Source organism: Carya illinoinensis, chromosome 1 (assembly GCF_018687715.1).
Source record: "Carya illinoinensis cultivar Pawnee chromosome 1, C.illinoinensisPawnee_v1, whole genome shotgun sequence".
Classification (NCBI taxonomy): Eukaryota; Viridiplantae; Streptophyta; class Magnoliopsida; order Fagales; family Juglandaceae; genus Carya; species Carya illinoinensis.
In genome coordinates, this window is record NC_056752.1 from 25,286,698 (window position 1) to 25,358,786 (window position 72,089).

General features: G+C 38.7%; 3 protein-coding genes across 4 annotated transcripts; 2 read left to right on the top strand and 1 right to left on the bottom strand.

The window, feature by feature from the left end:
• The first annotated feature begins 13,815 nt into the window (after positions 1-13,815).
• On the top strand, positions 13,816-19,854 carry LOC122313882 (probable transcription factor PosF21). The gene is made up of 4 exons (XM_043129176.1): positions 13,816-15,272; positions 16,385-16,517; positions 16,904-16,988; positions 19,161-19,854. Exons 1-4 carry the CDS (start codon positions 14,557-14,559, stop codon positions 19,517-19,519), a joined length of 1,293 nt encoding a protein of 430 aa, XP_042985110.1. The 5' UTR covers positions 13,816-14,556; the 3' UTR covers positions 19,520-19,854.
• Positions 19,855-32,182: 12,328 nt separating this feature from the next.
• LOC122277159 lies at positions 32,183-32,569 on the bottom strand. Its single transcript, XM_043087091.1, has one exon. The coding sequence runs from the start codon at positions 32,567-32,569 to the stop codon at positions 32,183-32,185; it is 387 nt and encodes a 128-aa protein (XP_042943025.1).
• Positions 32,570-54,985: 22,416 nt separating this feature from the next.
• LOC122313888 (protein ENHANCED DISEASE RESISTANCE 2-like) lies at positions 54,986-64,825 on the top strand. 2 transcript variants are annotated; one of them, XM_043129196.1, is made up of 3 exons: positions 54,986-55,438; positions 56,373-57,460; positions 64,405-64,825. In XM_043129196.1, coding segments are annotated over exons 2-3 (945 nt in total). In that variant the 5' UTR covers positions 54,986-55,438; positions 56,373-56,516; the 3' UTR covers positions 64,406-64,825. The 2 variants fall into 2 exon arrangements, with proteins under 2 accessions (XP_042985130.1, XP_042985122.1); XM_043129188.1 differs by having other exon boundaries at positions 54,986-55,367.
• The last annotated feature ends 7,264 nt before the right edge of the window (positions 64,826-72,089 follow it).

Genomic DNA, 72,089 nt, shown 5'->3' on the forward strand with positions numbered 1-72,089 from the left:
AATAAAGAGTGACACACGAGTGGAGTGCCATTATTTAAGTGTAAACACGTAAGGGAGTATGTGAGGTTTTTACCACTAACATTGTTTTTTGTGCAGCGCATACGTCTCATAAAAGTGACGCATTACCAAAGGGGATGGTAAAGAACTCATTCATTGTGTTGCAATCCATGCAACAAAAATTTGTTCAGTTGAATTTGGCATTGGGGAAATGAGGGATAGGATGGATTAACAAGGTGCAGTGATTAGAAATTTACAAGATGGGAGAGATAAGAGGAGACGTGAGCCTAGGATTGAGAATGGATATGAGTATAAAGAGTATGGTGAGTCTCTTATTGCCAGGCGTGCTCTCAATACACAAATTAAAATAGATGATATGGAGAAGCAGAGAGAATATTTTTTATACTAGATGTCTCATCAACAACAAGGTATGTAGTATTATCATTGATGGGGGGAGTTGTGCTAATGTGGCTAGCACTACTTTAGTTGAGAAATTGAATTTACCTACCTTGAAATACCCTAGACCATACAAGTTGCAGTGGTTGAATGATTGTGAGGAGGTTAGGGTAAATAAGCAAGTGCTAGTATCTTTTTCAATTGGAAAGTTCAAAGATGAGGTGCTTTGTGATGTAGTGCCTATGCATGATGGCCATATTTTGTTGGGGAGAACATGGCAGTATGATAGGAGGGTGATCCATGATGGGGTCAAGAACATATACAACTTTGTAAAGGATGGCAAAACATGCTCCTTTAACCACAAAATAGGTTCATAAGGACCAACTGAAGCTAAGAAGTAGGGTTGGTAAAAAAAAAAAGAGTGAAAGTGAGGCTGATCAAAAAAGAAAGAGTGAAAGTGAGGTTTATCAAAAAAGAAAGAGAGAAAGTGAGATTGATCAAAAAAGAGAGTAAAAGTGAGGTTGAGCAAAAAAGAAAGAGTGAGAGTGAGATTGAGATTGAGAAAGAAAGATAATGAGACAGAAAAGGGGAGAGAGAGAGAGAGAGAGAGAGAGAGAGAGAGAGAGAGAATATGAGGTGAGGTTGAAACCTCAAGAAAAAGAGAGAATGAGTTGAAAAATAATTGTGAGGCCGAGAGTTCAAAAAAAGATGTTGAAAAAGAGAGTGAAAGAAAAAAAGAAAGTAAAAAGAAAAAAGAGAGTGGAAAGAACAAATAGAATGAAGAAAAAAGAGAGAGTGAAGAAAATGAGAGGAAAACAAAAAGAAAAGTAAATTTTTATGTTAAGGCAAGCTTTTATACTAACGAATTTAATGACTCGTTGCCTAGTATTGTTATTTCTTTGTTGCAAGGATATAAGGTCATGATTCCTAGCGGAGTGTTTAGTGGATTGCCACCTAGTTAGAGAGATAGAGCATTGCATTGACTTTGTGCCAAGAGTGACAATCCCTACCCGACCTTTGCTTGAAGAACATGAGTCATTGACACAGTTGAATGGACAAGGTAAGTTGTTGACTAGAATGCATGCTATGTGGGAGGACTGTATTGAGACTTTTCATCATGTAATCAAATACACACATGGTAAGGAAAATTTTGTGGTTGATGCTTTAGCAAGAAGGTATGTCCTTGTCATTATTTTAGATACAAAGTTATTGAGATTTGAATATGATAAGAAATTACATGCTAATGATGATGACTTTGATAGTATATGTATGGAGTATGTGAAAAAGCATCATTTAGTAAGTTCTATAGACTAGATTGGTACTTGTTTAGAGAGAATAGATTTTTTATGCCTAATAGTTCGATGCGTGAGTTGCTTGTGCGTGGAGCACATGGAAATGCTTTGATGGTACATTTTGGTGTAAAGAGGACCTGAAAAGTGTTGCATGACCATTGGTGAGAGTATTGTTTCCCATTCATTGAGTTTGCATATAGCTGGAGTGATCACTTTGGTGTAAAGAAGAGTTTAGGCGTATTGCATGAACACTTTTGGGAGTATGGTTTGTCATTCATTGAGGTCGCATATAATTGGAGTAGTAATTTTGGAGTAAGGAAGATTTTAGATGTGTTTCATGAACGTTTCTGGGAGTATCATTTTCCATTTATTGAATTGTTGCATGAACGTTTGCGAGAGTATCATTTGTCATTTATAGAGTTTGCATATAATAGGACCATGCATACTTCTACTTCATATTCTCCTTTTCAAGTTGTTTATGGTTTTAATCCACTTACTCATTTAACTTTGATGCTTTTTCTTGTTGATGATAGGAGTAGCTTGGATGAACTTTTCCAAATTCTTGATAAAATTAACGATAATTCATATCAAGTGGATCTTCCAAGTAAGTATCATGTTTCTGCTATTTTCAAAGCTACTAACCTTTTCCCCTTTGATGCAGGTGGAGATTCGAGGTCGAATCCTTTTTAGGAGAGGGGGAATGATGGGCACCAAGGTGGACCAAGTCATAAAGATCATTTGCAAGTTCCAGATGGGGCAATTACAAGATCAAGAGCTAGGAAGATCAAGAAAGTTATGCAAGGATGGGTGAAATCTACTTAGGACGAGTCTAGCAAGAGCCCAATATTCAAAATGGGCTTGAGAGAATGAGATCCAGTTCTCATCCACGTGATACAAGCAATAAAAGAGTGCAACATAAATTATGGCCTATTATTATGTTTATGTGATTGAAGGCATTGGACTTGTTATCTCATTAAAATGGCTTATTTGATTAGTTATACGAATAGTCTAGAATAATTGGGCTTGAGGATGCTTGGCCCACATATGTTTTACTTTGTTGAATTAGAGTTTCAAAAGGCAAAGTTACTGTAACGGTACTGTAGCCGTGGAACTATTCATTCAGGGATATTTTTGAAAGATAGGGGTTTGTTTTAGCCAAGGGTTTTAATTAGGTTTTAGTTTAAATACTCTTGGTTGCCTCATTTTAAGGGTTAATGAAATTGTATGAAAATTGATGAATTTTATTCATTGTGAGTTGATTTTATCTCCTCTTGTTCTTCATTGAACGTTTAAACTTATCAAAGATAAATCATAACCTTTGTGGCGTTCCTCCTTTGTAATCTAGGTTCTTGAGATAGGTTCTTCAATTGGTCTAGATTTTAATATAATCTAGGTTCTTGAAATGAGTTCCTCAACGGGTCTAGATTCTTCCATCCATTGACTTGATTTTGGCTTTCTTGGGTAAGTTTTCAAATTAATTGTGGGTTCAAGGGATTCCAATCCCCCGGGTTCATATCACTTGTCCTTGCCATCCATCCCTTTCCAAAATCCCATGTGCTCTTTCATTTCCAATGCCTCTTCCCTAGGTGACTCTTCCTTTCCCAAGAACCATTTTGTGGTCCTAAGGTGACAAGTGGCATGTGGGGGTGTGCTCTTGGGTGTAGTAGCCGAAAAAGTGAGGGTAGATTTGTCATTTGGTGTGGTTGTCTCTTCACATTCCTTCTAGAGGGTCTTCGCATGGTTGACATGTGTCAATTTCTGAAGAAAAAAGCTTTATGGGTGTGCAAATGGGCTTGGTCAAATGCCCCTTGGTCTTTCCTAGGAGATCTTATCATTGGGTCTTCTAATAGGCTTCTAGCATGAATGACAAGTGGCATGGCCACTAGGGTAGGCGTGCAAACCTTTCCTTTGGCTTTCCAAACACTCTTCTCTATCCCTTAGCCCACTATCAAGGCTAGATATATAGTGCCTTTCATGTGTGACACATGGCACTAGTGGCAAGGATTTGGTGTAGCGCCCATTCAGTCCTTCAGTCCGTTCATTCGTAAAAGTTATTTAAAAGCATGGGCTTAAACATCATCTTTTATGGCATCATTTAAAACATCAGTTCATGGCATCATTTAAATCATCATCTTTCGTAGGGGCATTTTAAAATACTTTATTTTCATCCTTTAAAGCATCACTTAAAACATGAGGCATCAACCTCGTATTTCATTTTGTGAAAATACATCTAATACTTACTACATATAACATCTATTCACATGCATACACTTACATACTTGAGGTGTGTAAAAAGTGGCTGCCAAGAAGGGCCGTTACATACTTATACTTGAAAACTTATCCTTAGCGTTCTTTCGTAAAATGTGTTTCGTGTTGTTTTGTAAAGCATTGTAAAGGAAAAGCATTTATTTTTCTTTTTCATTTATTTAGAAAACTCTAGAAGAGTATCAATGTAATACTTACCTGGACTACATGCCATACTCATTTTATGCAGTCCATTCATGTGCATGTCAGATGGTAACCTACATGCATACACATAACCTCACATCATTCTCTATCCAATGCATAAGCAACTATACTAGAAATAGAACTACACTTCACTTGGGACACTCTCCATCCATCCCTGTGTTCGTACGTGCCATTTATTATGCTAAAACATTCGAGATCCACTTACGGTCACTACCTCTTCCAAACTCAATGTTCTACGTCGAGTGCTTATCCACTAGAGTGAACCTCAATGATTCACCTTAGGGTTAAGATACTAAGACCTTTGTCTTACTCTCCTGTTAACCACATTTCGATGCATGACTTAGACTAACTAAGTCACGCATATCAATCCTAGACAACATACCCATTACTACCTTTATATATTGTAGCCCATACTCAATCCTCATTCTCATCCATACATGCCACATGACTTTAAGCCTACTTTGAGGCTTAAACATCATGTAGGCATGCTTAGGACAGATTAATCATTATATATAGTAAATCCATTTGGTACATGTGTGTAACGCCCATCCTTGTGGTGGGTCCTTTAGAAAATGATTTTAATAAAAATAGACGGGAATTACGATTCCTTTTAAAATTTTCTTTTCCTTTCGTGCTAGGATATAAAAGACTCAATGTTTATAAATAAAACTTGTTTTCTTAATTAAAAAGGTTACAGCGGAAAACATTAATTTTCATAATTAAAGTCTCTCGTACAAAATATCATGCCTAGGCTTTCGTGCTCTTCCCCTTAGGCTATGCTCGTCCTGAAGCGTCGTGCTCATCATGTCCCTAGAAGGGCACACATAAAAACTAAAATGAGTCGATGATGCGTAAGCATTACTTCATATAGTTAAAATATAATAACATAAGTTTTCAATCATGCAATCATCACTCCATACATATCGTATACTTATCATTCATAGACATGCAGTTCATTTTAAAAACGTTGCAAGGTGGGGTTTTTCTTTAAAAACAATTTCTTCTCGTAAAACAGTTCCCCATGCCTCATAAAATGATTTCTTAAAGAATCTTTTCATGTATACATCTTTTCTTACATACATTCATGCATATGTCTTTTAATACTTACATGCATTCTTTCTTAGCATGCACACATTCATTCTTTCTTATCGCTTTCATTGGCCGTTGCACACTGTTGCATCCCGTGTGATAAAATTAGCGGTCTTTTGGACCTGATTCCGCCTGTGGCCACGGGTTGGGAATCCATTCCGTCAGGGTGCAGCATTGGGTGCACTACCAGTACTACTTACCTGGCATTGCAATCTGCCCAGTCCAGTCCTTTGGTACCTTTTCCTTTCCATTCATGTGGCTGTTACGTATTTTCATACATCATGTATTCAGTCCTTTCATTCCTTTTCAGTCCTTTCATTCATTTTCAGTCTGTTTAGTCCTTTACATTTCTTTCATTACATTCTTAAAGTTCTTTACAGTTCTTTAAGTTTTTTAGTTCATTTCATTCATAAAAGTCATTTAAAAAAAAAATTGTTTTCTTTCTTTTCATAAAAGTCATTTTAAAAGCAGTTTTCTTTCATTTGCATCATTTAAAAAGTCAGTTTGTGTATCTTTTAAAGCTTCGGTTCGTTTCCTTTCGTGAACATACATACAATACGTACCACATATAGCATTCATCCACATGCATACACATACATACTTTAGGTGCATGAAAAGGGGCTGCCAAGGAGGGCCGTTACTTACTTATACTTGAAAACTTATGCTTAACTTTCTTTTTCGTAAAGTGTGTTTCGTAGAGAAAACCTTTCGTTTTCATTTTAAAGAAAAAGCGTTTTGTTTTCATCTTCATTTGTTTAAGAAAACTCTAGAAGATTATGAACGCAATACTTAGCTGGACTTCATGCCATACTCATTCCATACAGTCCACTCGTGTGCTTGTCAGATGGCAACCTACATGCATACACATAATCTTACGTCATTTTCTATCTAATGCATAAGCAACTATACTAGAAATAGAACTATGTCTCACTTGGAACACTCTTCATCCATCCCTGGGTTCTTATGTGCCATTTACTATGCTAAAACCTTTGGGATCCTATTCCTTAAAGTGAACTTCCGTAATTCACCTTAGGGTTAAGACACTAAGACCTCCATCTTATTATTCTATTTCCACATTCCGACGCATGATTCCGACCGACAGAGTCACGCGTTCCAACCTTAGACGATATATTCGTCACTACCTTCATGCACCTAGCCCAGCCCATACTCAATCCTCATTCCCATCCATACAAGCCACATGACTTTAAATCAACTCTGAGGCTTAAACATCGTGTAACCATGCTGAGGACAGATTATCCATTACATATGGTAAACCTGTCCGGCACATATGTTTGACTAGAGGCACATGTATCTTATCCCTTTTATCACCTAAGACCAACTTATAATTCCAATGAATGTCCGCTTGTATAAACAAGCTCCATACTTCGATACTAACTTGCTCAGACCCGGTCGATAGGACTTTTCCTACTTCCCGGCCTTGTACAAGTTCATCCCAACACTTAACAAGAGGACTGCATCCACAAATACATCTCTGTCACATCACGTAGCTCAAGACAAATCCCGAGTTACAACACGACACCCATCATGCTTCCGCTGCACTACTTTTATGCTTTTCCACCACTTCACATACTCGCAGCCATAAGTCAACCACAAGGTGACACCCATCACCTCGGACTACAGGCCATATCACAGTCATTTTGAGACACTGTTACACAGTTCCCGACACTATACAATACATCCTATGCTTCTCAACTATGCAACCATCCTTTTATATGCCACACGCCTTATGGTGCATCACTACACAATACAGAGCACACGCCACATGTACTCTCTTTACTCTACGCCACACATCACCATGGCGCACGTCACACGGTGTGTCGCTGCACTACATGGAGTACACTCCATGTGTACTCCCTTCACACACCACGCCACATTACAACTATGGCATACACCTCACGCCCATACTCACAGCACAGTCCACAGCACTACACAATTATGCCCAACACTTCGTTACACAGCCACACATCACTTCATAACTATACAGCAAACTCCACAATTACTAACAGCACAGTCCACAACTTAATAACTAACATTTATCATAAATAATGAGGTATAGAGGGTTATACCATTGACTGGATAACTTGTGTGTCGCTCGTTGTGTGTCACGATCAAAGCGTCGTAGGAGTCGTACACTGCAGTTAAACCGCATACAGTGGCGATTAGCCACGTATAGTGGTTATCCACCACGTAAAGTGACGGTTTGAGCTCGGGAATAGCTAGGCATGGTCTTGGAAACTCTCAAGGTGGCCTCATGGTGGTCTGAGGTGGCGGAGCACGGCGGCATTACGCTGTGAACAGTGCATCCGAGAGAGAGTGAGGGTGTTTGAGGTGGAGGAAGGCTATGGCATTTCGTGGGAAGCTAGGGGGAGGAAGAGGGAGGCTGGTGGAAGTGCTTGGTGGCAAAGGAGGTGGAGCACGGCGGCGCTAGGGCTGTCGGTGGTAGATCTAAGCTAAGAGAGACCAATTTCGGGTAAAGAGAGAGAGAAAGGCTCGTTGGGGAGGTGGAGGGGTGCTAGTAGTTCCTTGGTGGCTAGGGAGCACGGTGGTGGTGCTTGGTGGCCCAGCTGACCGCACAAGGTGGTGCTAAGAGTTGCACTCAGTGAAGCTGTGCAAGAGGAGTTCGTGCGTGAGGTAACTAGTGGAGAGAGAGAGAGAGAGAGAGAGAGAGAGAGAGAGAGAGAGAGAGAGAGAGAGAGAGAGAGAGAGAGAGAGAGCTAGTGGAAGAGGAGGCTATGGAAGGGAAGCTCATGAGGTGGTGAAGCTGTTGGTGGTGGTCAGTGGCCACTTTGGTCGCGGTAGGAGCTAATAATTGGGTTTTTATACCCATTTAGTTAAAGGGAGGAGGAGAGAGAATGGGTTGCCGGTGGGACTCACCACCGGTAGAGATGGACTGGCCAGCGAGAGGGGGAGCTGCTGGTGGTGGAGTTGAGGTTGGGTGGCTGGTGGGGACGCCAACTGGGAGGAGAAACCGCACGGGTAGAGGAGGGAGAAGCAACCCATGAGTCCAATGGGGAGAGAGGAGAGAGAAAGGAAAGAGATAAAAGTGAGGAAAAAAAGAGATGGGCTTGGGTATCTAATCCAGGCCCTTTGTTTCGGGATCCTCAAAATGATCTATCAGTGAGTTTAAATACTGATTTGAGGATGTGTAAGTGTTTTATTTTTACTGAGAGGAATTAAGATTTTAGTTTATAAAATAATATTCCTTCATCATTAATTAAAATGATGAAGTCTCGTTAATTACTCAAAGAGGATAAAACCATTTAAATTTATTTAGAGTTTTCAACGTAAAGTTAAATCTCATAATATTTTAAATGACTAAAATATTTTAATTTAAATAATTTTCTACAATTCTAATATTTTTAGAGCTCATCAAAATATTATAATTGTGTTATTTAAAAAAATAAGTTTAGTCCAATAACACTGAAAATATCACATATAAATATTTTCAGAATATTTAAAATACTCGTAAGATTTAAAATATTTATCTTACTTTGGAATCCGCTTAATATCTTTTAAAACATACCATTGAAGCTCAGCACGTGGATCGAGGCTCATAATTAAAGAAAAAAGAATGAGCGGGTTATCACAACGTGTCTCACCAGATGCACATATACCTTACCCCTTTATCCCCTAAGATCAACTTATAATCCAATGAATGCCTGCTTGTATAAACAAACTCCATACTCTGATACCAACTTCTACTCAAACCCGATCGGCAAGATCTTCCTACTTCCCAGCCCCTTTACAAGTTCATCCCAACACTTGACATGACAGGGTTCCATTCACCACTACATCTCCGTCACGTCACGTAGCTCGAGACAAATCTTGAGTTATGTCACGACACCCCTTATGCTTCCGCTGCGCTACTCTTACACTATCCATCACTTCACACATACTCTAAGCCATAAGTCGACTACAAGGCGACACCTGTCACCTTAGACTATAGACCACATCATAGCTATTTCGGGACTTCGTTACACAGTTCTCGACACTATACAACATGCTCTATGCTCCTCTACTATACAACCATCTTTTTCTTTGTGACATGCCATATGGTGCATCGCTACACCACATGGAGTACACACCATGTGTACTCCCTTCGCTACATCACATATTACCACAACGCACATCACATGGTGCGTCGCTACATGACATAGAGCACATGCCACATGTACTCCCTTCACAACACTACGTCGCATCACAACTTCGGCACACACCTCACACCCATACTTCACAGCACAGTCCACAACACTACACAATTATGCCCAACACTTCACACCGAACTCCACAATACTAACAACACAGTCCACAACCTATCAACTAACATTTATCATAAATAATAATGGAGAGAGGGTTATACCATCAACGAGATAGCCCGTGCGTTGCTCGCTACCCGTTACGGTCAAAGGCATCCAAAGAATCGTACGTGGTGGTTAAATCACTTACGGTGACAATTAGCCAGGTACCGTGGTTGTCCACTGTGCATGGCGACTGTTTGGGTGTGTGGGTTGGTGGACTTGGAAGGGGTGACCATGGGAAAGCTCATGGTGGCCTCGTGGTGGCAGTGTAATGTGAAGCACGACGAATCTAAGTCATTTACAGTGCATCTAAGAGAGTGAGAGTGTGTGTGAGGCAAGTGGAAGGCTAGAGACTATGGCCAAGCATGGAGGAGCTGTGGTGATGAGGTGGTGGCGGCACGGTGGCTAGAGGGTGGTAGATCTGGCCATGAGTGGTGCAAGCTGTGTTGGAGAGTGAGAATACGTGAGGTTGAGGGAGGCTATGGAATTTCGTGGGGAGCTAGGGAGAGGAAAAGGGAGGCTGGTGGTGGTGCTTGGTGGGGCCAGAACTGGTGTACGGCAGCGCTAGGGCTGTCGGTTGTGAGAACCAATGCATGAAACCAATTTATGGGTTTTGTATGTATGTGCCACGGGGAGGGAGAGAGGAGGTAGGTTCGGTGGGGCTTGGTCACCGATGAAGGGAGAAGGCCATTGGTGGGGTTCGGTGGCCTGGACGGTGGTGCACGGGGAAAGAACCTGTGTGATATACCCATTTTTGGGTTGAGCTTCCATGGTGAAGAGAGAGGTTTGTGGAGGAGGAAACCAGCGTGGAGGTGGTCGCCCAGTGTGAAGGGAAGTCGCCGGTGTGAGATGGCAGCTAGTGGTGGCCAGTGATGGCTTAGGTGAGCTGAAGGAGAGAATCGGGTGAGGGAGAGGGGCATTCTGTCGAGTTGGAGAGAGGGAGAGGAGAGAGAGAGGAAAGGAAAAAGTAAAGAGAAAAAGCTAGGGGCTTGGGTATTTAATCCAGGCCCTTCATCTTGGGATCTTCAAAACGATCTAACGGTGAGTTTAAATACTGATTTGAAAATGCGTAAGTATTTATTTAATTTAAAACACTTAGAGGAATTAAGATAGAATATTATTTTATAAACTAAAGTTCATAAAATAATATTCTTTCATCATTAATTAAAATGATGAAGTCTTGTTAATTACGTGAAGAGAATAAAACCATTTAAATTAATTAGAGTTTTCAACATAATTTGAATCTCGTAATATTTTTAAATGACTAAAATCATTTAATTTAAATAATTTTTCACAATTATAATATTTTTGGAGCTCTTCAAAAATATTATAATTGTGTTATTCAAAAACAAAACTTAGTTCGATAACACTAAAAATATTACATATAAATATTTTCAGGACATTTAAAATATTCGTAAGTTTTAAAATACTGGGCTTACTTTAAAGTCCGCCTGGTATCTTTTGAAATACACCATCAAGGTTCGGCATGTAGAACGAGACTCATAACTATAAAAGAAAGAAGGAACGGGTTGTTACATTTGGATCATGGGCCAATAGCATCTAGGGTTTCTGATCTTGGGCTTCCTATTGTGGCCAAAATTCACATGGCTTAATTGGCCTTATTTTAGGCTTGGGTTGCTATTCTACAAAACCAAGGCTGACCAACTAAATATTCTCATAGCCCTAAAATATCACTAAGGCAATGAAAATAAACAAGGATGCAATTCCAGTGAAGTCTTAGGTTATCACAGTTTACTAATATTTGTAATTTGTGTTTTATGATATTTGAATACATTTGTGTTCGGTGCTATTTCTATGTGACTAATTGTATCTCTGTGTGAATTAATCATATCATTTGGTGTGTCGCCACGAGTTTCATATAGGTAGAGAGAGTACCCCTTAATGATTGAAATGGAGCGGTATCGTGTTGGTTTCACCTAATAGACGGGATGAAGAATCTACTGGGTGTATCAAGTGTAGGTATTTCGAGTTGGTTGGTCGGTGTTCCATGGTACAACATGTATATCTCTATGTGAGAGTCAACCTATATTGAGGATAGGCTAGTCGACTTGCACCATGTTGGTCGGGTGGAAGTGATTATCTGATTTCAAACAATGGAGCAGCTCTCCCCCTGTTGGCCCCCATAAGGTGACGAATGTTTATGCGATGAATATTTATGTGATAATCGTGAACAGCTATATCATTGGTGTGACGAGTTTTATATGCTTGAGAAAATGGTAATTCCTCACCTCGGCGACATATATATAAATATATCTATATAATAAGTTTTGCGGGTAATTCCTCATATGGTGATTCTTCATCATGTTTATATAGATGTGTTTTATTGAGAGGGTAATTCCTTGCCAAGCACTAACATATGTGTTCACTCATTTCATGCATGAAATTGTTCATTGCATATTTACGAGTATTGTTTTTTATTAGTGGTATTGTCAGAGCAGTCTAACCTGTCGGTAGTTTCGGTGTTGAAACCATAGATTTTGATGCAGAGGTAGATTCAAGAGTGACTCCCAATGAGGAAGAGTCAACCTAGCCCAAGATAGGCGTGTATGCTTGTTTTTGTTATAGAATATGTCCACTTATGGGAGATGTATTCATAATCATTAGTTAGGTGACCATATGTGTTCAATTGGCCTTATTTTGGGTGTACGAATCATATAGCTGGATGTGTATATAATTATTTAAAGAATGTAATGACTTGTGGATATTGTGAGAATATATTTATGGTTTGTAGACTTCTGATACTATATTGTTTAGCATTCAAACTAAACCTTTACTTTTTCGCTACGATTCAATATCTATATTGATACACATGCACTTCCATGTAAACATTGCATGCCTAACTTGACTTGAACCTTAGGGGTTGCTGACTGGCTGGTATCTTTGACACCACAATTCATCGCCAAGTCCTTTACTGAAGAACGAGGCATCACAATTAGTTAGGTTTTTAAAAGGAGAGGGCGTTGCCGTTGGTTTTGATTTGGGATGTGGGCTTCCCAGATTTCATTTGGTATTTTTTTAGAATAATACTAGATATAATAATAGGTTGTGTAAGTGCCACACACTCCTTTTAAAAAAGAGTGAGATTCATTATTAAAAAATTAATTTTTTTATGTGAGTCCTGCGGTGGAATAGAAATTCTCTTATATATATAATTTATCCAATCAAATACTATTATACATATGCACCTAAATGGGCAAGACTGAGTACTCGAAAGTGTAGTTTTACTCAAAATACAAAAATTTGAGCATTTAATCAATTGCCTTTTGAAACATAGGGAGTTTTCTAAAATAAATTACAAAACTAAAGGATCATATGGGTATTCACACATCGGAAATTGAACGGGGTGGTGATGTCCGAAAAACCTGATTAATTGATTTAAACGGTTACTCGATTTTCTAATTTGGAATGTTATTTGAAAAATTACTTTGAGGTGGTAGTATAAATGGTCTTATGCGCTTACCATTTCTTTTTCATTTCTTGCCATTTGTGTTGTAATTATTAAGAGAGCTTTTATGGACACATTTATTTCTATGATATGATACCTTACTTTAAGTCTCAAGTCATAACTACTATTAAATCTTGGTTTGACTCAAGGCTACTTGGTTCTAAAGTAACCTTTATTCTTTTAGTTTGATTAGTTTTTACTTTAATTGTTCATAAATGTATATAAAAATAGTAACCTACACCCATATTCTGTACTTCTAGTATCATTTATTAGTATGTACTACTTTAGAGTTGTACTACATTTCATTCTAGAAGGAGTATTCATTTAAGGTGTATTAGATGGATACTATATATTTTAAATAATTTTAATAGAGATCATTCGTGTATGGCGCATAAATTGAAACAAGAAATTAAGTGTAACATCTAAATCAGTTATTTTAAAATTTGTATAATTCGACACGATCGATACAATCGCAATCGATCGTATCTAATGTTCAAGTATAAAATTATTATACCATTAGCATGATTGAAGATGAAAAGCTCAAAAAGAAAATTATCACCATCTCATTTAGTTTTAATTACTTGCAAATTTCATAATTATTGTCTATTTTTATCGCAATTTTCCCTCAAAAAATGATATTATCCAAATAAAATAATTACAACTATCGAAAAATAGATTCCAGGCAGACAAAGAATGTAAGGACACTGGTTGCCGAGGATACGGTCCCCTCGTCGTGTGTATGTATACGCACACCCAAATATACCCTATATATACACACACAACCCCCTCTTTTTTACATGCCATCTTCGAAGCTTCGCTTTCGGGTCTCTTCACACACACTCCTTTCTTTCCATCTCCATGTGATTTTGTTTGTTCAGATTCTCTTCCTGCACAACCGCGTGCGATTCTCCTCTGCTTTGCTTTCCAGCTGCCAACTCCAAGATCTGTTTGTGCAATCCTTTAGAATTTATGTCAACTATTAAGATTCCAGAGAAAATCCCCTGATTAAAATCCCCTGATTTTCCTGGTGATTTTGTGCGTTGTCGTTGAATGCTGATGGATTTATACATATGAATGTATGTATGTGTCTCTTAATTATATGTTCTATGAGCCTCTCTATATTTAATTGCTTGTTCTGTTCGAATACATCCCCTGGTCAGATCTACGGTTTCCTAAGGTTTCTGTGATCTCTGCTACCTTAATTTTCGGGTTTGTGTTGGGGGGTTCTAGGGTTTTATCCAGTCAGTTAATGCCACCCTTCTTGAAAGATAGGAGAGAAATCTGTAATTTTTTGGGTTTTCTGTGCTCATCATAGCTTTCACTTATTGTCTTCGAATATATTGGGTAATCCATTTGTTGAGTCTTGAAGGACAATTGGCTTTTTTAGCGACTGGAAAATCTGCATTTGGCTAATATTCTTCTAGAGTTTTGCTTTGTTCGGTAAGGTTCTAAAGTTTCTGGGGCTTTGGTATTGTTGAGCTCTTGTGTGAGAGAATAATAGGGTTTGAGCCTTTGAGGTTTTTACTAGATGGATAAGGAGAAAACCCCTGGCCATGGTGGAGGTTTACCACCTCCATCAGGCCGTTACTCTGGGTTTTCGCCCACCGGAAGTAGTTTCAATGTAAAACCTGAGCCATCTTCGGCGTCACCATCCTACCCGCCATTGGCCCCAGGTTCTAGTTCAGACGCGGCTCATTTTGGGCATGGCATGAGTGCTGAGTCCAGTCGCTTTAGCCATGATATTAGCCGAATGGCTGATACCCCACGGAGGAGTTTGGGTCATAGACGTGCCCATTCGGAAATTCTCACCCTTCCTGACGATATTAGCTTCGATAGTGACCTTGGGGTTGTGGGTGGCGCGGATGGGCCTTCCTTTTCTGATGAGACTGAGGAGGACTTGTTGTCTATGTATCTTGATATGGACAAGTTCAATTCATCATCTGCTACCTCATCATTCCAAGTGGGGGAGCCATCTTCTGCTGCGGCAGCACCAAGTCCAGCACTGGCAGCCATGCCAACACCAGCATCAGGAGCTGCGACTTCGTCTGAGAATTTTGCCATTGGTTCTAATGAAAGGCCCAGAGTTAGGCACCAACACAGCCAGTCCATGGATGGGTCAACTACGATCAAACCGGAGATGCTTGTGTCAGGTTCTGAAGATATATCTGCTGCCGATTCGAAGAAAGCCATGTCAGCTGCTAAGCTTGCGGAGCTCGCTTTAATTGATCCCAAGCGTGCAAAGAGGTATTAATTCTTGAAGAATGGTATGCGTTTATTTAATCTTCAAAAGATTAATGTTGAACAATGGTTTGTTTTCATATATCAACTCTAAAGTTGGTTAATAAGATTTCTTTTTTAAAACATCAATTAGCTGGTCCAAGGAGCCATTCTGTCCTGCACAAATGCTTGTTCATGTCTGGTTGTATGTCGATAACATTCTGACTTCATCTTTTTTCTTCCTCTCTAAAATATACCAAAATGATATGTTTATAAAAATGCAGGATTACCCATTATGATATTTATGAGGCCCTTGAAATTTGCTTCTTTACATACAGAATAAAAGGTCCCTGTTCTTCAGTTCTGAAATTTATATATGCGTATTTTCCTGCTCGGTAGTTCTCTATTATTTATTTTAGCTTGCACACCCAGTGAAAAACTCCAATGAAGCAGAAATATAAGGCTTTACGTAAATTACACTTCTTGCACGGTGTACCACTGGACCATGCATGATTACTGTACGCTGCTCTGTAGCTGGTTATTTCCTTTCAGACGATGGGGAGAGCAGAACTTCTGACCTGTAAAATATTTTGGAAGTTTCACTATAATTTTCACAGCTTCATTCACTGCCATCTTTTCCTGCTTTGTTTTTGGTGGTGCTGCTGTTGAGTTTTGTGGGGTTGTGTTGCTATTGCTTTCTTATAGGTTCCTTGGAATGAGATGAAGATGATCCCTATGATTCTGTTGCCACCTGTTTTGCTTCATTTCAGACTGGAATTAGATTTTGTAATGCCACCTTTTTTTTTTTTTTTCCTTTTATTTCAAGGGCATATACTACTTTGAGTGATCCCGTCTTCCTCTTATAATGGGGGTGTCCTCAGTTTTAATGTGACTGCCCATTCTATGGAGAAGTAATGTTTAAATTTTGTTGGTACCATGGATTCCAGTCTTGTTATTTCTATGGATGTGTTGGTCAGGAGGCTCTTGCAATAGGTGCGATTGATGCTTCTCCAAAGTGTACTTTCCTATTAGATGATTTATTGCTTGCTCTCTCTCTCATTATTGTTCTCTTTTCAGTTTTTCCCTTGTAATAGCTTTGTGTTTGACTTGAATATCATGCTATTTGTTCCATGTGATAGGATCTGGGCAAACAGGCAGTCAGCCGCTAGATCAAAGGAAAGAAAGATGCGATACATTTCTGAGCTGGAAAGGAAAGTGCAGACACTGCAAACAGAAGCAACTTCATTGTCTGCTCAGCTGACCCTCTTGCAGGTTAACTGCATCAGCTCTGGACATACTCTTATTTTTTACTGCACGTGTCCAGTTTCAGTGACTATATCTGCTATATGTGGTTGTGTTGGCATATTTTTCCCTGTTTTTATTTTTTTCTTTCACAATTTTGATATCTAGCATTAGGAAAATTCTACATACTATGCCATCATCCCACCTTTATCCCACTATGATAAGGTGGTGTTGTCCTTCAACCTTTGAATATCTATTTTTGAAGAAAATGAAAGATGATCCAAGGGTGATGAAAAGTACTACATTTACAAAGTGAGATAGTAGTGTAGCATATAACATTTCTCCTAGCATTATTCAAAACATAGCCTTGTATGGTAGTTTCAATGGCATTTCTTTTGTGGGTTTGTTTTGTGTAGAGAGATACAAATGGCCTGACTGCTGAGAATGGTGAACTAAAGCTGCGCTTGCAAACAATGGAACAACAGGTTCACTTGCAAGATGGTAAGCACGTATCTTGTAAACTCTTTCCAAGATTAGTACCCTAATTCTGAAGTTTCTTTCTTTCTATCTTCCTACAAGTGGGGTGTGTGCATGCTTGCATTCATGTATGTGAAGATTTTGTTTTCGTCTTCTAATCTTGATACAGACAGACATATTCAATGCCACATGACATTTTTTTTTTTAATGTTTCTGTAGAGATTGGCACAAGATTTTAGGAAAATAAAACAGCCAAGATGATGAATCTTGGTTGAGTAGGATATGCATGATGCATTAAGTATATGCTTACATTTGTGCATCCATGTCATGTTAGAGGAGATACATGTTTTAATGCCAAGCTCATTTTTTTTTTTCCTCTGTCAAGAAGTGAACTTGTGTGTAATTTACCTTTTCATTTTTGTCGGTGACAAATTGCATTGTCTTTCTAATTTTGTTATCACACAATTATACCTTTTAGTATAAGATCTTATATGTTTTAAGGTTCCACTACTAATGAAAGAAAAAGGTACCACTTGCTTGTGTCCTGTTTTATAGGTTCCCATGTTTGTTCTATTCTGGGACTTGACATTTTATGAGTCGCTTGAACATACCTCTAAGTAGACATGTTCCAGCCATGGTCTTTCCTTACTTTTTTTGTTTGGATGAGCATATCTAGGATGTGTGGTAACAAAAGAGAATAGAATTAGTACAGTCTGATGCCTGCCCATGGTGCATATATACATTGGTTTATGAGGGTTTTATTTCAGTTGATGAAATACATTATGCCTTGAAGGATTGGTTTTGTATTTTGTTTCACGCAATCTGGTATTTTGTTTGAATTGGAAAGAATGAAGAAAAAAGAAGAATTAACTGAAGTTGATCCTTAATTGCTTACACTTACTAGGTATATATATCATTCATATTGGATCTGTTTACTAAAAAATTTTATCGGTGTCAAAGTTCGTGTGTGATTTATGCCAATCAAAAGAAAACCATCTACATCTTTTGACTTTCTTCATTGTTTTTTTGATCGGTTTTTTGACTTTATCGTTAATTGAACATCTTGACAATTTTTCTGTATTTGATGGAAGTTAACTTACAATATTGAGCACTCTGCATAATGGTCCTTCCTTTTAATGACTGGGATGGTACTGGAGATGAAATTTCCTTTTAAAATTGGATTTGACCAGCTGGACTGTGCATTCGTTTTTTCTTTCTTTCCTAAAGTTGGGGTTTTTCTAAGAAGTTAATATGCTTTGGTTTCAAACTTTAATATCATTATGCTGTAAATAATATTAGGTAGATTTCCCTGACCCGTTAATTATCCTAATGAAGACAGTTGATTTTCATATCTTTGTTTGCATTTTAAAAATGTGGCATTAGTGATACTGGACTATTGGAGATGTTGCTTATTAAAGGATATGACTCGGTAGTTTTTGTAGATTTTGTTTCTTTTTTCTTTTCTCTCAATTTGTACTTTCTGTGATATGCTTGGTTTTCTTATTCACCATGTTGGTTTCTCTCTGTCTCCCCTCTATACAGTTTTCTGCTCCAGAGGTGATGTTATTTGTGCAGTTGTTTGCAGTATATGAAAATATGATTAGTTTAGGGTTAGCAAGATGCATCATTTAATGCTTTCTAGGATGGGGAAACAATGAAAATGTCCTATAATGTTAGAGAGAATAAATTTAAAACCCCAGTTGCGCAAAATATTGTCTGTTAATGCATAAGTTACATACCTAGATCGTTGCAGATACTAAATTGAGTTGTTTTACTCATTCCACTAAATCAATCTTATTTGTTCACCCCAAGTATTCCTGAGCCACTTTTTGCAAAATTATATTATTTCCCCACCCATTTTCACTTACCCACTAAAATTTGACTCAGTACAAATGTACGCTCTTAAAATTACCCATGTGAACCCTTTTAGTAATTAATTGATACATTGGTGCGTTTTGGTTGTGATTGCATTGTAGCTCTTTATATATATATATATATATTGTTAGTACCTCACTAACGACCTTTATATATATATATATATATTGTTAGTACCTCACTAACGACCTCTCCACACCCCAATGCCAAAAGAAGAAAGAACAGCAGTACAGACACATAGACACATGAAATTCACTCTACTCTTTTTCCGTGTGGTCTTTTCCATGGTAATTATTATATCTTCTTTGTGTTCTGTAATAGCACTCAATGATGCACTCAAAGAGGAGATTCAGCATTTGAAAGTATTGACTGGCCAAGCTATTCCAAATGGTGGTCCTATGATGAATTTTGCTTCTTTTGGAGCTGGCCAACAATTCTATCCCAACAATCATGCAATGCACACACTTTTAACCACACAGCAGTTTCAACAGCTCCAGATTCACTCGCAGAAGCAGCAGCAGCAGTTTCAGCAGCATCAACTGCATCAGCTGCAGCAGCAACAACTGCAGCAGCAGCAGCAGGAACAGCAGCAGCAACAAACTGGGGACTTGAAAATCAGAGGATCATTGTCTTCTCCCAGTCAAAAGGAAAATGCTACGGATGTTGACTCTGCTGTTTGAGAGATAGGCAAGTAGGGCAGGTATTTGAAGGGTCATCGTTCAAAGTGGTAGTTCAGATGCATCACACAGGACATTCCATCGACAGTATCTCCTCCGTCCTTTTTGAATCTGTTCAGGAATATCTTTATCACATTTTACATGTAGGCAGTTCTCTATATGATTTTAGGACGACATGCATTGCATGTGTAGGTAGGTCTTTATATGTTTTAGTTTAAGATTGAATTGTGGATTATCTATCTGGTTGGGTTTTAGTTATCTGACACCTAGTTGTTGCTATTATGGGTTGCTGCTGATTTAGTTCAGTTGAAATTTAAGGTTTTCGAGGTTTTCTTTGAGCTCTCTCTCTCTCTCTCTCTCTCTCTCTCTCTCTCTCTCACACACACACACACACACACACACACACAAACATTCGCCAGCGTCTCAGGGTTCAACATAGTTTCTGTTGGACCTTCGAATGCGTTCGTTCATGTTTGCTAGGGTAACGGTGCTTTCTCCATGTTGGCAAGTTTAGGCTAGGCTGCTACTACTTCCTACAGAACTGGGCCGTCTTTCGGTATCTAATCTGTAGATTTTCCAAGGGATTTGTGGTGTAGCTAATTATGCCTTGTAATGGTTCACCTGTATTGATAATCATTTTTCCATAAGCCTCCTGAAAAGGCAGAATTATCGGGTCAATTCCAATATAAAACAAAAAAATGGGTGGGCATGGGAAAACGCTTCTATGCTTCGAATACCAAACTTCCTGCCTAGACGTCCTGAATCGATTGTATGCCATTCCTTAAAAATTTGCTGATTTAGGTGAGATTTGAATAATGAGTTAAGTTGTGATGAAAGTTGAAAATTAAATAAGATATTATTGAATATTATTTTTTAATATTATTATTATTTTAAGATTTGAAAAAGTTAAATTATTTATTATAATTTGTGAAAAATTTTAAAAAATTGTAATGATTAAATAAGATGAGTTGGAAATATGCTTCCACCCTGCCAGATGGATGTATACATGTCCAAAATCACAATTCGACTCTTGAATGCAAAAATGAAAAATAAAAATCCCTCCAAAATCACTCGCCCTTTGGGTTCTCTAGCTTTTGCCTGCAAGCCATTTCCCTCTTTCTATATTTTTAAAGCAATGCATGGGAGACGAGATAAAGTGGCGGAAAGTTTGCCATTCTTTGCATTGACTTTCTTTACTGTTAAAAAAGTCTCCAATACAGAGTGAGGGAGACTAGAGGTTGGTTCTCTCCGATCTATAATTGCATCCTATTATAAGTTGAAGGAGGCCTAGATGGGCCACAAGAGAGAGCCAGCAAAGGGCGTCAAAGGGAAGAATAGCATACATATAAGTCGATGGGAAGAGATAAATTGCATGAGTCCCGTTTTATATTCGAATTCATGACCTCCCAGCCAAGCCACCAAATCACTCAAGTTGATGTTGTCTAGTTAGCAACAAAAATCAAGAAAGTAAACAATGACTACAAAGAGAATCCAAGGACACATTATTGATCCATGAAGTGATCTCAAAGATGCCTTTCACCTCGAATTTTTAACTGGCAGTGAGTCCTTCTCTGTATTGCTGCAATTTGCAAAGCTCCAAATGGTGCAATAATCTATATTCTTGGACCTGAGGGAAATCCCACACTGACCCACCTATCGGGGAAAGCTGTTATGATCCCAATTAACACAACCCTGAAAGCAAGCTCTGAGTTTCCATTGTGTTAGGGGCTCTTGTGCAGATGAGTGAGGAAGATGATGAAGGGAGCTGCTCTGTCTGAAGGTTAGGACTTATTGAATTAAGATCCGATGATCACGTAGAAGATTCTGTAGCAACTAAAAATCAGGCTGAACCTCAACAAGCAGAGAAGACATAGCAATAATCCTGGACCTTTATTTCCGGTTCTGTTATATGCCGTGATTTATGTTTCCAGATTTTGTTTTTGAATTTTGTATATCACTTTAGTAGGCGTCAGTTACTGATAGATGTATTATAAATTCATATACTCTGTACACAATTAAATAATGAAAAACATAAACTTTTTCAGTCAATCGATTTGTTAAATCCTACATGGTATCAGCCAGAACGACTAACGTCCTTTCCAAAAATTCTTCCTCTCTGCTCAGACCTCTCATTTCTTCTTTCTAAACTTCTTGCCTGTTTCCCCTCGCAACCACCATGGCCGCCTCCCCCAATTCTTCCTCTACTTTTGATAACACTCCAAACACTCTCCCTCTCTTCAATCCTTCCTCCAGCATCAATATCACTAAACTTACCCGCACCAATTTCCCAACTTGGAAAGCAACCATGCTTCCCTATCTTAAGGGTCAGAAAGTGTTTGGCTATGGTGATGGCACTATTAAAATGCCTGCACAGAAAATTTCTCTTAGTGATGGCTCCATGCAACCCAACCCAACATTTGATATCTGGGAAACTCAAGATAATCTTCTTCTCAGCTACATTAATGCCTCTCTTACTGATGATGTACTCGTGCAGGTAGCACAATGCACTACTTCTCACGAAGTCTGGACATCACTCCACAATGCTTTTGCTACACAGTCCAAAGCCAAGGCCATCCAAGTCCGTTCGCAGCTTGCTACTGCTCGGAAAACCACTCAATCTATCACAGACTATTTCATGTATGTGAAGAAGCTATCTGATGACCTTGCTATGGCAGGTCAAGCCCTTAAATGTGATGAGATCATCACATATCTACTCGCTGGTCTAGGACCCGAGTATGATTCTCTTGTCACTATAGTCTCTATTAAAGACAATATCACTCTAGAAGAGGTGTACTCTATGCTGCTCACTTGTGAGGCACGTGTGCAGCATCACCAACAAGCTCTCTTGTCTGCCACACTATCAGCTAATGTTGCTACCAAGCAAAAATCTTTTTCTGGATTCCGTGGCCACAACAACAATTCCACCTCTCGAAGCAGGGGACGTGGCCAATCATCCTCACGTGGTAGAGGTAATTTTCAAACTGTTTCCCGTCCAAATAACAACTACACTAATATTTCGTGTCAGCTATGTGATAAACCTGGCCATACTGCGGCTCGGTGCTTCAAGAGATTTGATACTCAGTTTCTTCCACAACCTCCTCGACCAAATCCTCAAGCCAACTTTGCCTCCAACCAACCCACTCAGCACTCAGTGGAGAAAGAATGGCATGCCGACACTGGAGCTACGCACCATTTGACTAACAACTTCAACAATCTTAATGTTCGTGGTGAAGAGTATGCTGGAAATGATCAGATTCAGGTTGGAGATGGCACAGGTTTGCACATAACTCACCTAGGCAAGGCATCCTTATCCACACACTCTCACTCGTTTGTTCTTGATCAAATATTAGTTGTTCCTCAAATTACTAAAAATCTTATTTCCATTAAGAAATTCACTGAAGACAATCCTGTCTATTTTGAGTTTCATGCTTCCTTTTTTTTGATCAAGGATTACTTGGGAAACACCCTGCATAAGGGTATCGTCAAAGATGGTCTCTACTGTTTTTCACAGCCTCTTCAGCATTTATATCCCAAAACTCTTGTTGTTGTCCGTGTCTCAGTCTCCGATTGGCACTATCGTCTTGGGCATGCATCTTACAACACTGTCAATCATGTTATCCGTGCAAATCAACTTTCATTATTTCCAATAAAAGGCACCGAATATGTCCTGAATGTGAGATGGCTAAAAGCCATAATTTACCGTTTTCAATTTCTGTACCTCATGTTACGAAGCCCCTGGAACTCATTTATTCAGATGTATGGGGGCCTAGTTCTGTGATTTCGAGCTACGGCTCTCGTTATTATGTTTGTTTCTTGGATGCTTTTACAAAATTTATTTGGTTATTTCCTCTTAAGCAAAAATCTGATGTTGAAAATATTTTCTTACACTTTCAGACGTATGTTGAACGCCACTTTAACACCAAAATTAAGGCTATTCAAATTGATTGGGGAGGTGAGTATCGTAGACTAAATACATATTTTTCTAAATGTGGTATTCAACATCGTCTGGCTTGCCCATACACGCATGAGCAAATGGGATCCGTTGAAAGACGACATCGCCAAATTGTTGAAATGGGTCTAGCTTTATTGGCCTATGCTAATCTTCCAAAACCATATTGGGAGGATGCGTTTTTAACTTCTGTATATATAATTAATCGTCTTCCCAGTAAAATTTTGAATCATTGCTCTCCCTTTGAAAAAGCTTACAATCAAAAACCAAATTATAACTTTATGCGTGTTTTCGGCTGTGCTTGTTGGCCAAACTTACGTCCTTATAACAAACATAAATTTGATTACAGATCGAAAACATGTATTTTTATTGGCTACAGTCTCTCACATCAGGGGTATAAGTGTCTCGATTTGTCTACTGGCAAGATCTTTGTGTCCCGTCATGTCATATTTGATGAAGCCTTTTTTCCTTACAAATCTCCCACCTCTACATCCATAGTTACCGAGTTAGACACTATCACATTACCTTCCCATTTACGTCCAAGTGTCTCGACTTCTCTCACTCTACATGCAGGTGATATTACTAGTGCCAATCATGTCTCTCCACATGCATTTGATCTTATGCCAGCTGTTGTTCCTACAACTGTTGTTTCGAATGCGATGCCACCTCCAGCAATGCATGTGGTTCGACCTTCAGTTGCTGATGCACCTACTCCATCCACTATATCAAGAAAGATGACTCCCAGATCTCAGACAAACTCTCTCAAACCGAAGCAACCATATGTTGGTTTCATCAAATACCCACTGCCTCAAGCGCTTATTGCGCAATCCTGCCACGCAATGGTTGAACCAACCTCCTTTACTGAAGCTTCAAAGGACCAAAAGTGGAGGGAAGCAATGAATATGGAATTTAATGCTCTCTTACAAAATAATACTTGGGATCTTGTACCAGCTAAATCCAATGTCAATCTAGTTGGCAATAAATGGGTTTACCGTGTCAAAACTCACGCTGATGGAACTGTGGAGCGTTACAAAGCACGACTGGTCGCTAAAGGTTATCATCAATAGCATGGTGTTGATTTTCTGGAAACCTTTAGCCCCGTCGTCAAACAAGGAACAATACGGTTGGTATTGTCTATTGCTCTCTCAAACAATTGGTATATTCGGCAACTGGACATCCAGAATGCCTTTCTTCATGGACTGCTGGATGACGAGGTCTATATGTGTCAACCTCAAGGGTACGTTCATCCAGATTTTCCCACACACATATGTCGCTTAAAGAAAAGTCTATATGGCCTTCGTCAGGCTCCCCGCTCTTGGTTCTCTCTGTTGACAGATCAATTGATTCAATATGGTTTTGTTGGCTCAAAATCAGATCCTTCTCTTTACATTCTACGGACTGAAAATTTCTAGCTACTCATACTTATCTATGTTGACGATGTAATAGTCACAGGTTCTCACTTTGCGGAAATCACTAAATTAATTTCTTATCTTGGACATGCCTTTCCTGTCAAAGATTTGGGTCCCTTATCCTACTTTCTCGGCGTTGAAACTCTACGTGATAGTGGTGCTCTTATTTTGACTCAACGAAAATATGTCATTGACTTGTTACGAAGACTCAAGTTAGATAAGGTAAAACCTTGCAGCACGCCAATGTCTACAAGCTGCAAACTGTCTAAATTTGATGGTGTTGATTTCGATGACCCCTATTTATATCGAAGTACTGTCGGTGCCTTACACTATCTTGGTTTTACACGACCTGACATTGCATTTGCAGTTCATAAAGTGAGCAAGTTCATGCATCAGCCCAAAGATGTTCATTGGCAGGCAGTAAAACGAATACTTCGTTATCTCAAACACACCGTAAACTATGGTTTACATATTACCAATCAGTCAGCTCATATTTTACAAGGCTTTAGTGACTCCGACTGGGCCGGTGACAATGATGATAGACAAAGTGTAGGGGCATATTGTATTTTTCATGGTTCCAATTTAATTAGCTGGAGCTGCAAACAACAGCAAACGGTTGCACGCAGCAGCACTGAATCGGAATATAAGTCAATGGCCAACACTGCTGCCGAATTACAGTGGCTTCAATCACTCTTGAAAGAACTCCAAATGCCTCTCCAACGTTGTCCAACTCTTTGGTGCGATAATATTGGAGCAACTTATCTTTCCTCTAATCCAATGTTTCATGCTCGTATGAAACATATTGAAATTGACTTTCATTTCGTACGAGATCAAGTTGTGCAGCAGAAACTTCAAGTTTCTTTCTTGTCTATGCGAGATCAGCTTGCGGATTTGTTGACTAAACCTCTGGCTACCGCACGGTTTAATCATCTAAGAGCCAACCTTCATGTGCAGGAGCTGCCCATTCGATTGAGGGGGTGTATTGAATTAAGATCCGATGATCACGTAGAAGATTCTGCAGCAACTAAAAATCAGGCTGAACCTCAACAAGCAGAGAAGACATAGCAATAATCCTGGACCTTTATTTTCGGTTCTGTTATATGCCGTGATTTATGTTTTCAGATTCTGTTTTTGAATTTTGTATATCACTTTAGTAGGCGTCAGTTACTGATAGATGTATTATAAATTCATATACTCTGTACACAATTAAATAATGAAAAACAGAAACTTTTTCAGTCAATCGATTTGTTAAATCCTACAAGACTAAAGTATAACTGGAAATGCAGCGTTTGGAGATCTCGAGTGCACCGTTTCGAAGACCAATAAAGGGAGCTAAACTATTAGTCGTCTACAACTTGCCATTTAGATCAATAGTTTTGTCATTATGTTGCAATCTGTTATTTCCATTCTGTTTTACTTTCCCCGTGTCGCATTTTCATTAGTCCTATTAATCATGGGCTACGTCCATATGTAAGCCAGAAATGGCACGATGAGGGAAATCTGGAAAATTATTGATGAGATAGTTTGTATTTTCTTTGGGAAGAATTAGGGACCTCGAATACCCTAAGGCGTAGCCATTATCATCTTCTTCTTCTTGTTCATTCAGTACATTTCTATTACAATCATTTGCAGGAATTAAGAAGGTCATTACAAAAGCTGAAACTGAACTGCATCCATCCGGCATCTTTCTTCAGAACTCTGAAGTCTATGACATTTTACCCTCGGTTGTATTCTCTCCCCACAGCCGTCCCAATGCATTATCATTTCTCTTCTGAAAACCAAATTAATTGATAATAACGAAATTGAATTCTTGATTTAATATTATCTCTAACGGCTCAATATTGGCCACTCTGAAGAAAGAAGTCCTCTCTGTATTGCCGAAAGGCCTAAACAAAACATGGAACATCCAAAATCTTCAGTTACATTCTTCTCACTATAACAGCCTTTGGGTCCGTGGCTCTTATCACTCTTCATGTCAATTCACACACACAAGCTTATTAAAGCATGATTGACCCCTTTTTTTCGATTTTCTAAATTTTCTAACTCAAATCTAATTGTAACAAAAACACAAACAGATAATTAATTATTGACAATAACAACACCGAAGATCACTCTTCTTCAGTAAAAACCATAAAGGAAACAACGGTCAGCAAAATCACAATCTTCAAAGGTCAACAAAATGAAAGCAAGATTGTAACCAAGCTGCTACAAGACCTATACGTTGTAAGGAGACCAGTGTAGATCGGTTTCGCTAGCATGGAGATAAGTGTAGTCAATTTCGTGGAGGACAAAACAACTTGAGAAATATGTAACCGAGATGTTTAATATGCTCTCAAGAAGACAGTAAAAGCTTTTATGTGTGAAGAGCTGAGCTGAACAATTCTTTGCTTACCATGGCACAACTTTGCTCTAAGATTCTACAGCAAAAGGGAAAATCTCTTGGGACGTGTTCACGGAAGGCTTACATGTCCACTATGGCTGTTGGGTGTTCTCATTAAACTGCAATAGGAGAGGAAAGTTTCCGGGAAAACAGTCTGAAACTTTCCTTGCCAAAGTATTACCCGAGAGGATCGGAGAATTACTTCTAGTCACCTATATTTGGGTCTCCCAATACAAATAAAATCTCCAAAGATTACAAAAGAATCATACATTCATCTTTATCAACTTCATATCATAAAGACATCAAAGCATAAAGAAACAATTAACATAAATCCTTGTCTCCACAATCTTTCATTAACCTTAACATAATAGACTAATAATTTAACAAGTCCAAAAAAATTCAAATAACAATAAAGACTCCAAATACTCAATTCAAATCCTTTTAATGACATTGCCCATTGGTAACCTTAGGTGACCACCTATATTCCATAGCTAGCAAAGCTCCAATTTCTATTCCTGACCCCCAGCTAGGTCATCAATATCATCTGAAAAGTATTATGAAAATGAGGGGTGAGTTATCAACAACTCAGTAAGCAGAATACATATATTAGCATGCAAACATGAGTATTTACAAAGTACAGCATGCAGAAATAAATATTTTCTGGAGCTATCAAGCAAAACAAAACATGTTTTCAAACGTAACAGGGCAATGATTTTAAGACATACAAAATCCAAGGTACTTTGGTATAACATAACCTGAGCATCATCATCACATCAAAATAGAGCATCTCACAAAGTAGAGACCATATTTAACTCCTATGGTAGGGTTGTGCTAACCCTGGTGGCTGAACCTGGCAAAGACAGAGGTGAAATCTTTCCTTTACTATTCTCGGAACCCTAAGTATGCACATAGGAAAAACCATATAATAACCACTTTGTTTCTAAAGTGGGTGCACTAAACAACAGAGAAGTTGGTACCAACCCAAACAGAGCAGAGATTAGAGTCAGATACAAAACCAGTACACTATGCCAAAAGGTTTTTCAGATGCCATATCAAAAGGGAACAAAGTACCAAAACATATCCAAATTATTCTCACATACTGAAAACAAAAGTTAGAGCATCTTTCTAAACAATGCACAAATTTTCAAATTTTCAATATCACTCTTTTTCACATTTTAGAGATAGCGTGACAAAATAAAGCTCATGTCTACACCATGCATGTCAGAAAACATTTTCCCTCTTTCATATAAGTTTCATGAGTAATGCAAATAATTGATCGAGGTTGTTTTTCCAAAGTTCTCATTCCATAAGAAAACATGCAAAATTTTTAGAAAGTCAACCTTAGTCTAAACATTTCGTGTAAAGTATAGGAACCTTGCTTACCTGACTCCTGCAGCGTATATTATCTATGGCTTGAAATTGACCACTATTAGTCTCATCACCTATTCATAAAATAAAAATGCACTTAGTATTAATGACCAATAACACAACTTCGATCTTAAAACCCATAATTCCAAACCATATTTCAGCAAATTAACACAACTTAAGCAACCACATAATAACCCAGACAGCCCACACTTCAAATAAACCAATTTCAATACTGACCTATACATCCACCAACCAGTGTCAAACTTAATTAATCAAAATATCAATACCAACACAGTAGCCCATATCTCAAAAGAACCACCAACTCAACCAAATAAGCAATACACACATCAAACTTTTCTCCGTTCACAACTTAATTACGCCCAAAGAATAACGCGGTAGTTGTAGTACAGCTTTGGGGTGTCGATTTCACAGGGAGACAAATTAAAAGAATAGCAAGAGGAACAAAAAAACTAAAGAAAAATATTAAATAAGTAATGGAGAACAAAGATTAATTTTAAATGTAAATTAAAATGAAGCAAAGTGATTAACAGAAAAAGTACTCAAATTTTACGAACAGTAGAGCGTCGGGAATCCCTTGCACAAATCCGGTATTTTAATTATTCTTAATTCATTGGATAACTCAATTAGGAACTCAATTTACGAAATTCCCAACGGAAGGTATAGATTTATAAACCAAAATTAAATCAAATGTAACCCTTTGAAAAAACATTCACCACTTTTAAGATACGTAAATTACTACCCCTATTGAGAAAATCCAATGACGACAATATACTCAGGGAGCGATATTGTAGCAAACAACTAAATCAATATAGATAAATAATTGATCCAAACATAATCAAAGAACTAATCCATTCAATAGAAAAAGCATGAATGAATCCATAAACAGAATAAATTCTAGGATTATTCGAAGAAAAAAACATCAACGATGAATTGAGAATGATAAAACAAAAGAGTTTTAGCAATTGAAGATCAAATACATGAATTAAAAATAAATTAGACATACCATCTAATGTGCAAGTTCATCCCTAACTCTACTTGAGAATTTAGTTACCCATAAATATAATGGACAACAAACATCTCTAGAGAAAACTGAAGCGAACGGTGGCCATGGAAGTGATTTTCTCCTCTCTTCAGATCTGCCTCTTGTGCCTCCCCCCCCCCCCCCCCCCCCCCCAATTTCATGCTTATGATATGCTTATATAGGGTAGGATAGAAACCCTAATGTCCTCTTAATTTCCGCATAAAAAAATCGCCTAAATTTTAGGACTTATCTTGGCAGCCATGTACGGCCTTCAGGAGTTCGAATTTGGAAATCCTTATTAGAGACAAAGTTATAGCCCTTTAAGATATTTTTCTAATGCATCAAGAATCACATCAATCCGATATGTGAGTAAAAAGATACAGTCAAAATACTAAAGTATGTCCAAACTGTCTCCTAGCGAATTTCGGACTTGGACTTCTTGTGGTTTCATTTTGTGATTTTTTTTATTTATTTTTCTTTTCTTCCAAATTGCTCTCAAACCCCATGAATGTTCTCCTTTGAATTTGAATGGGCTTGACTTGCTCTTTTATAAACTCTGAAATTAAACATAAAAAAAACTGCTTAGGAGTATCCCAACGTAAATAGAAATTCAATTAAAGAATACACATTAATTCCTATGATTTCTATTCACATTTTAGCATTTTAGTCCAATAATAGGGTATTTAGAGTGCACTTTCGCACACTCATCACACCCCCCAACTTGCTCATTGTTAGTCCCTAGCAATTTTCATGTCAAAATGACGAAAGAGATCAAAGAAAATCACACATAAAGGCCATCAAGTCACACTTTCCAAATTCACATATCAAAACAATCTAAGGAATCCAATAACCCATCAAGATCAATCCACCTATAGCAATCCACAGAGTGTGTGTGTGTTCTCCAAGCCATAATCATCTTACTACTAACCTTGACACATGCAACATCAAGAACGTCTCAAGCAAAAGGTTCAACTCTATAAGTCACGGGTATAATAGTGTTTCGTATAAGGGCTCTCTCTATGGAGTTGACAATGGGTGTATACACACTCTCATGGAAAATTAGGCAATTATATACAAGCAACAAACAAACATTGATCTTATGATAGGAACACTAACAAATGAGACTTCCACTAGTCTTTCCAACAGCTTACTTAGGATCAGAACGATCAACACAAAAGGTTGTAATGTGGCTTGGTTTCGGGGCTATATGAAAAAAAAGGATGAAAGGGATTCAAAAACTTCCAAGTACATACAAAGAGAATTTTATTAAATATCTCAATAGACCACACTTCTCACTTGATGTACTCTCCAACTTTTCATATCATCAAATAATAATGATTTTCCTTCTTCTTCCTCTTTTTTTTTTTCAACAATTTGATGGACAAACACATGCCACTTTTGCATTCTTTCCATCTCTACCAAATTTTTTTTTTTTTTTGAGCTCACTCAATTGAACACTTTGCAACTTGTACTCTTCTCTTTTTTCTGTCGTCTTCTTCTCTTTTTTTTTTTTTAATTTGAAAATGATAAAATTAAAGAAAGAAAATACAAATTCCACACCTAGTATACACTTGGAAGTAAAATGGGTAAGAAAATCTGTGTATAGGTTATACTCCAATGTGGAGAGGCATGGATGATATAGGCATATGAAAAGAAAAAGCTACATGTGATTATTGGCTCAAAGTTGGCTACTAGGGGTCTATGATGGAAATGGATAGCTTGAAAGGTTCAAACGTTAATCCTAAGTTGACCTTCGTCATATCCCAAGTATATCCACCATTGTACCACAAACTATGTAATGATATTCTCAAAAGAAGTGCCCAATTCAACAGATCAATGAACGCTTATCACAATTTACTGCATTTGTATCCTTTCAATTCTCTCCAAACTCACATGAATACTTAAGCAAAAGAGTTCTCTAACTACATGTGTCAAACCACCATCTTACCACAAAACTTGGATAAGTGCATTAAGGGTTCTGTGAATGTTTCAGCAAAAATGATTATGGTGGGCTTGGTGAATTCATGAAGATGGCTATGAATGAGAATGAGTACACATGTGAAAATGATGCATGTGTGATGCAAATTAAAAAAAAATTGACACATGAAAATATGCCACAGAGTTCGAACAAGCATTTTAAATACTGAATTTGCACCACCACCCCCCAACTTAAACCAAACTTTGAAAATCTCCAAAATTGCAGCAAGAAAACAAAGGGAAAAAGAATGGCACAAGAAGGGAAAGCAAACTAATCTACAAGGGATAGAAAGTGTAGAGAGGCATGAAGCCAAAATGAACCAACGTGTGAAAAAAAAAAGGATGCATGGAGAGAAAAACAGGGGAGCTGTAAACCAAAGAGAGGGAAAATCGGGGGAGGAAGAAAACTGAAGAGGGGAAGAGTAAACTTACCATATGGCGCCATTTTAAGGTCTCTAGGGCTGTGCTATAATCTTGACTGGGCCTTGGGACTAGGCTTTACATCCTCCCCCCCTTATAAAAATTATGTCCTCGGAATTTACTAGAAGTTATCAAAGCTCCCATAAAAAAATCGTGGGTGTTTATCTCGCATCTCTTCCTCAAGTTCCCAAGAAGCTTTATTTGTATTCCACAGCACCTTTACCAAAGGAATGGTTTGAGCCCGTAACACATGTGCTTTCTTTTCTAAGATCTGCACTGGTTCTTCAGCATAAGTCATATCTTCCTGAATCTGTAGTGGCTCATAATCACTAATGTGGGTGGGGTTAGAGACGTACTTCCTCAACATGGAAACATGGAATACATTATGCACCCCTGCAAGTGAAGGTGGGAGTGCTACCCTATAAGCCACCGGTCCAACCCGATCAAGAATCTCAAAGGGCCCGATATATCTAGGGCTCAACTTGACCTTCCTCATAACTCCTTTCATTGGTGCTATTCTCAAAAATACTTTATTTCCGACCTCAAACTCTAACTCGCATCAACGATTATCAGCATAACTCTTTTGTCGGCTTTGAGCTTGTTTCATTCTAATATATCTATCTTCTCTATGGTCTTCTGGATGATTTCTACCCCCAAAATCTTTCTTTCACCCACTTCATCCCAAAATAACAGAGATTGGCACCTTTTGCCATACAATGCCTCGTAAGGTGCCATTCCAATATTGGTCTGGAAGCTATTATTATAAGCAAACTCGACTAATGGTAAATGTAGCCACCAAGTTACCTTGAAATCCATCACACATGCCCTCAACATGTCTTCTAAGATCTGAATAGTCCTTTCTGATTGCCCATCTATCTGAGGGTGAAAAGCAGTACTGAATCTTAACTTAGTACCCATTGCCTCTTGTAGGCTTCGCCAGAACTTGGAAGTGAAATGAGGGTTTCTATCCGATACAATGGATATTGGTACCCCATGCAACCTCATTATCTCCTTCACATACAGCTCAGCTAGTTTCTCCAGCTTATAAGAAACTTTAATGGGCACAAAGTGAGCAGTCTTTCTTAAGCGGTCTACGTTCACCCATCTAGCATATTGTCTACTCAATGTCCTTGGTAGGCCTATCACAAAGTCCATGGAGATATGCTCCCACTTTTACTCTGGAATCTGAAGTGGCTATACCAATCCTACTAGTCTGTGATGCTCCACCTTCACCTGTTGGCAAATTAGGCACTGTTCCACAAATTTGAAAATTTCTCTTTTCATACTATTCCACCAAAAAGACTCTCTCAAGTCCCGATATATCTTGGTACTCCTCGGGTGAACTGTGTATAAAGAACGGTGAGCTTTCTTGAGAATTACCCTTTTTAGTTTGTCATTAGCTGGCATGCACAATCTACCTCTAAACCTCAATACTCCATCCTTGGAAATGCTAAAGTCAGATTTGTCCTCATTCCCAACTTCTTTTACTAGTTTCACCAACCTCGAATCTACTTTCTGAGCAGCTTTGATTATGTCGACCAGGTCTGGTTGAACTGTCAAACTGGCCATGTAAGTACTTGTATCACTAGTGATGACCTCAATACCGTCTCTTTTAACAACAAGTGTTGAGTGGTTAGGGCTGCAACTGCTGGTCCCATTGTCTTCCTACTTAAGACGTCAGCTACAACATTGGCTTTACCTGGGTGATAATTGATGGTGCAATCATAAATCCTTGATCAACTCAAGCCATCTCCTCTACCTCATAGTTAATTCCTTCTGGGTGAAGACATATTTTAAACTCTTGTGATCCGTATAAATTTTGCACTTTTCCCCATACAGATAGTGCCTCCAAATCTTAAGTGCAAAAAGGACTACAGCGAGTTCTAGATCATGAGTGGGATAATTTTGCTCATATACTTTCAGTTGGCATGACTTTCCCGTGTTGCATCAATACACACCACAATCTAAGCCTTGATGCATTGTTGTAAACTACAAATCCTCCCCTAGCAGTAGGGATTGTTAACACCGGAGCTGTCACTAATCTTTGTTTCAACTCTTGGAAACTGTCCTCACACTTTGTTGTCCATTCAAACTTATTATTCTTTCTAGTGAGTGTAGTGAGAGGAACTACTATCCTGGAGAAACCATCAATGAGAATATCACCTAGAAACAACAAAAAATAGAGCGACCCTATTATGTTATAATGAGAATTGATGTTAGAAAATATATAATGTAAAAGTCACCTTTTTTAAAAAGTAAAATTTTATTTATAGGCATGACCAAGCATGTAAGGTGTTGAAATAGAAAACACCCTATATACATAGGGCCTAAATAAGAGAAAACACTTAATTAGAAAGAAGAAATAGATACAAGGAAATCATCAACATTACTCCTATTAAAATATAAAGCTACTGCCAGAAAAGAAGGGTCTTGAAATAGAATCTTCTCATGTTTCTTGTCTTCAAAGTTCCTGTTGTTGCTGTAAAAATTGCAAAACAGGCCGAAAGGGGAGAAAGAGTCATTCCCGGCCCACTAAGGAGATTCGGGCCTCAAATGGCGTGGTCTAGTGCCCTCAAGGATGGTCTGGTGTAGCAGGTATGGTATCAGCACGTACATTCATGGCAGTCAAAGGGAAATAAGAACAGATAAAATAAAGAAGTAGCCACACATATTTACATGGTTTAGCATAATGCCTATGTCCATAGGTGTTTGAAGAGGAGGAATTCATTATAATATTCTTATTTACAGTCTCTCATTTCTCACTATACAATGATGGTTTCGGATACATTTACTGAAGAAGAACACCTGCGCTAGAGCCATCTGTCTAGAGGTTGAAGGGAGTAAGGTGAGAGCCACCTTACTCCCTGACTCCCTACATCTAGCCCTCTATCTCCTGCCCCTTCCCCTGACACCATGTTCCCCCCTGACCTCTCTTTCCCCTTTGTCCCCCAGTGGCTTGATGGGCTGGCCAAGCCCAAATATTTTACCCCCTTATAGTTCCCCACGATTTTTAAGGGCAATTTGTCCCGAAAAGAAGACCTTGAGAATCTTCAAAAGTAGAAAATACAATCAGATTAGTATGCCTAAGTACATTGGGAAATAAGTTTCAAGGGCCCGTCCCCATTCATTTGTTCCTTTGGTGTGAGCAATAGAAGATTTTTGAGCGAGAGACAGACCCAACAGCGTAATAGCGCGAGCTCGGTCCCATCTTGGTGCGACCAGTGGGAAAAAGGCTTGATTGCATAGAGCACAAGCGCGAGGTCCAACTTGGTGCAGTGAGTGGGAGACAGGCTCGACTGCATAAAGCAACATGGCACGGCGAGCGTGAGATAGGCTTGACCACATAGAGAGCGAGTGCAAGACTCATATGGACTAGGCGTGCGGGAGGCAGTTGAGTCTCAAAGACTTGGCCTTACCCAGCAACAAGTCTAGGGACTAGACTTCATGGAGTGTCTAGGGACTCGACTTTGTTGGACGGGAGGTCGGTGAGTCTCAGAGACTTGGCCTTACCCCGCAATGAGTCTAGGGACCCGACTTCGCGGCGAGTCTAGGGACTTGACTTTGTTGGACAAGGGATTAGTGAGTCTCGGAGACTTGGCCTTACCCTGTAGTGAGTCTAAGGACCTGACTTTGTGGCAAGTCTAGAGACTCTACTTTCTTGGGGTCAACGAGTCTCGGAGACTTGGCCTTACCCCGCAGCGAATCTAGAGACCCAACTTCATGGCGAGTCTAGGGACTCGGGTATGCTGGATGTAGGTCAATGAGTCTCGAAGACTTGGCCTTATCTCACAACAAGTCTAGGGACCCAACTTTATGGCAAGTCTAGGGACTCGGCTTTGTTGGAGAGAGGTCAGCGAGTCTCAAACACTTGGCCTTACCCAGTAGTGAGTCTAGTGACCTGACTTCGTGGCGAGTCTAGGGACTCGGATTTGCTGCACAGGGGGTCAGCGAGTCTTGGAGACTTGGCCTTACCCTGCAGCAAGTTTAGGGACTCAGCTTTGCTAGATGAGAGGTCAATGAGTCTCGGAGACTTGGCCTTATCCCACAGCAAGTCTAGGGACCCGACTTCATGGTGTGTCTAGGGACTCGGCTTTGTTGGAGGGAGGTCAGCGATTCTCGAAGACTTGGCCTTACCCCGCAACGAGTCTAGGGACCTGACTTCATGGCGAGTCTAGGGACTCAGCTTTGCTGGATGGGAGGTTACAAGTCTTGGAGACTTGGCCTTATCCAGTAGTGAGTCTAGGGACCTGAATTCACGGCGAATCTAGGGACTCGACTTTGCTGGATAGGGAGTCAAAGAGTCTCAGAGACTTGGCTTTACCCTGCAACGAGTCTAGGGACTCAGTTTTGCTGGATGGGTTGGAGAGGGGTCAGCGAGTCTCAAACACTTGGCCTTACCCCGTAGTGAGTCTAGTGACCTGACTTCGTGGCGAGTCTAGGGACTCGGATTTGCTGGACAGGGGGTCAGCGAGTCTTGGAGACTTGGCCTTACCCTACAGCAAGTTTAGGGACTCAACTTTGCTGGATGAGAGGTCAATGAGTCTCGGAGACTTGGCCTTATCCCACAGCAAGTCTAGGGACCCGACTTTATGGTGAGTCTAGAGACTCGGCTTTGTTGAAGGGGGGTCAGCAATTCTCGAAGACTTGGCCTTACCCCGCAGTGAGTCTAGGGACCTGACTTCATGGCGAGTCTAGGGACTCAGCTTTGCTGGATGGGAGGTCTACGAGTCTTGGAGACTTGGCCTTATCCAGTAGTGTGTCTAGGGACCTGAATTCACAGGGAATCTAGGGACTCGACTTTGCTGGATAGGGAGTCAAAGAGTCTCAGAGACTTGGCTTTACCCTGCAGTGAGTCTAGGGACTCGGTTTTGCTAGATGGGAGGTCAACGAGTCTCAGAGACTTGGCCTTATCCACAGCAAGTCTAAGGACCCGACTTTATGGTGAGTCTAGGGACTCAGCTTTGTTGGAGGGGGGTCAGTGAGTCTCAAAGACTTGGCCTTACCCCACAAGGACCAGACTTCTTGGTGAGTCTAGAGACTCAACTTTGTTGGATGCGGGGTCGGCAAGTCTCGGAGACTTGGCCTAACCCCGCAGCGAGTCTATGGACCCGTCTTCGTGGTGAGTTTAGGGACTCAGCTTTGTTGGATGGGGGGTCGGCAAGTCTCAGAGACTTGACCTTACACCGTAGCGAGTCTAGGGACCCAAATTCATGGTGAGTTTAGAGACTCAGTTTTGCCTGACTTGTTCGGCCTGGGTGCAGCGAAGGTTGGAGGCGTGCTAGTTGTGACCTGTGTGCCACCAGGTTTCGGTGGTGATGAAGATTTGACGTGTCCGTATATGCTCTTGTACCTGGCGATTTGTTCTGATGGAGTCTCATTGGGACACCTGAGCTATGCCCGAATGGGCCCATATTGCCGGCGTTTGCCGTTTTGAGCCACAAAAAGTAACTCTGTTAGTAGAAATGAAATTCACATAAGTTTCGAGGGAGATAAATTGGGAGTTGTTGCCGATTGGGGGCAATCTGTGCTTGCCCGTTGGGAGAGTCTGGGGGAGCTCGAGTCTTGCTTGAGTACCATAAGCGATTGGTCAGATCTGAGCAGCCCCTTCTTCTTTTTCTTTTATATTTTATTTGGAAAGAGGCCATGTCTGCTCATTAGTCTGAGCCAAGTTGTGCAACTGAGTCCCTGCCAGTGTTTTCGAGAGGTGCGACACTGTTAATGCCAGACTGTTAACACGTGGTCCAAGTCAAGTTTTATATTCGATGCTTGGTTTGAGCAACACCAGAAACTGTCAAGTCCCTTATAGTTGGTGAGCTTGGTTACTGAGTGTTCCAGTTGTGTAAGGCTGGTCTGAGCCAAGTTGATGAACGGGGGGAGTCCATGCGACTGGGAGGAGTCCAAGCAAGTGGGCTCTTCGAGTCCTTCATAGTTGGTGAGTTGCTGGGCCTTTGTAGTTGGTGAGCCCGATTGCTGAGTGTCCGAGTTGTGTGGTATCAAGGCGCTACCGAGTCCATGGTGGCCGGGCAGTGCATGGCGACTAGACGAGGAGTTGAGTGTGCATAGTTGTGTCCAAGGTGAAGCTCGATTGTCGAGTCGTGAGGGTCCGATCTGCACCCATGCATGCTGAGTCCTAAGTGGTGAGTAGTCTGTCCAAGTCCATGCATGCTTGCTAGCCAACTCCCATGCTGCAAGTGGTCTATCCAAAGTAATGCCTCCCGAGCAGTGACCTTCCCGAGCCAAGGAGAAGTATGAGTCCGAGCTGATGGTCCGAGTAATGTTTCCCGAGCTGAGTGAGTCATGGTTCTCCGAGAAGAGGTTCTTGTCTTGAGGACTTTCCAAAATAGGTTCCAAGCAAAGCAAACCTTCTGGGTTGGAGCGAACCGCAAACTTTCCCAAGCGGAGAATTCCTCCCCTAGTGGGCGAGGGCTTTTTCCAAGCACAACATACATTCTCGAGCCAGTCAAGTCCTGGGCATCCCGGGCAGAGGTTCATGAGCCGAGCAAGTCAGCGAAGGCCTGTCCCGAGCTAAACTTCCCTAGTAGGGGAGTCCCGAGCAGTAGCTCTCCTGAGCGAAGTTTCCCGAGTCGATGGGACTTTCTTGAGCTAAGCAGACATTCCCAAGCCCCAAGCTACGTTCCCGAGCAGCTGACTCCCATGTAAAGATTAGGGTGTCCGAGGTGGAGCTCGATGCCCAGTCGTGAGGGCCTAGTCCAAGCCCATGCTTCCCAAGTGGAGCAACTCTCGAGCTAAGTAAGTCCCGAGCCCCAAGTCGTGCTCTAGAGTTGTGTCACCTTGATCCTCCTGAGCCGTGCTTCCCTTACGGAGCAATCCCTAGGCTGAAGAGGTGCCAAGCAATGGAGACCTCACTGGTGGTGGAGTTCTTCCCGAGTTAGTGGCCTCCTAGAAAAGGACTTCCGTGCCGGTGGCATAAGAGCTGGAGACTGAACTCTCTGTTGTGTGCGTGGCCGCCTGCACTTGGGTGCATGGTCGTTGGTCATCGTGGCGCCAGCCATAGGTGTCGGGGACACCACCGGTGCAACTAGAGATTGGCAGTGGTTCACATGGTAACCGTCGGTGGGGCAACATGCACTTGGGTGCAGGATCTTTGACCACTATGGCGCTAGCCATAGGTGTCAAGGACACCATCGGTGCAGCCAAACGACACCAGCGGACCATGGAGGTCTTCGTCGGTGCCCTCCCAGTCCACACCACGACTGGGCCATGTTATGGCTTTGAGTACAACAGGATGCAGCCCAGGCTGAACAACACTAGGGGGGAAAGTGTGGTCGATGACCAGTCCAGAATAATCAGATGAGCGCTGCACCTGAGTTAATGGGCACCAAGGTGGACCAAGTCTTAAAGATTCTTTACAAGTTCTAAATGGGTCAATTACAAGGTCGAGAGCTAAGAAGATCAAGGAAGCAATGCAATGATTGGTACAATCCATGTGGGACGAAGCTAGCAAGAGTCCAACATTCAAAATGGGCTTGAAAGAAGGAGAAACAGTTTTGATCCATGTGATACAAGCTTTGGAAGAGGGCAACATGATTTAGGGTTTCTTAATTGGGCATATTATTATGTTTATGTGATTGAAGGCTTTGGACTTATTTAAGAGCTTATTTTATTAGTTATAGTAATTAGTTTAGAATAATTAGGCTTGAAGATGTTCAGCCCACATGTGACGACCCCAAATTCCGTTTGGGATCGAACGGACATTTGAAGCGTCGAGACATGCAACACAAGGCTACCTGCCCCCGTTCCTGACATATAAGATGCAATATTCCTAACATGCATCTAACATTATGCAATATTCGTAGCGGATAATTTTTTTCTTTAGCAATACTATGCACCAAATTAAAATATCCCAAATACTTAAAACATACTTCATATATAAAGATCCATTGAATAACTAAGATCTTAATACTAGTCCAAAATAGTTATGATCCAAAAGTACTGGAGATGCAACTCCATCATACAAGTAGTAATTTAACTACTATATTAACATTTAACGACGCACCGTCGTTCAGTCGACTGTGTCTAATTGGTCAGCTCCTGATCCTACTTCAGGTCCTGTAACAAGATCTACCATTCGGGGGAAATGGTAGTTGGGACTACCACAGTGAGATTTGATTACAAATCTCAGCAAGTTAACAAAAAACTTCCACACAAGCTAATGATGCATGGATGACAGTAAAAACATAAATGCATAATCAAATTCATAAGTAATTAAAGCATAACTTAGCGTACAACATAGCATAATTGACATAACCTAAATTGAAACATAAACTGAACTTGACTTGACATGAACTTGATCTGAAACTTGACTTAGCATGAACTTGCTCTGAAACTTGAATTAACATGAAAAATACATACTCCACAGTTGTTGTGGCCCCATGTATTCTACACAAACTTGACTTAACATGAAAAATACATACTCCACAGTTGTTGTGGCCCTATGTATTCTATGTGTAAATACATACTCCACAGTTGTTGTGGCCCCACGCATTCTACACATCACAATGCAGTTAAATACATACTCCACAGTTGTTGTGGCCCCATGTATTCTACATAAACTTGACTTAACATGAAAAATACATACTTCACAGTTGTTGTGGCCCCATGTATTCTACGTGTAAATACATACTCCACAGTTGTTGTGGCCCCATGCATTCTACACATCACAATACAGTTAAATACATACTCCACAGTTGTTGTGGCCCCATGTATTCTACATAAACTTGACTTAACATGAAAAATACATACTCCACAGTTGTTGTGGCCCCATGTATTCCATGTGTAAATACATACTCCACAGTTGTTGTGGCCCCATGTATTCTACATAAAGTGAATGTACTCAAGATGAAACGTGACTGGAATACGAAAGGACTGAAACCCTGACGTAACATAACGTGACTTGAACATAACTTGGAATACATGACCAACTTGAGATAGAAACATTTCGTAACATGGCATAACATATAACAGACAACATATTTAACATGACATACTTGTAATGTATAGTAATACATGACAGAATATATTATGTAACAGATAAAAATTGATGACAGAATAAATTCTGTATAATAGACAATTACGTGATAACTTGGCATGGCATGACATATATGATAACATACATACATACACTGTAGTTCTTTTACTTAGCACACATACACAGTAGACTGCTAGTAAGTTAAAAGCTAACTTACCTCGATCTTCGCGTTTCTTATAAAACTTTAAGCGCGATCACGAGGAACTGTAATTAGTGATTCTAAAAGTTAGCACTAAATCACTAATAAATTGAAATATGGAAAATACTAACTTAAAGAGTAAAATTTCTATTTTACTCTCTGCATGTAGGAAAATGACCGTTTTACCCATAACTTAAGGATTTTGCATACTAACTCCAAAAGTCACCAAAATTTACATGCCTCTTGTAAATTTTATCCTCAATTCAAATATCAATTTAGAAAAATTTAAAACTAATCACAACTATTAAAACTCCATATGGCCGAAATTCTCATATGCTATTTCCATTGATTTTTGTTTTCTAACTTGTTTTGATCAACCTTTTGATCTATGACTTATAAATATGTGATTTTCAAAACAAACCATCTCATGGTTTAAAAAGATGTCCTAAAACATATATAGGCTTCTAATTCAAGATCACATGGTTAGAAATTAACCAAAACATAAATTTAGCCAAGAACATCCACACTTTGGCTTATCTGAACATCTCTTTGCATAAAATTTCATATCTTTGAAACTAACATCAAATATTTTCAAAATAATAATATAACATGTATATAAGATGCTTAGGATCCTCCAATAAAATTATCAAAGTCATTAGAATAGGTTTAGACCACCAAAGAGTTAAACTTTCTCAAAACAGAAACTGTTTTTCTTCTTCCAGTTTCTAAGTTTCTAAATCTAAGAAAATCTTTCATCAAAACCTTTAATCATGCAAAACTCCTCAACCAATAGTCATATATACATGTTAACAATACTCTATAAAAATTTCGGACCAATATTTATCCATTAGCTTGGTCAAAAACTCCAAACTATAACATATTCTCCAGATTCACGCCCAGAATGACCTTTCCATGGTTAAAAATACTTTTGACTGACCACATGACCATGGAATGATACGAAAAATACATCTACGGAAACTAGACTCAAAGGGAAACAACTTATATGAAGGAGACTTTATGATAAAATACTTACAAAAGCTTCGAAATGGGCGTGTAAAAGAACTCCTAAAAGCTGTCCGAGAGAAAGTGTTTGATATTCTTTTAAAGAAACGTGTAAATGAAGATAATTTCGTGGGGAGGGGTGGCTAGAGAGATACTTATGGATGAGATATGGAAGAGATGAGGCTAGAGTGAGAGTTAAGTGTAGGACTCTCTTACCCGAAGTGAGAGTTAAGTGTAGGACTCTCTTACCCGGAGTAAGAGTGGAGTGTAGGACTCTCTTACCTAATAATATCTACAAAAAACAACTCAAGATATTTTTACCCAATAATATCCACGAAATTAGCTTAAAATATTTTTATCCAATAATACCCACAAAATTAGCTTAAGATATTTTTATCCAATAATATCTACAGTTTTGAACAGATGTTTCGTCCGAAAATATGAAAAAGTGTTATTGCACCATAGGACCTTAAATAACCCTCTGAGTCTAATGGCACAAATCATAATACATTTTGACACTTCTAACTATCTCAAATAATCAAAACACACTTCTGATACCATAGTAAATAATAACACTAACTATATAATTAGACCAAAACCTATACGATTAATGGATTCGTAAAAACTTATGGGGTCTTCACGAGGTTCCTAAAGCTAATAAAAATTTCACAATTGAATTTCTAGCGGGCTGTTACAATCTCCCCTCCTAAAAAAAAGATTTCGTCCTCGAAATCGAAGTAAGTAAGAAATAACAAATTAAGGAATAGGTGTTGCTTACCAACCTGCTGTCTATCCCGTATATATTTGCCTTTGAGATTATGTCATTCCTTAACTCTCTTACTTTAATCAACAATTATATTATACTTCTTTCCACAAGGTTGGCCAAGTTGTATCGACACACTCTCTAAACCTAAAATTTCAAGTAAATAATCTTTCAAAAATCTTCTTTAGAAAAACATAGGCGATATACTTTAAGTGTTCTTGTAAATACCATAGTTAGTAGAGAATTCATCAAAATTAAGCCGTTAACTTCTCTCTCTCTCTCTCTGTTTTTTTTTTTTAACAAAAACGGTGGCCCTTTGTTTAAGACCAGACAACTCTGATCCGCATGATTTTTATAGGTCTTCTGTAGCTATCAGGCGCTGCATAGCTATGACACTACATTGCTCTTCTGTAGTTGTCAGGCGCCGCAGCTATGATATTACATTGCTCTTCTGTAGTTGTCAGGCGCTGCATAGCTATGACACTACTTTGTTCTTCTGTAGTTGTCAGGCACCGCAGCTATGATACTACATTGCTCTTATCTCTTGTAGAGAAATGCTTCACGAGAGATGATTCATCAAAATTTTCTCTATAAAAGAATTATTCAGTTCATCTTCTTTCGCATCTCATTTTCTTCACTTTTCTGAAATTAGTCTGCATTCTTACTCTGCAATCTCTTTCTGCTTTCTCACTTTGCAATGGCTCAGCAATCTTCTCATTACCAATACATGAGGTACTCTGCACCTCGTTCACCAGTTGTTTATGCTTCTTCCATAGGTGCTATAATGCAATCCAATAATGATCTGACTAATAAGTCAGATAATGAACTTATCTACGAGCTTGTGAGTCTCGATACCCGATACTCATCAGCTATTGTCGCATATTCTCAGAGACTACAATCCAGGAATGGTGGGGTTGACAAACTCCACGAGAATATTGCTATCTTTCAACGGCTTCTTCTGGAGTCCAACATGAAGATAGAAGCACTAAAACGAGATAACAGAGATTTAAAATCTTTACTTAAATCTTCTTTTCGAGTGGCTACTCCTTTAGATAGGAAAGGCATGCAGATTTTTGAAGAGTAAGAGCGTTTAAGGATTGAGGCAAAGAGCCTCAAATTTCTGTAATTTTGCTTCGAGATAATAAAATAAAGCTTCACAAATATTCATATTTGTATTTCTATCTTATGGTAGATGTTTTATGTGCTCCATTTTATTTGATTCAGGGATTTTCATATATATAACATGATCCAATGACTCATATAAATATGCATTTAATCATGCATATCCAACCTCTCGGTAATCTTCAAGTTAATAAAAACCTCAAGGAGTTCTACTGGTCTAGGACTAACTTACTTCTTTATAATCGCAACAATCAGTCCTCTTCCTAGGTGGTACTTCGATAACTGACCAGTTAATAACTTAAACTTGAGACTTTCTCTCTTATGATTGTCATAACTCTTCTATCCATCATGAGCTATCACTTATTCTAACTCTAAATGATTTGTTCTTAATGTTCACATAAATCCTCAAGACCAAGATTTTACTCCCCATATAATAGCCTCCAAAAGAAGATCGATCTATGTATCCATAAAGATAGTGCTTTGCCAGAAATCATTTACTGGCAGTGTGGTAATACTATTATCATAAATGAATCCTACTAAGGCTAAAGCTTCTCCTAATCAAATTACTCTTCCAAACACAATTTCCATCGTATTCTCAGAATCAAAACAATTCTCCAAATATATGGAATACCATTCATCAATCCTAAATATCCTTTCTCATATTACTAAAAGGTATTCTATATCTACATTGGTATGAACAATAATACTTCTAATAAAAATTGTTACTCTTACCACTAGGATAACAATTCAGCTTCCAAACTGAATTCTCAAGCACTACCACAATTAATAGAAACAATGACTCGTTTGAATCAAACAATGTACAATTTACCAACCCCAATGACTTGACCTACTCCAAAATAACAATAATGCAATACTACCATCAATTGCAATCAGATCAACCTTAACTATGTTTAACCACACATAGGTCCTAGTAAAATACCAGTGACGATACCAGCTCCTGCAGTTCTTGGAGTGCTAGCATCTACATCTCTCTGAGTGACAGCATATACTCTAATGGGTATGTGCACTTGTCGTAGTTGTGGATGTCTAAGCACGTTGATCAGCAAACTTATCACCTCAGCTAATCCTTCACCCATAGGAAAATTTTGATCCTCTTGATTGTTATCTCCCTTAGGATTTCGAGGTATTCTACCATGAGTCATGTGTCCCTTCTTGAAACACACGAGTATATGTATTAAAACCACATACTACTTTTCATACCTTAAGAAATTCAAGCCTACTGACAACTAAAAATTTCAAGCCTAATATTTGGTGCATTTCCTAAGGACATGTGGATTTACTGCCCAGAGACGTATTGCTCTGATACCACCCTGTGACGCCCCCAAATTCCGTTTGGGATCAAATGGACATTTGAAGCGTCGAGACATGCAACACAAGGTTACCTGCCCCCGTTTGTGACATATAAGATGCAATATTCCTAACATGCATCTAACATTATGCAATATTCGCAGCGGATAATTTTTTTCTTTAGCAATACTATGCACCAAATTAAAATATCTCAAATACTTAAAACATACTTCATATATAAAGATCCATTGAATAACTAAGATCTTAATACTAGTCCAAAATAGTTATGATCCAAAAGTACTGGAGATGCAATTCCATCATACAAGTAGTAATTTAACTACTATATTAACATTTAACGACGCACCGTCGTTCAGTCGACTGTGTCTAATTGGTCAGCTCCTGATCCTCCTTCAGGTCCTGTAACAAGATCTACCATTCGGGGGAAATGGTAGTTGGGACTACCACAGTGAGATTTGATTACAAATCTCAGCAAGTTAACAAAAAACTTCCACACAGGCTAATGATGCATGGATGACAGTAAAAGCATAAATGCATAATCAAATTCATAAGTAATTAAAGTATAACTTAGTGTACAACATAGCATAATTGACATAACTTAAATTAAAACATGAACTGAACTTGACTTGACATGAACTTGATCTGAAACTTGACTTAGCATGAACTTGCTCTGAAACTTGAATTAACATGAAAAATACATACTCCACAGTTGTTGTGGCCCCATGTATTCTACACAAACTTGACTTAACATGAAAAATACATACTCCACAGTTGTTGTGGCCCCATGTATTCTACGTGTAAATACATACTCCACAGTTGTTGTGGCCCCATGCATTCTACACATCACAATGCAGTTAAATACATACTCCACAGTTGTTGTGGCCCCATGTATTCTACACAAACTTGACTTAACATGAAAAATACATACTCCACAGTTGTTGTGGCCCCATGTATTCTATGTGTAAATACATACTCCACAGTTGTTGTGGCCCCATGCATTCTACACATCACAATACAGTTAAATACATACTCCACAGTTGTTGTGGCCCCATGTATTCTACATAAACTTGACTTAACATGAAAAATACATACTCCACAGTTGTTGTGGCCCCATGTATTCTATGTGTAAATACATACTCCACAGTTGTTGTGGCCCCACGTATTCTACATAAAGTGAATGTACTCAAGATGAAACGTGACTGGAATACGAAAGGACTGAAACCCTGACATAACATAACGTGACTTGAACATAACTTGGAATACATGACCAACTTGAGATAGAAACATTTCATAACATGGCATAACATATAACAGACAACATATTTAACATGACATACTTGTAATGTATAGTAATACATGACAGAATATATTATGTAACAGATAAAAATTGATGACAGAATAAATTCTGTATAATAGACAATTACGTGATAACTTGGCATGGCATGACATATATGATAACATACATACATACACTGTAGTTCTTTTACTTAGCACACATACACAGTAGACTGCTAGTAAGTTAAAAGCTAACTTACCTCGATTTTCGCGTTTCTTATAAAACTTTAAGCGAGATCACGAGGAACTGTAATTAGTGATTCTAAAAGTTAGCACTAAATCACTAATAAATTGAAATATGGAAAATACTAACTTAAAGAGTAAAATTTCTATTTTACTCTCTGCATGTAGGAAAATGACCGTTTTACCCATAACTTAAGGATTTTGCATACTAACTCCAAAAGTCACCAAAATTTACATGCCTCATGTAAATTTTATCCTAAATTCAAATATCAATTTAGAAAAATTTAAAACTAATCACAACTATTAAAACTCCATAGGGCCGAAATTCTCATATGCTATTTCCATTGATTTTTGTTTTCTAACTTGTTTTGATCAACCTTTTGATCTATGACTTATAAATATGTGATCTTCAAAACAAACCATCACATGGTTTAAAAAGATGTCCTAAAACATATATAGGCTTCTAATTCAAGATCACATGGTTAGAAATTAACTAAAACATAAATTTAGCCAAGAACATCCACACTTTGGCTTATCTGAACATCTCTTTGCATAAAATTTCATATCTTTGAAACTAACATCAAATATCTTCAAAATAATAATATAACATGTATATAAGATGCTTAGGATCCTCCAATAAAATTATCAAAGTCATTAGAATAGGTTTAGACCACCAAAGAGTTAAACTTTCTCAAAACAGAAACTGTTTTTCTTCTTCCAGTTTCTAAGTTTCTAAATCTAAGAAAATCTTTCATCAAAACCTTTAATCATGCAAAAATCCTCAACCAATAGTCATATATACATGTTAACAATACTCTATAAAAATTTCGGACCAATATTTATCCATTAGCTTGGTCAAAAACTCCAAACTATAACATATTCTCCAGATTCACGCCCAGAATGACCTTTCCATGGTTAAAAATACTTTTGACTGACCAAATGACTATGGAATGATACGAAAAATACATCTACGGAAACTAGACTCAAAGGGAAACAACTTATATGAAGGATAATTTATGATAAAAGACTTACAAAAGTTTCGAAATGGGCGTGTAAAAGAACTCCTAAAAGCTGCCCGAGAGAAAGTGTTTGATAGTCTTTTAAAGAAACGTGTAAATGAAGATAATTTCGTGGGGAGGGGTGGCTGGAGAGATACTTATGGATGAGATATGGAAGAGATGAGGCTAGAGTGAGAGTTAAGTGTAGGACTCTCTTACCCGAAGTGAGAGTTAAGTGTAGGACTCTCTTACCCGGAGTGAGAGTGGAGTGTAGGACTCTCTTACCTAATAATATCTACAAAAAACAACTCAAGATATTTTTACCCAATAATAACCATGAAATTAGCTTAAAATATTTTTATCCAATAATACCCACAAAATTAGCTTAAGATATTTTTATCCAATAATATCTACAGTTTTGAACAGACGTTTCGTCCGAAAATATGAAAAAGTGTTATTGCACCATAGGACCTTAAATAACCCTCTGAGTCTAATGGCACAAACCATAATACATTTTGACACTTCTAACTATCTCAAATAATCAAAACACACTTCTGATACCATAGTAAATAATAACACTAACTATATAATTAGACCAAAACCTATACGATTAATGGATTCGTAAAAACTTATGGGGTCTTCACGAGGTTCCTAAAGTTAATAAAAATTTCACAATTAAATTTCTAGCGGGCTGTTACACCACATATCTCTTATTTTTTATGAACTAGGGCTTTAAGGGAAATTTTTATGTTGGGCAATAAGGGGGCGTCGGCCAAGGGGTTATTTTGGGCATGTATATTTCAATTAGGGTTTCAAATGGGACTTTTTATTATGTGCACTAAGGGGGTGCCGGCCAAGGGTATTTTGGGAAATGGCTTTATTTTGGATTAGGGTTTTATTTTGTTGGGGAAGGGTATTTAAACCCTTGTAGCTGCTCATTACATTCTTTAGCTTATTTTATAAATATTTTCATTGTGAGTTGAGTTTATCTCCTCTTGTTCTTAAATGAACTTTTGAACTTATCAAAAGAAAATCACAACCTTTAGGTTCTTGAAACACGATCTTCAACGGGTCTAAATTTTCCATTGGCTTGATTTGGCTTCCTTGGGTGAGTTTTCAAATTTATTGTGGGTTCAAGAGATTTCATTCACACAGGTTCATATCATTTGGTATTCAGAACTCAGTTTCCAATCGAGTCTGATTCTATTTTTTAATTCTTGCATTACTTATCATAAAAAAAAGGAGTGCCAAAATTTCTTTGTTCCTAGGGCTGCTGCAATTACTCTATCATTAGGGTATTTTGTATTTCTTATTCTTGGGTTTCTGAATTTGCCTTGTCTTAGGGTTTTTGTGTTTGACCAAATTCCAATGCTTCATTATAGGGCTTCTTTCATCTTTGAGTTGTCAATTGTTAGGAGTGTTGTTTCATTAATTCCCCTCTAATTTCTTGTTAATTTTTGTGCGTTTGAATTCAATTTCTTTCGAGGTATCAAATCAAATCAATTCCAGTTCTTGTTATTGTTTGTGATCAAATCAGTTAGTGAAAAAAAATAAAAGAAAAAAATTTGAAAAAAAAAAGAGAAAGAAAGAAAAGAAAATGTAGCGTATTCAAAGGTTGCTACATAGTTACAACAAAAGAGAAAGAAAGAAATTTGTGGATTAAGCCTTATATTCAAAGTGGCCGAATACATCATTCTAGTTGGTATCTTGTCTTGTTGCTACTCTTTTCTTCATACAAATTCCTTGATTCTTGTGTCATTTTATTCCTTTCTTGTTTCTTGTTTCTTGGATCTATTGCTAGTTGGAATAATACAAGGTTGCGTCTTGATTTAGTTCAACTAGTTCTTAAAGGCTATTGAGGTAAAAGGTTAGAGAGTGTGAGGCTAGTATTGGAAAAAAGCCAATTTGAGAGTGAAACATGAGTGGAGTGTCATTATTTGAGTGTAAACAAACAAGAGAGTATATGAGGTTTTACCACCAGCATTCTTTTTTTGCAGCGCATTATGATGTCTCATAAGAGTGAATCCATACCGAAAGATGAGGCAGATAACTCATTCTTTGTGTTGTAAGCCATGTAATAAAAATTTGAACGGTTGAATTTGGTGTTGGGGAAAGTGGGGGGATAGGATGGATCAACAAGATGTAATGATTAGAAATCTACAATATTGGAGAGATAGAAGGAGACATGAGCCTAGTATTGAAAATGAGTATGTACGTGGATAAAGGACATGCTGAGGATGAGAAAGACTTAACATCTGAAATTGGGATGGGTGGAATGGGTAGACATAGAGGAGTTAGGAATAGAAGAGGACTTAGTGGAAATCCAAGAGGTCGAGATGGGGTAGATAGAGACCTTGGGAGCTTCAAAATGAAAATATCATTTTTTCAAGGTACAAATGACCTTGAAACTTATTTAGAATAGGAGACAAAAAATAGAGTTGATTTTTTAGTGTCACAACTATTCAAAGGAGAAGAATGTGAAGTTGGTGTGAAGTTGGTGGTAATTGAGTTAACTAATTATATAATTATTTGGTGGGATCAATTAGTGACTAATAGGAGGAGGAATCATGAGAGGCCTGTAAAAACATGGGGTGAGTTGAAAGCTCTCATGAGGCGGGGATTTATACCTAGCCACTATTATAGAGACCTCTATAAAAAATTACGAAACCTCACATAGGGGTCTAAGAGTGTAGATGATTACCATAAGGAGATGGAGGTGGCTATTATGCATGTTGCATGAACATTTTTTAGAGTATCATTTGTCATTCATTGAGTTTGCCTATATTCAGAGTGTTCATTCTAATACTTCTTGCTCTTCCTTTCAAATTGTTTATGGTTTTAATCCACTTACTCCTTTAGATTTGAAATTGTTTGTGCCATTCATTGTTCAAATTGCCCAAAAAAAAAAAAATGAATAGTTTGCTTCCCAAGCCAATAGAGGGTGAAGGAGTGTCTTTGAACCAAGAGATTGGGTTTGGATTCACATGCACAAAGAAAGATTCCCAGCCCATAGAATGACTAAGTTGCATCCTCGAGGAGATGGACGTTTCTAAATCCTTGAGAAAATTAATGACAATGTCTATAAAGTGGATCTTCCAGGTAAGTATAATGTTTTTGCTATTTTCAATATTGCTGATATTTCTTCTTTTGATGTAGGTGAAGATTTGAGGTCGAATCCTTTTGAGGAGAGAGGAAATGATTGGCACCAAGGTGGATAGAGTCTTAAAAATCCTTTACAAGTTGCAGATGGGCTAATTACAAAGTCAAGAGCTAAGAAGATCAAGAAAGCAATGCAAAGATTGGTGCAATCCACGTGGGACGAAGCTAGCAGGACTCCAACATTCAAAATGGGCTTGAAAAAAAGAGAACAAATTTTGATCTATGTGATACAAGCTATGGAAGAGGGCAACATGATTTAGGGTTTCTTAATTGGGCCTATCATTATATTTATGTAATTGAAGACTTTGGACTTGTTTAAGGGCTTATTTTATTAGTTATAGTAATTAGTCTAGAATAATTGGGCTTGAGGACGTTCAGCCCACATATCTCTTATTTTTTATGAACTAGGGTTTCAAGGAAAATTCTTATGTTAGGCAAGAAGGGGGCACCGGCCAAGGGGTTGTTTTGGGCATGTATATTTCGGTTAGGGTTTCAAATGGGACTTTTTATGATATGCACTAAGGGGGCGCCAACCCTAGGGTATTTTGGAAAAGGACTTTATTTGTATTAGGGTTTTATTTTGTTGGGGAAGGGTATTCAAACCTTTGTAGCCGCCCATTACATTCTTTTACTTATTTGATGAATATTTTCATCGTGAGTTGAATTTATCTCCTCTTGTTCTTGAATAAAATTTTGAACTTATCAAAAGCAAATTACAATCTTTGTGGTGTTCTTCCTTGTAATCTAGATTTTTGAAATAATCTAGATTTTCCATTGACTTGATATTGCTTCCTTGGATGAGTTTTTAAATTGATTGTGAGTTCAAGAAATTTTATTCCCACGGGTTCATATCATGGATTGTGCCACTACTGGACCATGGCACCATTCGGTGCACGGTGGGCGTGGTTCCTGTGGAACCACGGTCTGTTTGGTGGTCGCCGACACCACCTCCCATCGTGCCACGGTGGGTCGTAGCTTCATTGGGTGCACGACATGCACCCAGCTGGTGTATGGCCCACCATGGCCCACACGTGGTGTATGGGCAATGTGTATGTGTCCCAAGCATGACTCACACAGCCTAGGCCGGGGAGGTGAGCAGCTTGGTCACTTGAGCCACAAGTGCCATGTACATGCCCTGACGAGCCCGATTCTTGCGATGTTGTTAATAAAAATAAGAGTAGAGCAACCGAGTATACTTATCTAGAGGAAATTTCACTGGTTCACTCAAAGAATATCCAGCGCATTGGAAAATCGTCCTTCTCCCACATCCAGCTTAGAAAGTGATTAGATCCCACAGACATGGCCACTATTGTTGCTGTAAAAATCGCACAACAGGTCGGAAAGAGTCATTCCCGACCCATTAAGGAGATTCGGGTCTAGTGCCCCTGATGATGGTCCAGTGCGGCACATGCGGTGTCGGCGCGTGCGTATATTTATGGTGATAAAAGGGAAATAAGAATAGAGAAAATAAATAAGTAGACACACATATTTACGTGGTTCGGTTGTTTCGGCATAATACCTACGTCCACAGGCGTTTAAGGAGGAGGAATTCACTATAATATTCTTATTCACAGTCTCTCATTCCTCACTGTACAATGATGGCTTTAGATACATTTATTGGAGAAGAACACTTGCATCGGAGCCCTCTGTCCAGAGGTTGAAGGTGGAGTTGAAGAAGAAGAGAAACTAAGGAAGAAGAAGACTTAGCCCCTTTTAAGGTGACAGCCCTGTCCGCGTGCCCTCCTTTCCCCTGAATCCTATGTCTTCTGTGCCCCCTACCCCCTATGCCTCCCTAACACCCCTGCTAACAGCCCACCCTACTCCTTGACTCCTTGCATCTAGCCCCCTATCTCCTGCCCCTCCCCCTGACACCCTTATTCCCCCCTAACCTCTCTTTCTCCTTTGTCCCCTAGTGGCCTGATGGGCTGGGCCCGAGCCCAAATATTTTACCCCGCTTACAGTTCCAAACATTTCTTTTCCTCTAGATGCACCACAAAAGGCATATGAGGACTATCTTTCATATTGCTATGATTTGTGGAATACCATGACTACTTCTCCACCTAACTAGAAGATCTACAACCTTCCTTGGCATAACACGATCTAACCAAATTCTACTAAAAAAAAAATCACTCCATTGAGCCTTGGCAACCTCACAATGCAGTAGCAAGTAGTCACCAATTTCAACACTTTTCCTACGTATACAACACTATACAATTACAATAATATGGTGTTTCTGTAAACTGTCCATAGTCAGGATCTTCTCTAATGATATTGTCCATACAAAGAAAGTATCTTTTTAAGATGCCTTACTATTCCAAATGTTCCTCCAAGGGAAGTGGTTATGTTCCTGAATAGTGATGGCCCTATGAAATGAACGGATTGAGAATTTCCCTTTTTTTGGAGAGATCCCATGCGATCTTATCTATCTCTTGATCTCTTAATTTGATAGAGTACAAATAATTGAGGAATTCTGGAATTGATTGTGTAAAGGATGTTGAAATGACCGAATCGATTACAAAATGATGCTTTTATACTAATATATTATAGATAATCGCTTCCCTCTGTTCATATTAGCATAAAGCAAGTACATTTTATCATTTTGGCTTTGATGCATGGTACTATTGTATTACCAAAGAAACTATTTCTAGCCTCTCGTTTTTTCCTTTGTTCAAATGGCGAGCGGTTTGAACTCAGTTTTTGTTAAAATGACACCCACACAACAATTAATTATAGATAAATTTTCTGAGTTGGAAGTTGGAACTTGAAACACATAATAAGAGAATATGTTGCATAAGGAGAGCCGAACACGTGCATTGCTCGGGTCAGCCTCACTAAATTTTATATAAAACTATAGAGAAATGATATTTATAGTTGTGGTTATACAAATGTCGTACAGTCTCTTTGAAAAAAGTGGACCCACATAAAAAAAATTAACTTTTTAATCGTGGACCACATTCTTTTTCAAAGCGATTGCGCAGGATTTGTACACTCCACAACTGTATGTAGCATTACTTAAAAGCATATTGTCAAGTCTTCAAACATGTTTTTTCAAACAATACAGAACCTAGTTTTAATTTTAAAAAATATTGTCAATAGATAAAAATACTTGTATAATTTTTAAATAATTATAATTTTGTTTTTTGATCTTATGTCATTTTTACTTCAAAAACACTTTTAAATTATTTTCAAATAAATATAATATGTTTGAAAGTGTTTTAGATATATGGTTATTAAACGATAATAACTTTTTAATAGTAGAATTTATTATTTGAACTCTACAACTATAAACTTTAATTTAAAAATTATATTACTTACTACAATCTCAAACACAATCTCATTTGAAATAAAATACAAGAAATTTTTTACACTTTTGTCTTAATAAAATAGAGCAAATAGATACCAAGATTCGATTACCAATGCTAGGGGGAAAGAATTCGAAAGCACCAATCTTTGATTTTTCAAGTTTGAGTTATTTTCCCCATTTTTTGTGTTCGATGGTAACTTTTACTCTCTAATTATATTATCTTGCACGTAAAAGAAAATCGATTTCTTTCTTCATTATTTTGGATGATATTCTTATAAGTAAGAGAGAGATGCTAGTCATAGTTGTGAGTGGAAAAATATCATGCAATCATTTTAAAAAAAGTGAATAAATACAAAATTCACATAAAAAGAAATTAATTTTTTAATTATGTATTTTATTTTTTTTTTAAAACAACTATACGGTATTTACATTCTTCATAACTATATCCTAAATTATCAAAATAGATATATATATTATATATATCAGCATCTTGATTACTCGCTTGGGTCACAAATCACAATCTTTCTCCAAACGTAAAGAGAGGGAGAAAAGCAAGGGGAAAAAAAAAAGATGCAGCGTGAGTCGCACCTTGGGGGCAAAAATGTAATCTAAAGAGTAGGAGCTCTACAGCTCTATGATATTTGAAATCTGCAAGCTACATGATTCGTCAAAACGGCAAGTCTGTCACCCGCAACGGGTTTAGCAATTAAAGCTACTTCTCACTTCAAAACTCCTTACCATTAAATCCTCCACTGCCTTGACCGGTTGCCAGTCAAACCGCGAGAAGAAGGAAGAGCTGAAGGGAAGGCTCTCGTTGAAAGCTTCTTTGAATAAGGCTTATTCAATAAGCCCCTTTTTTTCCGCTTTCTATACAATTAGGGTTTCCACGGCCTCAGGTTTCCTGAGCAATTTCTTAACAATTCAAGGTTAGGGATTTGTGCTTTCCCTTTGATTTGTCATAATCCGTTCACACATATATCTATCTTTCTCAATCGGGGTAAGTTTTAAGGGGTTTTAATGGGTTCCTTGCGTAGGTCATGTTGAATGTAAGTATGCATATATATATATATATATAGTGGTTATAGGATCCATAAAGGTCGTGCATATTTCTGCGGATTGTTTACTACTATTTGGGCTCTACGGTTTTCTTGTTTATTCATGCTTCTTTTGTTTTCAAAGCAATTAATATATTCCTGAGAAAAACAATCTTTTAAGGCTTAAGAGAAGATTCATGCTTTTCGAACCTAACCATACAGGCATGGCAAGTTAGGTCTGAGTTGGCTGGCATTGGGAGGGTATGCAGAAGGATGATTTTCTTTTGATTTTTCTCCCATGTTTGCGTTTTGGTTAGGGCAAGGTTGTTTTGCTTAGTACAATATTGCTTTTGCGATATACGTTTATGTTCTGGCACTTTTTTGTGATAATTAAGGCCATAAATTAATCAAAGACTGTTTTTAGTATAAAAATTTGGGTGGCTCTACAGCCACCGCTGGTAGCTCCTGCTACCGCTAGTTGATTTTTTGTGTATTTTATTTTTTGACTTCTTTTATAAGTATGTTTTTAACACTTTTAAATATATATATTTTAAAAAAAAATTACAACATTATTAAAAAACACTTGATCATTAAGGGGAAAAAAAAAAAGAAAAAAAACCAGCGGTAGCCCCCTGCTGGAGGTACCAGCGGGCTCCCCAGCATTTTCCTAAAAGTTTTGAACTTTTGATTCATTTATTTCTTGAATCTTCATGTTCCTAAGGAGTGAGACACACGGTTAGCAGTTGGATTGTGGGTTTCACTTCAAGCTCTGAATCTGAATTTGAATTTGAATTTTCTAAGGCAGATACTTGATAATCGGCCCTATAAGATAACATTTTAACAATTTGTTCACTTTATTTATTTACTTATTCTGATTTATTCTGATTTATCTTATAGATTTCTGGCAAGTTTTCTAGTGTCGAGACAATCTTTAATTTTCGATTCAAACTAATCCGGATTCAGAGTTGCTGGAAGCCTTCCCATATCGTATTGAGCTTTATTGAGTAGTTGCACGAAGGGGCACTGCAATTAGGATATCATATGGCTAGTGCTGATTGCAAGAGTGAGCTGGAATGGGTTGAGAGAGTGAGATCAGGGGGAGCTGTACCACTTCTTGAGCCTGATAACTGTCCGAATGGTTGGGCTTGCCCACCTGGAGAAAAGTTCATGGTCAGAGGTCCGGATTACTTTTCAACAAGAGTGAAAATTCCTGCCGGTGAATATCTTCTAAAGCCTATTGGCTTTGATTGGATTAAAAGCTCAACAAAGATTGGGGAGGTCTTGAATCATCCAAACAGCCGAGTTAGAAAAGTTATTGAGGATGAGTTTCCTGATGGCAATAAGCCTTTTGTTTGGGCTTTCAATCTTCAAGTCCCAAGCAAGGATAATTATAGTGCAGTGGCATATTTTGCCACAACAGACCCCATTCCAGAGGGGTCTCTGATGGACTTGTTCTTGAAAGGTGATGATGGGTTCAGGAATTCCAGACTTAAGTTAATAGCCAACATTGTCAAGGGTCCTTGGATTGTGAGAAAAGCAGTTGGGGAGCAGGCTATATGCATAATTGGTCGTGCTCTTTCCTGTAAATACCATTTAGCAAATAATTTCATAGAAGTTGATGTGGATATTGGGTCCTCCATGGTTGCAAGTGCCATAGTTCATTTGGCGTTTGGTTACATCACAACACTTACCGTCGACCTTGCATTTCTCATTGAAAGCCAAACACAATCAGAGCTCCCAGAAAGAATATTAGGTGCTGTAAGATTCTCCGAGCTGAACCCCACTTCTGCTCTGCCAATTGAACCATCATCTCATATAAATGCTGCCAATTTGCAGTCTTCTTTGCCGACACGATTATGGAAGTCAATTGGGCAGGGTTTTACACATATTCTTAATCCTAGTGCACAAGAGAGTGATTCAACCGGCTCATTACATGTTAATGGGAGTGTTGATCATGAAGGTGCTATCAAAGACGCAAAGAAATGGTAAGTATTAAATGATTAACACATTGAGAAATTCTTCAGTTTTGACTATGGGGTGGTTATTATTTGGTCCCAATTCTTTGGAAAAGCCTGCACTAGCTGAACTCTTTTATTTATTTATAGGACAAGAAATTTAATAAATATGAATTAAAAATAGGTGTAGCCTAAGTACCCTAGATTCTGATTTGTGCTTATGTCAGAGTCATTTATTTTGATGTGTGCATATATGATTTTTACTTCTTTTTATCGGGCTGCATGGAGAAACTACTACGTGAGGGGTTTGTAAATATTTGAAATAACTCCGAATCAAATTTAAAATTTTGGACCAATAAATTTAACTGGAAGGCTCCCCCCCCCCCCTGTCATGAGACCGGCGGCTGGGAGTACAAAAGAATGGATGAGCAGAGGCGTCGGTGGAAGAAACAGAAAAAGCAAGTGAAGAAGAGAAGAAACTAAAGTAATCTGAAGTGTCTTAAGGGTTCTGAAGTGAAGATGCGAAGTCTGTCCTAAGTGGAAGCTGAACGACGCCGTGTTGTGTGTGTGTGTTAATTCCAGATTAAGCTGGACGTGTGGTGTGTGTGTGTGTTGAAGTGTGTGTGTGTTCACTGAACGCAGCGTTTGGGATATGCCCAAACGGTGCGTTTTGTTTTACATAGCTGGGCATTTCTTTTCAGTTAGTTACCAGCCTATATTTTACATTTCCAACCTGTTTTACATTCCACGTGTTTCAATTCCATTAGTTCTGTTAGTAGTGGTTTTACATCCATATGTAAGCCAAAAAATGGCAGAAAAGGACATCAGAATATTTTGGCAAAAAGTAGAATTTGTAGTCTTGTAAGGAGGTTGATTCTTCCTCGAAGAGGATCCTTATCAATGCAACGTTGTGGCTGAAACCTTTCATCAAACAGGTTGTCTGCCTTTCCTTTCCCATTGTATTTGCATGCTCATTCTTCATTCAATCTCTTCCCACCTGCGTACAACAACCCAGAGGGAGTAATTAAGAAGGATCTTAACATTGGTATCAGTAGTCACCCGATCCTACCATCAACCTACAATCCACCCAAACAGCATCCCAGCCAACCCAAACAGCCTCACAAAACAACCAAACAACCTCCCATACAACCCAAAACCATGGCTGAAAATACAAGATCCAAAACTCAACTCATAGAGGCCTTACAAGTTCAAGTAGAGCAACACCAACAGGAATTTATTCCAATCAAAGCTGAAATCAGTGAGCTCAAAACTGATGTTCAAGAAATTAAAGATATGCTACGTACCTTGATGAACCGACAGAACCAGCCACCACCTCCTCCACTTTTTAACCATGAAGCCAACTTTGAAGTGGAAAATCATGACCCAAGAAGAATGAATTCCAGAGGGGTCAAGCTGGATTTTCCCCATTCCCAAGGACTCAATCCAGCTGCCTGGCTTTTTAAAGCCAACCACTATTTCGACTTCCACCAAACACCAATGCCTCAACGACTATTGATGGCCTCTTACCATATGGAAGGAGACGCTCTCGTATGGTTCGAAAATGTTGTCGATGGGGGGTTATGCCGTGATTGGGACACTTTTTCCAGAGCATTGCTGTTGCGTTTTGGACCCACGGCCTACGACGATCCAATGGAGGCACTGATGAGGCTGAAACAGACCACTACGGTTGAGTCTTACATGAGCCAATTTGAAAGGTTGGCCAACCGCCTACGAGCTCTCTCGGATAATCATAAGTTGAGCTGTTTTCTTTGTGGTTTGAAAGATGAAATTCGAATCCCGGTACGTATGTTATGCCCTGTGAATTTAAATGCAGCATATGGATTAGCAAAAATGCAAGAAGAATACATTCCAAGCATCAGAAAAATTGCTAGATCAATGGGGGAAAGAACCACAGCCATGGGTGGGGGAAATTATTCCACTAGCTCTTATTCGAGCGACTATTCTAACAAATGGAAAAAACCTATGGGGGGCGCTAAACCAATTTCTTCTGAACAAATGAATGAAAAGCGACGCAAGGGCCTATGTTTTAATTGTGATGAGAAGTGGAATCCACAACATACTTGTAAAACTGCTCGGATTTACCTCTTGGATGTAAATGAGCAAGTATGTGAGGAGTTGTGTGAGGAAGAGGAAGTGCTACCAATGGTCGGAAGGGACGACAAAACAGTGCTGGAAAACAAAACTACACCAACCAGCAGCAAGGAAGAGCTGGAAATTTCCTTGGCTGCCATAGCGGGAACCCCCACGGTGAGTACAATGCGTTTACTTGGGAGTCTTTGTGGTGAACAAGTGGTGATCCTTATAGATTCAGGCAGCTCCCACAATTTTTTAGATTCAGCATTAACAGCAAAGTTGCAGCTGCCTGTGGATTATTCAGTGAACTTGAAAGTTAGAGTGGCAAATGGCCAATCTCTTAACAGTGAAGGCATATGCCGGACAGCCCAGCTAAAGGTGCAAGGTAATTTGTTAAAACCCCCCCTTCATTTATTAGAGTTGGCTGGTTGTGACATTGTGCTTGGAGTCCAATGGCTAGAGACCTTGGGTCCCATAACTTGGGATTTTTCAAAACTATTAATGACATTTATGTGCGAAGGCAAAACCATTGAATTCAAGGGGATGAAGTTGAACTCCTCGGTTGTCGAGGATGGTCCAAAGTTATTAAAAGCAACTTTGGCTAAGGGGAAGGGCATTCTTTTACAGATTATAGGTGAAAGGGAAGTGAAGGAACATTCTGCAGTGGTGGAAGGGCAATTTTCTGAACTGTTAGAAGACTTTAAAACCGTATTTGATGAACCCCAAGGGTTACCCCCACCCCGTTCTCATGACCATCAAATAGTCCTTAAAGAGGGCACTCAACCCATCACAAATAGACCCTACCGATACCCTTATTACCAGAAAACAGAAATTGAAAAGATTGTGGCTGAGTTATTGGAATCGGGAGTGATTAGACCCAGCTCTAGTCCTTTCTCCTCCCCTGTTTTGCTGGTCCGTAAAGCCGATGGAAGTTGGAGGCTTTGTGTGGACTATAGAGCACTTAATAAGGAAACGGTGAAGGCAAAATTTCCTATCCCAGTTATTGATGAGTTGCTGGATGAACTTTTTGGCTCGGTGATTTTTTCCAAGCTCGATTTAAGATCGGGCTATCATCAAGTGAGGGTAGTGCCAAGTGACATTCCTAAAACAGCCTTCCGTACCCATGATGGACATTACGAATTTTTAGTAATGCCTTTTGGCCTCACCAACGCTCCAGCCACATTTCAAGGGTTAATGAACGATGTTTTCAAACCTTTTTTGCGGAAATTTGTGCTTGTTTTTTTTTATGACATTCTGGTGTATAGTAAGTCCAGGGAGGAACATGCAGGTCACCTAAGAGAAGTTTTAAACATGCTGAAACAGCACTGCTTGTATGCGAAGAAATCTAAGTGTCGGTTTGCGGTTGATGAAGTTGACTATTTGGGCCACATTATTAACAGTAAGGGGGTAATGGCTGATCCTTCTAAGATTACTTCAATGATAGAATGGCCTGAGCCTAAGAATGTGAAGGCCTTACGAGGTTTCCTAGGGCTCACGGGGTACTACCGGAAATTCATCAGGAATTATGGTCTCATCGCAGCTCCTCTCACCTCATTACTCAAGAAAAACTCTTTTTCTTGGAACATGCAGGCCAGTGAGGCATTTACAGCCTTAAAGCAAGCTGTTTCACACCCACCAGTCCTAAAACTTCCTGATTTTAGTAAGCCATTTGTGATTGAGTGTGATGCCAGCGGAAAGGGCATCGGGGCAGTGTTAATGCAGGCTGGACAGCCTATTTACTACCTCAGCCAGGCACTTAAGGGCCGGGCGCTCTCACTATCCACCTACGAGAAGGAGTTATTTGCCTTAGTAACAGCGGTGCAAAAATGGAGGCCATACCTTCTTGGGCAACCATTTATCATTAAAACGGACCAGCAAGCACTTAAATTCCTGCTCGAACAGCGGGTAGGAACTGAGGCACAACAAAGGTGGATTACTAAGTTGATGGGGTACGATTTTATTATTGAATACAAAAAGGGAAAAGAAAATAAGGTGGCGGATGCTTTGTCAAGGAAGGAAGGTGAGAGTCAAGAGGCAACTTACTCGGCTATGATATCCGTCTCCACCCCACTTTGGATTGAAGAATTGAAGAGGAGTTACCAAGACTCTACGGAGTTGACTGAATTAATTCAAAAGTTGCATGATAATAAGGAAGTTCCTAAGGGGTTATCCTTGCAACAAGGGTTGTTGGTTAAAAAAGGGAGACTAGTGGTGGCTCCCAATTCAGATTTTAAACAAAAGGTTTTGCAGTACATTCACAACAGTCCCCAAGCGGGTCACTCGGGGTACTTAAAAACATATCACAGGACGAAGCGTGATTTTTATTGGAAGGGCATGAAGCGAGACATCAAACAGCTGGTACGAGAATGTGAGACTTGCCAAGCTGTGAAGTATGAAACGACATACCCTGCTGGGTTGTTACAACCCTTGCCCATTCCTAACCAGCCCTGGACTGACATCTCCCTTGATTTCATCGATGGCTTGCCAAGTTCTAAGGGATTCAGTGTGATATTTGTAGTGGTGGACAGATTTTCAAAGTCTGGTCACTTTATAGCCTTGGCCCATCCTTACACAGCCCAAGGGGTAGCTGAGGAGTTTATGAGGAATATTTTCAAGCTGCATGGATTTCCTAAGTCCATAGTATCAGATAGGGATCCTATTTTTCTAAGTTCGTTCTGGCAAGCCTTATTCCAGTCTCAAGGAACTTCTCTAGACTTCAGCTCGGCCTATCATCCCCAAACTGATGGTCAAACCGAGGCCCTCAATAAAGGTTTGGAATGTTACTTGCGCTGTTACGCAGGGGCAAAACCTAAGGCATGGTCACTATGGTTACCTATGGCAGAGTGGTGGTATAATACCACCTATCACACAGCCACAAAAATGACCCCATTTGAAGCAGTTTATGGCCATCCTCCCCCAACCCTACTGTCCTATATCTCCGGAACAAGCAAAAATGCCACAGCGGATCAAATGCTCAAAGACAGGGATAGTGTGATACAATTGCTAAAAAGTAATCTCAGTGAAGCTCAAAACCGTATGAAACACTATGCAGACAGGAAAAGAACAGAAAGGCAGTTTGATGTCGGTGATTGGGTATATTTGAAATTACAACCGTACCGACAAAAGTCCCTAGCACTACGACACAATCTCAAATTAGCCCCTAGATTTTATGGGCCTTTTCAAATTGAAGCTAAGGTGGGATCAGTAGCTTACCGATTGAAGCTCCCGGAGTCCTCCAAGATCCATCCGACATTTCACGTGTCTTGTCTCAAAAGGAAGATCGGCTCTCAAGTTCCCATTTTTCCATCCCTACCACCAACAGACCACACGGGTGAAGTAAGACCCGAACCAGAAAAAATATTAGAGAGGCGAATGAAGAAGATGGGAGAGAGAGCAGTTACCGAAGTGCTTGTCAAATGGGTGGGCTTAACCGTGGAAGATAGCACCTGGGAGGTGTTGTGGCGTCTCCAAGGACTTTACCCGCACCTTGCGGGCAAGGTGCTGTAAAGGGGGGAGTTTTGTCATGAGACCGGCGGCTGGGAGTACAAAAGAATGGATGAGCAGAGGCGTCGGTGGAAGAAACAGAAAAAGCAAGTGAAGAAGAGAAGAAACTAAAGTAATCTGAAGTGTCTTAAGGGTTCTGAAGTGAAGATGCGAAGTCTGTCCTAAGTGGAAGCTGAACGACGCCGTGTTGTGTGTGTGTGTTAATTCCAGATTAAGCTGGACGTGTGGTGTGTGTGTGTGTTGAAGTGTGTGTGTGTTCACTGAACGCAGCGTTTGGGATATGCCCAAACGGTGCGTTTTGTTTTACATAGCTGGGCATTTCTTTTCAGTTAGTTACCAGCCTATATTTTACATTTCCAACCTGTTTTACATTCCACGTGTTTCAATTCCATTAGTTCTGTTAGTAGTGGTTTTACATCCATATGTAAGCCAAAAAATGGCAGAAAAGGACATCAGAATATTTTGGCAAAAAGTAGAATTTGTAGTCTTGTAAGGAGGTTGATTCTCCCTCGAAGAGGATCCTTATCAATGCAACGTTGTGGCTGAAACCTTTCATCAAACAGGTTGTCTGCCTTTCCTTTCCCATTGTATTTGCATGCTCATTCTTCATTCAATCTCTTCCCACCTGCGTACAACAACCCAGAGGGAGTAATTAAGAAGGATCTTAACACCCTCTCTCTCTCTCTCTCTCTCAAACAACCCAATTTTGTGCCTGATTATCATGCTATATTTCAGAAACTTTCCTTTTAAGAAATAAAGTTCATGTATGCATGTCTGATTTGCCTCTAAATTTGCAACTTCTTAATATGTTTTTTTAGCATTCAATTCCTTCTGTTAATCTCGAATCTGTTCACTGATATCTCATGAATTCTTGCCAAATCTATTCTCAATGCGTGTGCCTTTCTGATTTATTACCAGTGAAAAATACCCTTCCAGGCCAAATGATATTCCCCAATCTTGAAATTTCTCCCAGTGCTTCCCTTATAGTAGATGTGCACAATTCTTTTCATTCAGGTTTCTTGGCTTGGTCTTTTTTATGGAATTTGTGATAAAGATATATGGACATTGCTTATCTAGATTCACTATCTGCAATGAAAGCATGGTTAATTTATCAGATTCTTGTGTAAGAATTAGAAAAGCTTCTCACTTTCCATTTCTAGGGATGACTGACAGCACCAACAAAGCTATGGCCGTTCCCTTTTTGTTGGTGAAACTTAAAGGGAACTATGTCATATCTATCGTTGCTTTCTTTGGCACATTCTTGACTTTGAACTCATTAAATGCAAATAAGCCATTCAAATGTTTTCCCTGTGTTTTTATCTCCTCTCTTTTACCTGTACATTCTGTGGATAATGACATGCGATTCATGTTGGCAGATCAATCGGGTGAAAGTGGTTGCTGAGTCTGGATTTCCTTGGTAGTTTCCAACTTTGTTGACCTGGTCTAGCATTCACAGCGTCAACTGCTTGACTTGGCCATGCCTTCTCTCTCTCTCTCTCTCTCTCTCTCTCTCTCTCTCTCTCTCTCTCTCTCTCTCTCTCTCTCTCGTTTTTTAATTTCCATCTGTGTAGTAAGTTATATGACTAAAGGCAGGTCAGTGAGGCGTATTCTTCACGAGAAAGATTTTAGGTTTATTGGTTTTAGTAATTGCCTCTATTTTTTGTAATTATAATTATTGTTTTCTGTTCAAAGTTGAAAGCACATATGAAGTGTAGTAGGTTTTTCTTTTGTGATGAACCATATAATGGGTAAAATGTATTGATTTATTAATCTGCCTTCAGAACTCTGGTTTGTTTACATCTTTTCACATTCAGTTAAGTTTATCTGCTTCTCTCATGAAATAGAAGCTCAACTGCTACAGAATTTGTTTAAGCTGCTGCTTACCTATTTTTGACATTTTTTTAGTTACCATGTTCAGTTTTGACCATGTATAAAATATGAATTCAGACCTATGTTTATAATACTGTTCTTTTTATACAAGAAATTCTCATGCATGTATTTTTTCTAACAGTCCTTCTACGGACAGTTGGCATGCATAGTCACGGCGCAATCCGCATGCCACGTTAGCCGATTTCTTTATTTTTTTAAACAGATATTGAAAGGAGAAAATACAGAAAGATAAAAACAATATAGGCAACTTCTTTGTCTTCGCAGAGCTCCTCTTCATGCTTAACAGAGCTTTTCTTCGTGTTGAGCTTCTCTTTGTGCGAAATCGAGCTTCTCTTCGTGCGAAATCGAGCTTCTCTTCATGGGTTGGCAAAAATCGATCTGTTTACCGTGGGTTCTTCTACAGATTGGCGAAAAGTTTTTGCATCTGAGTTCACAACCTTCCCTTTCAATCCTCCCCTTTCGTTTTCGTCCTCCCCCTCTGTCTGGGTTCATAACTCATGGCATGGTACTTGTTAACCTAATTATTCGAAACAATAAATGCAGATTGAAATTTCTCCCTCAAAAGCTTTCATGCTTTCTAACCATCTGTGACCTTACTTTGAATTTTTTGGGCTAGGGGTTACGGCTACTTTCTGATCTCAATTATGAGACTTTTTTTTAATCTTAAAATTTTGTATTCTTTGTCTCGGTTATCTTTCAGAGAATTATTTCTTCTTTTCTGAAAACCCAGTTGGATCAACAAACTATTTCTCAAAAGACTTTCTTTAAGTCCAATAACAAAGACTCGCATATCCCGCTTATGCAAAAACAAGAATTTCAAAGTAGCCATTGACATTCTCTACGAACAAAAGTGCTTAAGGGAAGCAGTGCAGTTGCTTGACCAGATTGATTGACCCTCTATTTTGGTATACTCAAACCTCATTTAGCTGTCTCTAGCATCGTGCTCTTGAAGAGGGTAAGAAGGTCCATGCTCATACCAAAGCCTCCGGGTTGGTGCCTGGGGTCTTCATTTGTAATTGTTTTTTAGATATGTAATGAAATTTTGGGAATATGGAAACATGAAGGGGCACAATCGGGAGTGAGACGGAGAAGATTCGAAAAAGAAAAAAAAATGAAGGGAAGAAGAGGATTCAGAGAAGGAGAAAACGAAGGGGAGGATGGAGAAGCAGGAACTAAGGGAATGGTTTGGGAAAGGGAAAAAGAAGATGGAAACATGAAGGGGCACAATCGGGAGTGAGATGGAGAAGATTCGAAAAAAAAAAAATGAAGGGAAGAAGAGGATTCAGAGAAGGAGAAAATGAAGGGGATGATGGAGAAGAATGAACTAAGGGAATGGTTTGGGAAAGGCAAAATGAAGGGGGACAGGAAAGCCAAAAACAAATGAAATGAACTGTTTCAATTTTACACGTGGACACCAGCTGCGCGGCGCTTTCCCCATCCGACTGCAACAAATATATTTTTTTTTCTAAACCAACCAACAAAAGGCTCAAAGAGAAATTGGTAGGTGAGCATTTTGGTCCAGAATACCTCACTGAAATAAAAAGAACAGTTGTCATAAAATAAATAAATAAATAAAAATTCAAATAAAAAGAACAAGTGTTCTTGGAGTCTTTAAATACAATTACCACAACTTGCTCCTAGACAACCATGTTCTTGGATGGAAGAATTAAGAGTAGGGTTGTAACTGGTCTAGTTCGATCTGGTTTTATATTTTCAAGAATTGATCCCGAACCGGTTGCCTTCCTAAACTGGTATTTCTAATTTTATCGGTTTCGGTTCGGTTTAGTCCGATTTTTCAGTTTTAATACTAACATATTAAGTTAATTATACTATTATACATATATTATGCTATTACTCTTATAATATATTAATATATACTATGACTATATATTATAATATTATAGTGTTACTACTACATATAGTGTGTATATATATATATTATAGTGATATAGTGATACTAAAATTATATGTTATACATTAAGGAATATAATAATACATTGATACTAAATTATTACTAATACTATATACTATACTAATAGTGATATTAATAATATATATGTATATAGTAATATTAATATTAACATATTAAGTTAAGTATACTATTATACATATATTATGCTATAACTTTTATAATACCAATAAAATTTAACATTCAATAAAACAATAAAGCAATAAAACAACAATATAATATAATACCAATATAATAGCCAATGACTCTGATACCATATAAATTATAAATATACTAGTAATAATTAGTAATAATAGGCAGTATAACCAGATGTATGCAGGATGTCAAGATTATGTAGGCGGTATATAACCAACCATATGCATGTATAAAGATAAAAGATAGAAATCATATATGATAAAATTGATTTTATTAAAAACATAATACTTATAAGGAGATTAATTCTCAGAATGATTGGAAGTAGAAGACATGAAAAAAAAAATTTACAAGAGAGTATTTTGGACGAGAGAATGAATGGCTTCAGATGAGGAATTCTGATTGCCTTTCTTCATTTACTGACTTCTATTTATAGAATCTAAAACAGTAACAAACAGTAACTTCCTTATCTTCTTACGTCAACTAATAGTAGATAGAGTTCAAATATGTACAAAGTCTCTTGTCCTATTCTTGGTTGGTTATAATCAACAATAATCTTGAACATAGACAAAGTTATTTGTCTTGTCTTGACTTTTGAATAATAATCTGATAAGAACATTAGACAATAATCTTGATAATGGACGAAGTTGCTTATCTTTATCCTTTAATAAGATAATGGTTCTGACATCTTTAATATGTCATGTCGAATAATTGGAGTAAGAGCAATAATATTTTGGAATCACATAATATGATGGTCTCGAACTTCATCCAAATCACCTCATCCCCTAATTTCAAGGAAGTTACCTCATCCCCTACGATCAAGGGATTTGCCTAATCCCCTAAAATCAAGGGGTTTTCCAACAACTCGATCAACCTCTAGGTGGCAAGTGGTTGATCCTCCATGACCTTGCCTTGTGAGCCCAAAGCATCACCATCTGAACCATGCAAGCACCCCAAAGCCACCCTCCTAAACTGAACATGCCTAGCCCTTCTAGTGGCATTGTGGATGGCCTTTCTTACATCTCCATCATAGCGCCCCAGTCGCTTAGGTCTCAGGTGGCCGCACGGGAGGGGGACCACACGGTGCCGGACAGAAGCCATTGGCAGTCCACGTGATGGCCACCAGCGTGTCGTTGGACCTCACGGTGGGCTGCCATGAGGCTCCTCGGGTGCACGGGTGACATACACCCATGGAGAGCCATGCATGGCACTTATGTGCCATGCATAGTTCCCATGTGCACGGGCACTCCAGGTGCAGTCCCTGTTCCAAAGTTTTGTGTGCTTGGCTTTTAATGTGAGTGATCAACATATTGTTTATATGCAGTTTAAGTTGCTGAGAGCCTGGCCTCCCGGTCTATACACTGTGCACATAAAAAGGTGTAATGCGCTCAATTGAGAAAGCTCACTCGGTCCTTTTCTACAGTAATATGTATTTTATAAAAATAAAAGTGAGAAAACTGTGAATACTTATATGGAGTGGTTCATTTCTGGAGAGCTTAATCTGTTCTTTGGAGATTATTGATCGTGCTGGGAAGTCGTCCCTCTTCCACTTCCGGTGTCAAAAGTAACTCGATCCCACAGACAGCACCATCTGTTAATGGTGTGTTTTGTCAACAAATTGAAAGAGGAGAAGGATCCCTGCCCAGCAAGCTGAGGTGGCGTTGGGCCAGGGTCGACGATGTGTGGGTGGTGTGCTGTCGCAGGTAACCAAAAATAAAACCTATACTCCTAAAAAAATGGATGTAGTAGTGCGAGTAAGGATCGTTCCCACGAAGAGTGTCTAATCTAGTTTGATGCTACGTGAACAAAGATGGGGGTGTTTAAGTTTAGTGAGAACAATTTCAAGAAGAAAAACTAAGGAACAATTCAAATTAAATTATTGAAATCAATCAAAAGAACATACCTTGGTCTAAGTCAACATCCACCATCGGAATTTTACAACTGATCATCGATGCAAATATATATTAATTCATACTTTGAATATTCACCGTTGGAATTATTTTCCTATCTCTCCTTAGTCCCAATTAATTAGAAAACAAGTGATCTAATTAATCTTAACTACTAAACAACCGAAGACAAGCGCTAAAGGTTTAATCTAGTAGTAGCTTTAAGAATTAGAGAGATCAATGAAGCTAAACAACACAATCACAAGCGGTTGCAATTAATTTCATCGAGTGTTTTCTTCCAATTTTTGACGCAGCAAATCATTAAATCTTAGTTGATTCACAAATTAGAGGGATCAAACAATTATGGATTTGATATCTAATCTAGCAGTAGGTTGCAATAAATAATAAACTAGTAGGCCTCCTAGTAATTAAATGAGACCATCATGAAAATAGGCATAGAAGAACATCCGATACTCAAAGCATAAATTGAACACTAGAAACAAATTAGATCTCACAGTTTTATTGATTCTGAGGCTTCCGTTTCCTTCGACCAATTATGAAAATTTAGCCACACAAGGCCATGATGAAAACTCAAAGGAAAAGTTGGAGAAGAGGGGAGAGAGAGGCGTCTGGATGTCTCCTTATTTTCTCCCCTCTTAGCCCGTTCAAATCAGTTTTTTAAAGCCTACCCAACTGTGTTTGCAAGGCTTCCCTTGAGGTCCTAAATGGGGGTAAATGGGACAACACTCTAAATGAAAGACTGATGAGTGTGTGAAAAGTGCACTCTAAATACCCTATTATTGGACTAAAATGTTAAAATGTGAATAGAAATCATCGAAATTAATGTGTATTCTTAAATTGAATTTCTATTTACGTTGGGATACTCTTAAGCAGTTTTTTTATGTCTAATTTTAGAGTTTATAAAAGAGCAAGTCAAACCCAGTCAAATTCAAAGGAGGGCATTCATGGGGTTTGAGAGCAATTTGGAAGAAAAGAAAAAGAAAAAAAATCGCAAAATGAAACCACAAGAAGTCTAAGTCCGAAATTCGCTAGGAGACAGTCTGGACATATTTTAGTCTTTTGACTGTATCTTTTTACTCACATGTCGAATTGATGCGATTCTTGATGCATTAGAAAGCTATCTTAAAGGGTTATAACTTTGTATCTAAAAGGATTTCCAAATTCAAACTCCTGAAGGATGTACGTGGCTGCCAAGATAAGTCCTAAAATTTAGGCAATTTTTTTATGCGGAAATTAAAAGGACACTAAGGTTTCTTTCCTATCCTATATAAGCATATCATTAGCACGAAATGGAGGAGAGAGGGGAGGAGGCACAAGAGGCAGATCTAAAGGGAGGAGAGAATCATTTCCATGGCCACCGTTCGCTTCAGTTTTCTCTGGAGATTTTTGTTGTCCAGTATATTTATGGGTAACTAAATTCTCAAGTAGGGTTAGGGATGAACTTGCACATTAGATGGTATTTCTAATTTATTTTTAATTCATGTATTTGATTTTCAATTGCTAAAACTCTTTTGTTTTATCATTCTCAATTCATCGTTGATGTTTTCTTCTCCGAATAATCATAGAATTTATTCTATTTATGGATTCAGTCATGCTTTTTCTATTGAATGGATTAGTTCTTTAATTATGTTTGGATCAATTATTTATCTATATTGATTTATTTTTTTGTTGCAATATCGCTCCTTGAGTATATTGTCGTCATTGGATTTTCTCAATAGGGGTAGTAATTTACGTTTTTTAAAAGTGGTGAATGATTTTTTCAAAGGGTTACATTTAATTTAATTTTGGTTTATAAATCTATACTTTCCAATTTGGAATTTCGTAAATTGAGTTCCTAATTGTGTTATCCAATAAATTAAGAATAATTAAAATACCGGATTTGTGCAAGGGATTCTCGACGCTTTACTGTTCGTTAAATTTGAGTACTTTTTCCGTTAATCACTTTGCTTCACTTTAATTTACATTTAAAATTAATCTTTATTCTCCATTACTTATTTAATATTTTTCTTTAGTTTCTTTGTTCCTCTTGCTATTCTTTTAATTTGTCTCACTGTGGAATCGACACCCCAAAGCTGTGCTACAACTATCGCGTTATTCTTTGGGCGTAATCAAAGGCTTATAGCTCTCATCCCAAAGAAGTGGAACCCAAGCACTGTCACAGATTTCAGGCCTCTAAGTTTATGCAATGTTCTTTGTAATATCATTGCAAAAGCTTTGGGCAACAAGCTAAAAAAAATCCTACCTAGCATCATATCCCTTACTCAGACAACATTTGTACCAGGAAGGATCATAACAGATAACATCATTGTAGCCTTCGAGTCCTTACATACTATGAAAGCTAGAATAAAAGGAAGGGATGGATATATGGCTTTAAAACTAGATATGAGTAAACCCTATGACAGGATTGAATTGGACTTCCTGAAATCTGTCATAAAGAAAATGGGTTTTCTAGCAACTTGTATAGAGCTTGTTATGAAGTGTGTCTCTTCAGTATCTTACTCCCTCATTTTTAATGGAGAGACTCAGCCTTTTTTTTGCCCTACCAGAGGAATAAGGCAGGGAGATCCCCTCTCACCTTACCTCTTCATTTTGTGCATAGAAGCACTAAGTTGCCTCTTAAATCATGCTGAGCAGAACCATCTGATTATTGGCCTACCAATTAGAAAAAACCACCTGCACATTAACCATCTATTTTTTGCAGATGACTCCCTTCTTTTTTGCGAGGCCAACTCCATTGAGTGGAGCCAACTCTACTCCCTGCTGTAATGCTATGAGATAGTCTCTGGACAGAGACTCAACAAAGACAAGACTTCCATCTTTTTCAGCTCAAATACCAGACTAGGGACATAGTAACAAACATTGCTGGAATCCGTGGAACTAACTCTTATGAGAAATACCTGGGCTTACCAGCCCTTGTAGGAAGGTCCAAGTCCTAGTCTTTCAAAGCCATCTTAGACAAAGTCCAGGCAAAACTAAATAGCTGGAAAACAAAGCTCCTCTCTCAAGCAGGCAAGGAGACTCTCATCAAGACAGTCATCCAGGCCATTCCAACCTACAGCATGGGAATCTTCAAGCTGCCAAGACAACTACTCAATGAGCTTAACAAACAAGTAAGAGGCTGGGGACAACAAGCACAGGAGCACAGAATCCACTGGGTCCCATG

Coding starts and splice junctions, on each gene's coding strand:
- LOC122313882 (XM_043129176.1), top strand. CDS start 14,557: ATGGATAAGGAGAAAACCCCTGGCCATGGTGGAGGTTTACCACCTCCA. Junction 15,273..16,384: donor GATCCCAAGCGTGCAAAGAG/GTATTAATTCTT, acceptor TCCATGTGATAG/GATCTGGGCAAACAGGCAGT. Junction 16,518..16,903: donor CTCAGCTGACCCTCTTGCAG/GTTAACTGCATC, acceptor TGTTTTGTGTAG/AGAGATACAAATGGCCTGAC.
- LOC122277159 (XM_043087091.1), bottom strand. CDS start 32,569: ATGAAAGGAGTTATGAGGAAGGTCAAGTTGAGCCCTAGATATATCGGG.
- LOC122313888 (XM_043129196.1), top strand. CDS start 56,517: ATGGCTAGTGCTGATTGCAAGAGTGAGCTGGAATGGGTTGAGAGAGTG.